Source organism: Pelecanus crispus, chromosome 13 (assembly GCF_030463565.1).
Source record: "Pelecanus crispus isolate bPelCri1 chromosome 13, bPelCri1.pri, whole genome shotgun sequence".
In the NCBI taxonomy this organism is placed as follows: domain Eukaryota; kingdom Metazoa; phylum Chordata; class Aves; order Pelecaniformes; family Pelecanidae; genus Pelecanus; species Pelecanus crispus.
Window position 1 is genome coordinate 10,505,266 of NC_134655.1, and position 72,089 is coordinate 10,577,354.

Here is a 72,089-nt window from a genome sequence, read left to right on the forward strand (position 1 = left end):
AAACTTGATATTCTATATGAAGTGGAATAAATAAAAGCCATAATCTTTTAATTTATCAATGCTAGAAATGTAGAGGATTGTCATCTTAATTCTAGATGTTTTTTAAAAGCAAGATACAATGCTCGCTGTTAAAATCAAATGAAAACACATTTTCATGAGATTTTTGTAAGATATGTTATTTAAACAGTGAGCAACCTCACTGACCTGACGATAGCCAGGGATATCTGAAACTGTCAAATGACATGTCTTCCAAATCCATATCTGAATGACACCTGCCAGCTTATATTTTAGTGTTTGTTTTATGGATCACTGCATGGAACAATCACTATGTTAGGTTAAGCTATTTCCAGTTCTATAAATCGTTTGTCGAATATTGAAGGTAAATCCTGAGGCCATAGCAAATATCTTCTTCACAGTGACACTTGTCATATTAGGTCTTTGTCTAAGAGTCATCTTTAATAAAATAGTAACTATATGGAAAACTTGTTTTTTAAATATATAAGAACACCTACATGTATGTAGAAGAGATGTTTCTGTGCTGGGATTCCGAATTCATGGTGTGAAACCAAGTCAACATCTGTTCAAATTGGAGAGAGTCTTTCTGTTGATTTCACTGGAACTGGAAGTGAGTTTTAAACCCCTTTAATCATTGTCTAATTTAAAGTACATTTTGGAAGATACAAATCTGAAACAAAAAGTGTGTTTTATAAAATATATAGATATGCCAAGTACTTAACCTGTTACGTATCATATAACAAAGTATGTTAATATAACTATTAGATATAAGGGGAATAGCCTGCAATTATGGTATGAAGGAGATGAGTGCAGTTATTTGATCAAGAAAATGGAATACTAAACACAATTTAGTCTTTGAATAAGGAGAATTTTCTCATCTGTTCTATAGTATAGTGATATTGTTCTGCTGATGTCCCAAGGCTGGACTTGTAAAAGACTGCTGAACAATGGTAACTGGCACTTATAGAAGCATGAGTTACTCCACAGTATGTACTTGTTTCGTTATTAGTTATGCAAAAGTACTAAATGCTTCAGAATGTGGAGCAGATTTATTCAGAACAGTTACCAAATGGCATGTATTTCTTTTGTGTAACTAAGCTTTGTATGAAGTTGGAAAAAAAAATTGGAAATAGTTCTGCATTTTATTCAGAAGTAGGTTATTTCTGTTCTATAATATTGCAAGATGCACAGTTTTCAGGGACTGGATTTTACTGCTTTCTGTAAAGATAAACCATATTCTATGTTGAGTTAGAGTGCTGCTTCTCAGTGCACACCCATCTAGTCACAGATACTTAAGAACAGTGAATGCCAAAAGGGAGAAATAATTCTTAATTTAAAAAATATGAACAAATAATTGAAGAAAATCTTTTTTTTTCTTGAAACGTGTTGTGAACTGCATTCACAGCTAGTTAACTAATTCTCATCTATTAAGAGGGAAGATCTGTGTAAGAATACTCACTCTCCTGTATTTTGAAGAATCAAAATAGGGAGTGTTTGTGTATAAAGTGTTGTCAATTCACAAAAACCTTGTTTGGTTCCTTTAGAACCCAGATTGAGGTACATTTTGTTTTTGTTTAATCTAGCTGTCCACCACATGGTCAAAGGCCATCCTGCTGTCTGCTGTTGTGTCCAGCATGTTAAATTGGTGGCATGGAAATCTAGGATTATTTGATTGAAATCCTAAAATTAGTGTAATAAATTAATGCTTGGCATAATGTTATATTACACTTGCCAGGTCTCATGAGTTAAAATGTGGTGTGTGAAGGAGGAAATCTTTACTTCCAGTAGTTATGACAGTGACCAACTTTTCCAAATATATCTCCCTAATTTTATTTCTTTTTAGTCAAGATCAGTGTTGTTGGCTTATTTTTTATTTCCTTTTACTATTAATAATATAATTAGTCATGATAAGTCAACACAGTGTTTTGTTGTGGGTTTTCTTTTTAATTTTTATTTTTATTTAACACCAAGACTGAATACAAATGCCTTTGAAGTATAAGGTAATACCACTCACACAGAAGGAATGGAAGGTCAGAATCAATGGAGAAGAATTTTTTTGATCAAAGGACCAGCTGCTTTGTTACTTTTGTTAAGTCTGAGATGCTGCATATACAGCCTCAATTTCAATGTAAAAACTTCCATTTTAAAACTGGTTTTGCATATTTGCCAAATCTCGGGTTTTGTTACTTTCTCCAGTGTTTCAAGATTATTTCTCCATGTTTCTCAGAGTTGCACTAAAAATCTACCAAGTTTATTCATGTTTTTGTCTTTTCCTGAAATATAAGCTGCTGTGCAGAGTAGGGGGATATTAATATTGTTGTTATTTGACAAGTGAGTGGTAGGATGAATAAAAACCTGCTTATTTGATTGCATAACAGTTATTTCATTGTTGTGTTGCTAAGTCTTTTCCAGGTTGATGTTATAGATTTCCCCCCCCCCCCCCCCATTTGGCAAGTTTACAGTCCTGAATATTTCCAATCTTGTTGTGCCTAAGACAGTGGTTCTGTTGTGTTACTAAATGCCCAAGTCACCTTGCATGCCTCTTCACTGCTGATGACATTATTGCATTAAGGGTCAGAGATCTGTAGAATTGATCCACAGCATCCCTGTTAATACTGTAAGTGTGCAAGGGGGTTCCTGCCCTATGTAACTGTACAGCTAGAAATGGGAATAGTGGCTTTCCTTAGTCTCATGGGCAAAATATCACAAAAACGTAAAATGAATTGTCCCAGAAAAGAGTCTGACCTACATGTTAACTTCACAGTTTATGATGTCTTGATGATACAGACCTAAACAAGATGTCAATGGCCCAGCATATAGTAATGCTGCCAGTGGTGACTCTGTAGGAAAGCCATTTTTCTTGACTAGTCAGATTGCTGACACTTTTACAATAGCTACTGGCAGGACACAGCTTTGGTGTCTTAGCTTTATTGTTTGGAATAAGTCAGCTGAATTATAAACAACCAAGTGTATCAAAGTAAATGAGGAGCAACAAAGATTATAATTGGCAGAGTTTTTTTCCTGTCCCTCTTACTATGTTCCTTGACCTTCATTTCTGGATTGTTGTGATCTATTCAAGGGATGGAGAATCAGTATTTGTTCAAAGTAGGACAGAAATTCTGTTACTTTTATCACTAGATAGAATTGAGTGGGGGAAACTGTAACTTGTTTGCTTTCTTTTATTAAGCTTATAGATGTGGGGCTTATATTTGAAGCAGTTACAATGTGTCATTTGGGCTTAAAATACTAACAGACAATAACTGAAATAATAATTCTCAGTACATATCAGAAATCTTTGTGGTTCGTGCTGACATGTATTCCTTCTGCCCTGGGCTTCAAACTGGTGCCGGTAGGGGAGGAGCAGCAAGTCTTTGGGAGAAGTCAGGTCCTGTTGTTGCAGTCAATAGTAAATCACAGTTGCCTTTGATCAAGTTGGGATTTTGGCTGTTGTGTCTGGCAATTGAATATTTGAGAGATGCTTCAGCACAGTGTTAGTCATCAGCTTAGCTGCTCAGCAAACACAGACCTTTATGATCTCAGTCCTTTGTGCTCTACCCTCCATAGTGGCTTTTGGTTGAATATAGAATCTAATTTAAAATCTCTGACCGTATGCTCAAAGTTATCTATGGCACTGGCATTAGCAAGCAGATTAAATTGCTGTGTGCCAGACATGTCCAGTGACAGCAGATTTTGACTGTAAAAATGAGGCTGCTAAGTGACTTTTATTTTTCGTAAGTATGGGATACAAAGTTTTTATGTGAATTTGGTTTAGTTAGTTAGTAAGGTATTGTAAGACAAGTATTCATAAGATGCTCTGTAGTTCTTTCTTTTTGAAACCTTTGAAAAAACACACTTAAATTTATCATTTTCCCAGTTATTTTTTATCTGTTGGTGGGGAGATATCCACTCTTGAAGTCTCATCTTCCTTAATTTCCTTGAAGTGCTAAAATAGATTTTAAAAGCTGTTTTTGAAACAATTGTATTTTTTCTTCTAAGAAAAAAAAAATCAAAAAGAAGGAAGATATTCCATAAGGATTTTAGAATGACAAGGAGATGACTTATTTTTGGAGGGAAAGATATGAACCCATCTACATTTAGAATAAAACGTGCAGGTTTTGTTTAGATTGTCTTTGCCTCAAACCATGTGGAGTATATGACCAATGAAGCCTTCCTCTGGGCCTCAATTAGGTAATATATAATAGAATATGGGTGGGAAAAATGTTGCCAACAAAAAGAGCCATTATGCACCTTCCTGGTCAAGTGTCTGGGCTTGTTTTGTTCCTGTTACTGTAGGCAAAATAGCAGTGGAATTTAATAGGAAAGGAATAGCAAAATGGGAAAAGGGAGGGTGTCCAGACGTTTGTAAGGTGTGGGTAACACTTGACTGATAGAGTCACAGTCCTTCTACAGCCACTGTCCCTACAAAACAGTGACAGTCCAGAAATGGTACCAATGAAAAATCACCTAAAATAGCAGCATAATAACACAGCTAAATGCAAACTGTGACAGAATTTTACACAGACATTATGAGCTCAGAAATCAGTAAAATTGATCAAAGTGATTACTTTTGCTTGCAGAACTGTAGCAAACACGGATTTGGACTGTTTTGGGTGCCTCAGCATGAGATTGCACTTTAATAGCAATAAATCCTGTGAATTTGCTAGGAAAGCCTCTGTACAAGGCATGTCCAGTTTCTTCTCTCTTTGCAGAGACAACACTGAAAATACTAAAATTTGCTGGCTTTGAATTGAAAGAGAAATTTTCAAATATGAACTCCTGTCAATAAATTAGGGCCTGTGGCAATGGTCCTTCATCATGCAGTAGGAAATGTGCCATGTTGATGAAGGATTGCAAAGAAAACCTTAAACTGCTCTTAACTAGGATTCCTTCCATAGTGGTAGTTCATAAATTCAGGGTTACTCTCCAGGTGATTTAGATCAATACCAAAGAATCTTAGTTGCTGCCTCCAGGCCTCAAAATCTGGTCTGAAAGCTTCATGGGTGAGATTTTTCCCTTCAACTACATTAACATTTATGCTGTGCTTATCCCTTTGTAATGAAATCGTATTTCTGCTTACTCTACTCTTTAAATGGAAAATTGTGCGACCCTGTGCGGTCCACATCTGAACTCTGCTTTCTCAGTTGTTCTAAGCTGTGATCTCATGAACAGCCCAGGTTTATTTTCATGAGGAATCCTATTCAGATTCTTGATTCCTCCACCTGAGTGTATTGTTTGTGCGGGGATGATTAATTTTTGCAAAGCTGATGTATGCCTGCAGATCTTTGGATGACTTTAGTTGTGAAAGTCAGCTTGAAGCACCGAGAAATAGCTATGAAGTAATCTCTGATTTTTGACAAGGCTACAAGGTTTTTGCTGAAGCAGTAGTAAGACTAAGACTAACTGATATAAGTGTATGGTTTGCCCTTTTTTTTTTATTTTAAAGGTAAATGTGGTTGTGATGAGGTGACTGACACTTCTTATATCTGTTGCACATGAAAATGCAAGAATGCAATCTTAAGAAGTAGTGTTAAACAAAATTAAAGCCTTTTTTTTAACAGCTTGCAAGACTGACTACATATACATAGAATAGGCTTCCACAAGATGTTTAATCTGAGCAAGTCCTTAGGTTAAAAAGGAAAAGGGCAAGAAGCATCACTTCTTTGCTAAAATATTTATAGACATCTACAGCAAACTTCCAGAGGTTTTTGAAGATCAAGAATATGTCTTATCTGCCTCTTTAGACCAAGGAATCAAAACTTAACTTTTGTATTAGTGCCTAAGAAAAGGAACATTTTCAATGTGGAGGTAAAGAAAAGAAAGTTTCATCTATAACAGCTCCCTGACACACGCCCACATCTGAAAGTCACCTGCATAAAGCCCATGTAATTGAACTTTCTGAGACTCAAGTGTAGGGGAAATCTGGCTTCAACAGAAGGCCAGATCTTGTGACACTGGTGTAACTCATACAGTAGCTGACAGGTCTGGCTGCAACTAAATGAATATAAATAGCCTGTGAAATGCTGAAGCAATGGATTCATTGCTGTAATAATTGGATATTTCTTCAATGTATCTGATGTCATTACATAGACAGTACATCTAACGTGCTGGGGACCTGAGAATCAGAGAAGTTAATTGGCAGTGAATGGCTAGTTTCCTTGGAGAATTTGGGCTTAGATGAGTGATATACCCAATGTTCTTCAGGAAGCAGGAGTCCTGTTGGTGACCTTCTACCGCAATGAACAGCCACCCTGCCTTTACCTTTTTTAACATGTCAAACAATTTCAGCCAAACTTGACAAGAGTTTCAAATCTATCCTACAAATTAGATGAATATAGGTGGATTGGTAGAGGAGGAAGACTTTATTAGCCATGGGTTCACATTATATTATACTCTAGAATATCAAAAGAGACAAGCAACCAATTTAAGAAAGCATCAGCTCAGTCTTGCTCTGTATTAGACCCTGAAGAATCTAGCCATGAGATACCAACCTGTAAGAAACCAGTTTTCATGAATTCTGCTGCTTGTGAAACTGCTTGCTTTAATCATGTCACTTTAAGTACACTCTGAAGTAGTTGGACCTGGGTCTCTTAAACATGGAATGATATCTTCCAAAATAGATTAACAGTTTAACACTGTGCTTTGTGAAGCCATCACTTGATAGCTCTGAATTAGGATGCCAAGGAGTCATAGTGATACTCCTCTGAAGAAGAGTTCAGGGATTTTTTTCCCCTCATAATAACACTATCATTTAACACTTCTATATACTGTTTGTGCACTCAGTCACAAATTGCAATCTACTACTAAAGAATAAACAAATTCTTTAAGGAAGTATTAATTTATTTAAATGAGGAAAAAACCCCTATTTATTTTCAGAAGAAAAAAAATACTACTAGCTTAACTCCAATAGCTTTAGTAAACCATGTGAATTAAGTACCACAAGAGCCCCAGATTTATTAGCCTTATAGTCTTGTTACAATTAACAAAGTATGTGTTACCTTATGGAGAATAAATATATTTTCTTATCACTGAATCTGAATTTCTTTTACTATAAATGCCCAGTTTGTTAAATTTGTTATAAATTTGGTTTTCTATAAATGGTTATTTCTGTGTATGACTGAAAGCAAGCAGATTTTTAAATTTGTTCTACCTTGTAGCGTAGCTTTATGGTAACCTACTGATGAATTTAATAGTCACTATGTAGTAAGAACCTCAGGATTAACTGCCCAGAAATAAATAACCTTGCTAGCACTGGTCTGTTGAGCCATATGAGTGACATAATTTATTGCTGCTTGTATGGTGATCGTCTTCCAAAGTATGCTTTAGCTTGTGCCCTCCATCATTACAGCACTTCATATATGAATATTAAGTAGATGTGTCTTGCAAGTATCCCAACTTTGTGTGCAAAGTAGATTGACTACAAGATAGCATTTCTTAAAACAAGACAAAACAAAACAAACTTGTATCTTATCAGCGACTCTTGGAGAAAATACCTGGTTTTGTGTTACAGTTAGCTGTATGATACAGTTTGCATAATGCTAGCTGCAAGAGACCAAAAACCTTACTGATCTTAAAATACAAAAAAGAAGTATAAGTAAAAGCTTGCTCTGAAGCAACAGCCTAATTAGGCATTCATGAAAAACTAACTTGAGGAACTCAAAAGTGCCTTTTAAACAATCTTACTTGTCTTACAAAGCTCCTTGAAATACAATAACTTAAAATCATTTTACGTTCTTGTGTGTAACTAATACGTCAAAGATGGGAAGTCATATTGCTTTGGTAAGCTACATAGTCACCTCTTTGGACATCCTGCTTTTTTTCTTTCTGTGGAATCTATAGGACCTACTCTTAAGTAAAACCCCTCAGAATCACGTTGTGCTTTTAAGGCACAATTTGCTGTGGGAATGAGGTGTCTTCCATATGTGTTTTGTAACCTGTGGCTTGTAGCATTACCTGTGAGTTTATTCATATCTTCAGGCTAATCCAGAGCTGTTAATTCTGGTATTCACTACTGATTCAAAGCCATTTGACTTGGGGGAGAAAAAGACAACAACTCACATTTTTCTTCCAGGGTTTCAAAACCCGCCAATAGATATAAATATATGTAAGACAGCTATTTTTATTCTCATGTGTTTATTACAGTTACGCATGTAGTAGAGACATCCATCAACTTCATAGCTAAATATATAGCCAAAAGCCAATCTGTCACCTTGTTTGATTAGATCTGTGTGAAATGGCTAGGTTTATTTTGCAATTGTCCTGGTTTCGGCTGGGATAGAGTTCATTTTCTTTCTAGTAGCTGGTATAGTGCTGTGTCTTGGATTTAGGATGAGAATAATGTTGATAAAAGACTGATGTTTTAGTTACTGCTGAGCAGTTCTTACAGAGTCAAGGTCTTTTCCTGCTTCTCACATCACCCCACCAGTGAGTAGGCTGGGGGTGCACCAGAAGCTGGGAGGGGACACAGCTGGGACAGCTGACCCCAGCTGACCAAAGGGATATCCCACACCATATGGCGTCATGCTCAGCATATAAATTAGGGAAAAAGCTGGCTGGGGGTCCACTGCTCAGGAACTGTCTGGGCATCAGTCAGCAGATGGTGAGCAATTGCATTGTGCATCACCTGTTTTGTATATTCCTTTATCATTATTATTTTTTTCCCTTTATTTTCTGTCCTATTAAATTGTCCTTATCTCAACCCATGAGTTTTACCTTTTTCTTTCGTTTTTCTCCCCCATCCCCCTGGGAGGGAGTAAGCGAATGGCTGTGTGGTGTTTAGCTGCCTGCTGGGTTAAACCACAACAGCAATAAATGAATGAAACACTGTCATGGTTTAGCCCCAGCCAGCAACTAAGCACCACGCAGCCGCTCGCTCACTCCCCCTGCCCCGATGGGATGGGGGAAAGAATCGGAGGAGTAAGAGTGAGAAACACTCCTGGGTTGAGATAAGAACAGTTTAATTATTGAAATAAAGTAAAATAGGAATGATAATAATAACAATATAATAATGATAATAATAATACTACTATACAAAGCAAGTGATGCACAATGCAATTGCTCACCACCCACTGACCGATGCCCAGACAGTTCCTGAGCAGCCATCGCTGCCCCCCGGCCAACCCCCCCCAGTTTCTATACTGAGCATGACGACACATGGTATGGAATAGCCCTTGGGGCAGTTTGGGTCAGCTGGCCTGGCTGTGCCCCCTCCCAGTTTCTTGTGGACCTGGCAGAGCATGGGAAGCTGAAAAGTCCTTGACTAGTGTCAGCACTACTTAGCAACAACTAAACCATCAGTGTGTTATCAGCATTCTTCTCCTACTAAATCCAAACCACAGCACTGTGTCAGCTACTAGGAAGAAAATTAACCCTATTCCAGCCGAAACCAGGACAAACACACAGTCGGCTTCTTTTGGTGGTGGTTATTGTCAAAACAACTGATTTGTCTCAGAGTACATTCTTTTTGTTTGTTAACAGCAAGGATTACATTTTGTCTTTGTCTTTTCTTGGGATCTTTGCTTCTCTCCACGCAATGGTAAATGTATACCTACCTTGATCTGAGCTTATGACTCATTTGATTTTTCTTCAAAAAAACTTAGAAGGAAAGCAAAAATTAGGAACATATTCTTGAATAAAACCAGCTTTCAGATAGTGTGCTCATCACCTGGCTCAAACCATAAAACTCAGCCAGTAATGGATGGAGCTAGATGAAATGGGTTCTTCCCTACCATGTCAGGCTACATCTGAAATTCATAGCCTTCTCTGCCACCTACTGCCTCATGGTAGGGTCATGTCTTTCAGTTTTCCAAAATGAAAAAGGAATGTATATAAAAAAAACCCTGAACAAACCTGTTCTTCTAGGGCAAGGAAAAGGGCCCCCACTTTCGCTCCATGCTTTGCACATCTCTGGCCTTCTTTAAGTACGGAGTGGTGGTGTAAATTTCAGTAAACCCTGTGGTGACAGAAGCTGGTGTTACATGGTAACTTTTCATAACAGAGGTTTGGCATTTAGGTAAAATCTGTCCACTACTGAGTGTTCTGGTTCATTTTGGCTGACAAAGCCAAATGCTGGCTTTTAAATTGGTGAGGCAAAAACTTCTGTGTTGCAACTCAGTAGTTACTGATGGCTGGTAGGGAATGGCTTTAGCTGAAGTAGCTTAACATCAACACACTAATCTACAACAAAGGAGTCCAACAGCAGCAACAGGTACCACTTTCCAATATATATGCACAGAAACTTCTCCCCTTCTCTTAAAGTGCCTTTGATCACAAAATATAGCACAGGGCCTTGTCATACTAGCAAAGTCATTTTCTCATTACAATATGATCTCCAGTGTGACAGAAATAAGGCTGCAAATAAAAATCAAACCTGAAAATGATGATTTTTAGAGGAAGAAAGTATGTACTCCTGTTCCAAATTGTCTACCTTTCCTCCTAGATACCGTGTGGCAATAATAATATTGTTTTTCAAGTTGAATTACTGAGTAGCAAAACTTGAGGGGAAATTTATGTAATTTGCTTGTAAAAATAGGAACTGTTCTCTGGGAAGCCTGAAGTTTCAATTTCAGTCTGTTGCAAGCTCATTTTGATATCCTGAGGCTGAAATGTCTTTGGAAGGGGTGAAGTTACGCCTGTGGGTGGGTTACTTGGAGCTCACCTCTCCCAGTCTGTGGACTGACAGACCTGAGTATATTTTTCATAACCATCATTTACTGGATCCTGGCCCTACAGTGCCACTGTGACTGATGAAAAGGTTATGATTTTTCCAGTAAGTGTTGCCTTGCTACCGAAGGGTAAGAATCCAGCAATATGAAGCATCAAAAATGACATCTGCTAGAAGGTAACCTCTAGCCAACCGCAAATCTATCAACATTAAACACTAGAACCCATAATACATCTGGGCTTTTTTAAAACTGTAAACTAAATCCCTGAGGTTGAAGGAACTGAAAAGAACAAGGGATGTTTCTGACCAGGTTTTTTTCTTCGTATGGTTAGGATTTGTGGGAGGCATTTTTCAATGTAAAATGTCAATCTATATGCCCCGGGAAAAAAAAAAAAAAAGCCTCTAAGAGGTTTGGTGTGCAAAACTGGGTGAAAAATCTGGCCGGCATTTCTCCCAAGTTCTCCATCAAAATTACTGTGTGGGTTGTTAAGAAGCATTCAATTCATGTATTGTAGGACTAGAAGAAGCAACCATACAGTCTCCAAATCCATCAGGACCCATCTCCTGAGTTTCTCAGCCAGTGGACCGTAATATATCAGAAGGTGTCTACAAAACTAATGGAAAAACAACACAGAGGGAGAGAAAACATTATATTCACACAAAAATCACAGAAACTAAAACTAATGCTCTTTCAGGAGGTTGTACAATATTTATCCTTTTACTACGAAAAAATCTGTGATTATGATATACAGAGAGTCTGTGGACAACTTCTTCCTTTCCCACAACAAGTTGTGATAGGCTTTTGCATTAAAAGGCTTGAGAAACATGATTTTACTTCAGAGACTACAAACTTTTTGTTACCATCTAGTTGCTACTATCCACTAACAAACTTTCACTCTGGTAAAAGGTCAAGTGCCACACATCCGTAGGCAACTTCTTTCCATCTACACCATGGGTCTCAGGCCCACTGACACCCTGGAACAGTGGATATTAGCTGACCAATTCCTCAAAATAAATCTGTACTACTAGTTCTGTTCACAATGTCATTTGTGTCACTACCGTTGCTTTCTGCTGCAGTGCCAGCAGCAAATGCCATGCTGTGACTATGATGGTTTGTTGGCCCAAGCTCTAGTATCACACTGTTTGAAAATTAGAAAACAGAATTTATTACTGGAAATGATTTAATCCTGAGAGAGAGCTTCTGATTCATGCACTCAGACGTGGTAGCCAGGCAGACCACTGTAACCCACAGTAGTCTGCACAGATGCTGCTGCCAGCAACAGATCGTGCTTCTATCATCCCACTTGTTTCCTCTGCTTTAAAGTGAGAAAAATCTTGACTGTGGCTTGGGGCCAGTTTCTGCTCTGGCTCCCCCAATTCCTCATGTATTTGCCTCTGCTTCTCCTTCTGCAAATGTTTTCAATTTTGATCTGTAATTTTACAGAAGCATGGCTCTCCACCCACTTTTTGTTTAATATGATGCTGCCAGACTCAGATGCAGAGATGTTAGGATTTGCCTCAGTGCCTGAGCTGTCCTGTGAAGTACTCTGCTATAATAAAAATGGGATCTCAAATGACAAGATGTGTCTCCATACCTTATTTTTCCTCCCTGTTCCCTTTTGCTGAAATTGGTTAAACTTGTAAAGATTAATGGGGTAGGATGTGGCCCACTGTCTCTTTTTGAAGTATACTTAAGATAAACTAAGGGCAGATATTCAATTAGGGGTTGGTACAGTGCATCAAGCTTCAAGACCAGAACATGGCCCATTGATCCTGTGGTTAGCTTGCAATTCAAATGACGAGATGTAAGAGGGTTTGTTTTTCTTCCTTCCATAAATATTTTAGTATTACCCTAGAATTTTCCTTCCTACTCTAAACAAATAACATGTTAATGACATCTTATTTAGGTGTGTTTGACCGGTGAGCTTTCACTAATCAGAAATGACCCAGTATAGCCTGTGGAGATAGCTTTCAGTGTCAGGTTTCTCAGTTGCCTCTCACTCTTAACAATCTCGGAAGACATCGCCATATCTTAGAGATTATTCCTGTGGATCATTTTCATCAGACCTGTAATACAGTTATTTTGGTTGATGGGCCAGTTCTTTAGCAATTTAATAAGACTTTGCCCATCCTTTCAAGGCAGATTCAAGAAAGCAAAGTAGATCCTGTGAGCTATAGACTTGTGTCTCTGATCTGATCACTAGGAGTCATGTGTGTCCATCTGGTCTGTAGAATCATAGAATCATTTAGGTTGGAAAAGACCTTTAAGATCATCCAGTCCAACCATTAACCTAACATTACCAAGTCCACCACTAAATCAGTTAAGGGTATAGTAGCAATTTCATGTTTCCTGGCTTGGTGGCTGGATTATTTATAATGAAAGTAAAAACTAGGAATAATGAGGACTGGAAAGGACCTCTAAGATCACCATTCCAATCATCAACCCAATACCACCATGCCCACTAAACCATGTCCCAAAGTGCCACTTCTACCCATTTTTTGAACACTTCCAGGGATGGTGACTCCACCACCTCTCTGGGCAGCCTGTTCCAATGCTTGACTACCCTTTCCATGAAGAAATTTTTCCTAATATCCAACCTAAACCTCCCGTGGTGCAGCTTGAGCCCATTTCCTCTTGTCCTATCACTAGCTACTTGGGAGAAGCAGCAGCTCCACTGAGGATTTGGGATAGACCTTCTCCAAACTGGAAAGCCTGGTTGCTCTGGTGAAACTGTGGAATAACAGTTGTTAATGCATTGTCAAGCTTTTGTGAATGATAAAAGTTTACACAGATTGAAGGGAGACTGCAAAAGTTCATAGAAGTCAAGTCCCCAAAAATAAAAAGATATAGTTGAGTCTTCATCTGGCCACTTCCAGAACAAGTCACTCTCCATTCTTCTGTATTCTAAATGAATAGCAGCTATGCTATAATTTTATATGATGTGATGGGGGGGGGGGGGGACGACTTGATTACAGTTATTTAAGAATGTGAAGTTTTAAGTAAATTGTAACTTTTTTTCTGCATAGGCATGGGTTCTGAGGCTTAATTTTGCATTTTGTTCATACTCGATTTCTATATGAGAACCTAACACTAGGAACTTATGTGCAAGTTTACAGTATTTTTTTTTTAAATTGTTTTGAATAACAGGTCTGAATCTGGTTTAGATGAGTATGACGATGCAATTTTTCACATACATTGCTACCTATAATTGTTTTCTTTGTTTCAAAGAAATGAACAGATAGTGATGTATATGTGTGTTCTTATTTTTGTTTGAGAGAGAGGTTTAGTGTGTGTACGCCTAAAATAGAGCAGGTCCACTCAGTTTTCAGTAATATACTGTCCTACCTAAGAGAAACACTTTTTAAGGTCCGACTTGTTTCTGGGTAAGAAAACTGTAGGCTTAATGCAGCTCTCCCACATATATCAACTGAATGGGGGTGGCAAGTGAATTAATTAAAAATAAATCTCCTTCTATATTTTATTTTTAATCCTGTATTTTATCTTCAGGTCATATCCATTGTAAAGTCTTGTCATGGTTTAACCCCAGTCAACAAATAAGCACCACACAGCCACTCACCCTCCCCACTGCCGGGTGGGATGGGGGAGAGAATAGTGAAGAAAAAAGTAAAACCTGCGGGTTGAGATAAAAGCAGTTTAATAGAGCAGCAGAGGAAGAGAAAATAATAATAATAATGATGATGATAAAGGAATATACATAGCAAGTGATGCACGATGCAATTGCTCACCACCCGCTGACAGATGCCCAGACAGTCCCCAAGCAGCAATCACTGCCCCCTGGCCAACCCCCCCCCAGCTTATATAATGAGCATGACGTCACATGGTATGGAATAGCCCTTTGGCCAGTTTGGGTCAGCTGGCCTGGCTGTGCCCACTCTCAGCTTCTTGTGCACCTGGCAGAGCATGGGAAGCTGAAAAAGTCCTTGACTAGTGTCAGCACTACTTAGCAACAACTAAACCAGCAGTGTGTTATCAGCATTATCCTCATCCTAAATCCAAAGCACAGCACTATGTCAGCTACTAGGAAGAAAATGAACTCTATCCCAGCCAAAACCAGACAGTCCTCATCATCAGTCTCAATGAGAGGATTATTAGTGAAGTTATCTTTCTAAGCAGTATATGTATTATTTTTTATTTCAAGGGACTATAAAGTTATGTATATGTCATTCTTTTATGGATACTTTAACAAAGTAAAATATCTGATGCAGAATAAAACAGTTTTGTAATAAAATAATCCACCACCGTCAGCATTTTGAATGTCAGATCTGTGGTATTCCTTTAAAAGTTTTAGCTTCATTAAAACATTCGACCCATGTTGATTGATGCTCTGCACCACTTCCCTCCCTCCCCTCCCTGCACCCCAGCCTGTAAACAAAAGGTAAATGGAGTTTAAGGAATCAATCTGAAGGTTAGTCCTACTGTGTTCCTCTGACTAGGTATCAGTAATGTTCCTCACGTCCTTTCTTCTACACTCTTCTTTACTCTTCTTATTGCTGTTGTCATGGCATATAAGTTTTATTCTATATTTTGCATTATTCTCCATTTCAAATTCAGTGAGCTATATCTACATGTCATGAGTCATGAAGATGTTACTTCAGTCTGTCCTCCTTTCCCTGAGGTATACAGTTTTATTAACTTACTCTGTATGGAAAGATTTTTGGGGTATAATTTGAAGCATCTCTTACTCATTCTGCTTAATATTTTGGACATGTAAGGGGGAATAAAAAACCCCTGTGTTGTCAGTCTTCCTTTCTCTGCAAGATTGTCCCTGTTATTTTTGTACTGTACTTTATATCTATTTGTGATAGCTGAGTTTATATTTGGTAAGACTTCAACTGTGTTGTGTACTGTTGTGACTGTGTATTTTGCTGTGATGAGGTGAAGGTCCCATGATGAAATCTGCAGTATTCAGCTTGTTATGATTTTATTACTAGGTTTTTCCAGCAAGTAGAATATTGCCTCTTTATGGCTGGAATGATTATTTTTAGATTTAGTTGTCTGCAGTGTGGTTTTAGAGGATATTCTTGTGCACTTGGGAGAAAAATGGGTAAAAATCACTTTCAGAGACAACAACTGAGGTCCAGACACTCCCCCACCGAAGCTGATTTACAGCTGGTCAGAAAGGCAAGTGCTTTATGCATCTGTTTGCTTACCTGGGTGGGAAGGCTTGTCATAAAAACAATTTTACATCAAAGCTAATTATATGGAAGACATAGCAATGTAAAAATTTATTAAATTATGTACTTTGAATCTATTTTATCAATCTGGTTTTGAATCATGAAACTTGTATTAAAGACAAATTGGTGCTCAGATGATTCTTTTTACAGAAGTTATGCTTAAAATAGAAATGAGTGGGTTGGCATTTTTTACAGAATATGATTTCTTCCTCTCTCCCGCCTCCTTCCCACCCTGTTCAACAAAAGTAAGCCCACGGGACAACCTACATTCAAATTTCTTCTGATTTTTTTATTATATAAAAAGACGAAGCTGATCAAATACCTATGGGAATGCCTAATAACTGTGCTGTGACATTATTTTACGAGACAACTTGTCAAACTTAGAAGCTAGGTAAGCTGCCATAGGTGAACTGTCAGATCTTCAACCAAGTAATACTGTTCCTCTGTCACCTCCACTGGGTGAAGACTTACACCTCAGATGTGACATATGGCAGAGTTCTGTTTGGCACAGTATGATTTTTAGTTTTTGTAAAAAATTCAGTTTTTATTTTTGTTTAATCTGCAATATTTGACTTGATCCCTTTACATGATTAGAGTGAGTAATAAGGCCTGGCAGCCAGAAGCAGCTCAGTCCTGCATTACCTCCATTTATGTTTTGAAAATTTCTTCAGAAGATGATTTCACAATGGATCATTCCTTTCCAAAGCTTTAGTTTTTGTGGGGGTTTTGCTTTTTGATCTTGGCACAAACGCTTGATTCCTCCCTGCCCCTTCTATACCATGTCTTTTGCAACTATTCAGTTGACTATCTGAAAATTAAGCTTTTATTGCCTTAAACTGAGAACGCCATACACCTGGGGACCCCTGAAAATGTTCTTACCCTCCTGTTACTCCTTATCTATGTAACAAGGAAGAACAGTCATTACTTTCTTACTGGAGTGCTGCAGGGGTGATAATTTACTGCTTGTAAACTTCTTGGAAGGTAAAAAGTCTCCAGCTTCTATTGATCATTCAATTTTAAAGGTCTAAGATGTGGGACAATAGTGTGCCATAAATGAATACGTAATGTTATCACTGGGAATTTTTCAGGAAGAAGTAAATATCCCCATGATGAAAATGGTTCCTTTCAGAGTGTTAGTGGACTGCAAAGTGGTATTAAAACAGCTTTTTGGGTTCAGATAACTGGAACAAATAGGAAAGTGTGTTGGGAGTAAACATTGGCAGATGCCTTTTCTGTCAAGTCTGTTATGGTGAGAAGATGTGCAAAAAGAACAGAGTAGATCCTTACTCTTGAATACCTGTCTGCTATTCACTGTATGCTCAATGCTGTATACGCATTGTTCATTTATGCAGTGCTTCTCCTTTAGGTGGGAAAGCATGCAGGTCTAGCAACCTAGTGATGCTCCTGGAAATCTTGACGGTAAGGAAAAACTTTGTCTTTGCTTCTTAAATGCAGAAATTATGTGTTTTCTAGTGTTTCAAAGTACATCAGCACAATGAAGAGTCAGAGTGTTTCCAGTGAATGAGGGAAATGCGTTCCAAATGGTGAATGGTAGCAAAGAAGCCCTTTCCACAGGCTGGCTGTGGCACAAGTGTCTTGACTCATTCTTTTTTGTTTTAAAAGCAAGCATTTTTTTCACAGTGGACAACCTGCTTGTTCAAACTGAAACCAAAAAACATTTCACAATTTTTGGGCTACTGTTGCACTTACACTGACTTCTGGGAAGTCTGTCCTCCTGCTGCTTAATCCTTCAAGGCCAGAGAAAGGCAACATTTAGTGCAGCTTTTGTTGACTCCAGATTGCTTTCTTTTGGAGTAAACAACTACTTTAATTGTACATCTGAAAATTAAACAAGTATTGTAAATGAATTTTTGGTATTTTTAATGCAGTTTGGTTAAATCATCGAGGCTAATTCTTTCAAGGTTTTGGTAAATATTAACTGCATACTACAAATCATCCAGAAGTCCTTTTTCACCAGAATTTAAAATCTTCTTACAGAAATCTCAGAGCCTATGAGGCAGCACTTTAGCAGCCCATTTTCAGCTTCCTCCTACTGCCTATATATTTGTAGCAACACTAAGCAAGTCCCATGACTGCTTTTTGCAGTAATTTTCTATAATGTCTCCATTGTTGCAAAAGAGTGTGCAAATTTTCTAATTGCTTTATAGCACAGGACTTCAAGAGATAACAGAAACTGGGTAACGACTCCTTGGCAGCTGCTTCAGCCTTGGAAATTTAATCTCTTTCATTGGTACTTTGGTCTTTCATATGGAGTCTAAATAAGAACCTAACTAGCTGTGTGTCTGAATGTAGTTGCAACCTGCCTAAACTGCTGGGGTTTCCTGCATCTGTAGTCCACAGCTATTGTAGCTAAATCATTTAAGGACCAACACACTGAAATATTCAAAAGTTGCCATGTGCTAAGTATTTTCTGTAGGAAATCCTATTAAATACTAAGCTGCTAGAAGACATCTCTTAAACTTAATGATGCAGTGTTGTTTTTTTTCTCTCTCTACAATAACTTTTAAGGGCTGTCAGTACTATAACAAGCTGTTGACTTCGCTGCATCACAGTGGGTTTTTTCTGTGTTAATCACATGACTTTTGAAGGTCCAAACCTTGAATGATGGAGAAAAGCCAAAAGTGATCAGTCTGCACATTATGCAGGGTCTAAGCATTGTAACATTTAAACTTTGTAAGCTTGAATTGAATTTGGTTTAACATGCAAAATTATGTAATACAAATTTAAGAGAAAAATGAAGTTTTTGGGAAACCTGATCCCAGATATATGTTTCTTTTTTGATGTTAAGCTGGCTTATAAGTACATGGTTGGTCCCAACAGGAAAATAAATAGCAGGACTTTAACTTCACCTGGTGAGTTAGAAAAAAATGCATGGCAGTAACTCTGTGGTATCTGGCTGCAGGAAAACTACTGATGGCAGTGGGTTGGTTTTGACTAGGTCAAGAACAAGTAATGGCTAGAACAGTCTAAAAATCCATTAAATCTTATTTCAACATAAAAAAGCCCCATAAAAATTCCTTTCCGGGGGAATGAAAAATTCTATACGCATCCAATTTCAGTTTTAAGTTCAAACTTTCTTGATCTTGTTATTTTTTTGATGGCTGTATGAATAAGGGGTCTACTGTCAGAGACCATCCTCATGTTAGGAGTCCAGACTGTGACCAGTTCCCCTACTGACTTTGATAAATTAACTAATTTAATATCTTTTCTGTGTAATATTTCCATATTTTTGAACATACTCTTTCCTGTTCCAGAGTCTTCAGTCACTCTGTGGTTTTTTTTTCCTTGTAAAAACAGTCTTAACATCATGATTTTCTGTTTCAGTGACTGCTATAAACAAGATCTGTGAAGACTAGCTTAAAAAATGCAGCAAAGGTGATATTCTAAGGAAAAATGTTGAGCCACTAGAATGTCAGTGACTTGGTAATACTTGGGCAGGAGTGCACTCCTACTAACAGCTTATTAGCAATATTGTCTTACCCAACTATTGGCCTCTTTGTATTGATTTTCTTTCCTGCCATTTGTTTTAGGATGATAGTACTTTACCTCACTGAATAGTTACATGGGCTAAATTGTTAATTTGTTAACATTTGCATGATGCTGAAAGTATCAGACATTCTGTTAATTCTAGGAATTACAATTTTGTCATGACTCTCCTATTCTTAATTAGGAGGTTTGGAACATGAATAAATAATTCCAGCATATGCACAGGCTTCTGTGATGGCAGCAGATTAAGCCCTTTGCGTTTAGCATGTAAACAACATGCGAATGGATTTCAAAGAAATGTTTTCATCTTTGACATTTGAGTTAACTAAATTACAGTTACTGCTCCATAGCACAGAGAAAAACTTAATTTAGAAACTGAGTCCCTGCGACTCCAGGTGAGGCAGTTTATAATTCACCGATCCTCAAACAAGGAAAATGATCCCACTGTGGTAAGGGATTTAGCTGGTTATATGTAGCTGAACATTTGTAATTGTTTGTCTTTACAACCATTGTTGATATTGGAATGCGGCTGAGTTAGTCTTGCTGCTATATTTAGTCATTTTGTTCAGCATTTGGGACATCAGTTCAACATCTGTAGAGCTACACAGTGCACAGAAGCTGCTCAGGTAACTGACAGCTGTATAGTTGCCTGCCAACAGGCTCTGAAGTTGTGGTGTGGGAAGGCATGCATTTCAATACAGCCAGGAATTTTAAAGACATCATTTCAGGGCAGTTAGTTGATGAATGAGGTTACACTATTTACTTACATGCACAAGTAAATAAGGATCTATGCACCCTTGATGGCATTTAAATATAAAATTATGAATTAGTTCATCCAACACCCACTTGAATAACGATGGCCAGGCAAGGAGAAAATTAACATTAACTTCTTGCAGCATTCTTGTCATTACCTTAATCATGATTCTGCACCTTAAAATGCAGTAGGTGTATATGAGGCTTCTACTGGAACAAAAGAATGGCCTCAGGAAAATTATAGACCAGTTGAGAAGTGTGCTTATGTTTAAACATGCCACTTGAGACATAGAGTAGCTGATATTGTTTCAGTTTCCAGTTAAGTTTGATGTAGTTAAATCCATGTATGAAGTACTGTATTGGCTTTACCTCAAGACCACAATTACAGTGATGACTACAGAAGACATGGCAGATAATCTCCTGGCCTCCTGCAGCAAAAAGAAAGCTGCTTTCTATACTGCTCCTTCTTGATCATTCAGTAGCAGCTGAGAATCTAATGCTCAGAGCAAAAGGCCACTGCTCAAGGGAAAGTGCATCATCCTCACTCTGTTTCCTGTGTTGTTGGATTTGCCTTTTTGTGAAGCCTTCTAATGCTTCCTTATGCAGGCCTCGAACAAAGAGATGTGATAAGTTGGAATTCTGAAGAATATTAAAGAGCTTCCCATCATCTCCCTTGAGGGTGTTGGTGTTAAAAGTTGAACCATCAGATATAAGGGAGTGAGAAACAAATCTGGTAGTGATGGAGCTGTTGTTCCTTTTCAATAGCCTTGTCTTTGAGACTAGTGTGAAAAGGGAGGGGCTGATCTCTGTCACATAGACGTGACTATAAATCATCAACTCTTATGGCCTACTTACTGGATAAGATAAATGCATTCTGTGACCTAACTGGATCTATTAATCAGCTTCCTGGTACATGTTGGATCTGGCTGTCCATAAGCTAGATGAGATGCTGCTCTTCCAATCTGGAGGGTGTTGACATTTCCATTCTGAAGTGAGAAGAAACAGATCTTCTGCATTCTTCATGAGAGTGAGTGAAAAAGCTATGCTTTAAACTAGAAGAGAACCTGGGTAAGGAATTTACAGTATCTAACCAAGCATAAATTTGAATCTGGATCCCTCTTCTTGCAGGTAATTGATCCAGTGACAAGCCTATTGGTTATTTTAGTTGTTTTTTTCCTCTCCATGTTTTAACCTGTCTGCTGACAGAGAAAGGCTTTCTTACAAAAAAAACTTCATCAGAACTAGCACGTGTCTGTGAAAAATCTGTTTCTTATCAATTCTTTGATCAAAATCCCTCTTTCTTTATTGAGTTCACAAACTGTTCCACTTGGTTTTGTTTTACAAATACAGGCATAAGAAAAGTAGCTCCAGCCCAATTGTTGACAAGACAAATGTTGGTGTCTTTTGCTTGGGAAAACAGATTCTGAGGTTTTTTTCTCCTTCTTCAAGATGATGGCCATCTTTTCAATCAGTGATGCTGCTACAAAGTCATCATTTTTATCACTTGACTTAGAATGAGCGAAGTAGGGTTAGAGAGCGGATGACCCCAAAGTTCTCTGCAGACTCACTGCAGTTCTCTGCAGTGCAAGAAAGTGCTTGCTCTCCTCTCTTCCTTGTCCTGTTCCTCCCTAAGCACACTGCAATTAGGACAGGAAAATGTCTGGTCCAGCTGTCATGGAAGCCTGATTTATAAGTACAGTTTTGAAAATGAATATATTATGTTATTTATAGCTACTGTCAACAACTACCAGGACAGAACAACTTATGCAGCTGGCATGGGAATCCAATGTCAAAGCTCAATTTAAGAAAACATTGTGCTTTCTTGGGCAACTGTCAGATCTAACAACAGAATTTGGCCTTGATTTAATCTTGTCTTTCCAAATTCACAGAGAAACAACTGTCAGGTTGGAACACAGGTGGAGAAAATAGATGGGGAAGAGTAAATTAAAGAGCAGCAGCACTCTGGGTTGTTTGTGTCCATGATACTGTCAGTGAGAGGCAGCATGCTTTGCTGTGGGGTTTTTCAGCTGATAGGTTGACGTTTCTTCCCAAGCCAGTTGAGAGGACAGTTTGGTAGAAAACGGCTTTCTTGACCCTTGAGATTTTTGAGAGTTCAGACACTTCTGTTTTCCCTGAAAGGGAAATATGGGACATTTCAGCTTAAAAGATCAAAATCAAACAAATGGAAAGAGTATAGCTGCAAATAATCCAAGTGGCTGGGGCACTCAGTGAAGATGTAGAAATGCATTTTATCATCTGTAATGATATCTCGTAATATTTTAGCTAAAAATATTGGATGTTCTGTGTGGGAGAGAAGAAAGATGGAGTAGCAACTTTTTAAGTGTTGTGTAACTTTTTCATTAGAACAAATGTATTATCTATAACCTACAAAGTATTGGTTAACCTGTCAGAACACATAAATAGCAAGTACAGGATTATTATTCATATAGATACATACTTTTCCCATAGTTAATGTGAATGGGATGTACTGTGTTATCTTATTTTCAAACAGGATTTTCCAGCTGAAAAATTTGAGAAATGCCAGATGGAGGCTGGAAGCTGTGTGGCATGGATTCGCTTCTTGATGTGGTCAGAGCCCTTTGTGTACTGGTAGCCTAACCTGCACATTTGCCAGATATATTGCATGTATAATGTCAGCACTGGTTTCAAATGAGTGTGAAGGTGACAATAGCCCTCAGCTTGAGGCACCACCTCTTTTAGCATAGTAAATACATTTCAGCTGCTAAAAATGGGCCCAAGAGGCAGAGATAGGTTATTAAATATAGTTTATAACAGAAAGCTTTTCATCTGCTAGCAGGCAAGCAAATTACTGGCATAGATGATGTGTGAGGAGATTGACAATGTACCACTTTGGAGTGGGAAAGGCAGGAAAATAGCCAAAAGTACCATTACAGAACAAACTTGTTATGCAGTCATGTCATGCATTCTCTCTGACCCATGGATTTTCAAACAGAGAATCATTACTTTTATCATGGATTTTTCTGACCTACAGTTCATACTAGAAAGGCACCTCATTAGACTGTTAGCAGTATGTGCTCAAAGCATGGGAAAAATATTGTCAAAAGCACTTCACCTGTCTGCCCTCTCCTTTGAAGTATATCAGGAAGTTAACTTCTATTCTAAAAGTAATTATCCTTTTATTTTAGCATCCTTAAATAATAGCTATCACTATACAAAGGCTTTTCTATTAATTTCTCCCCCTTTTTGTTAAAAATGTTTTGCATAAGTAGATGCTTAATATATCCTAAGCCAAGATATATCTTAAGTACTCTGAATCCAGAAATAAAATAAAAGTATAGGTAATACTTTATTATGATTTTTCCATGCTGATTTAAAATAATATTTGCAGTGAAAACTCTTTTGCTTTGCTGAAAGCTGAAAATGTCCAGTGTTTAGTGGATATTTCCCTTAATTTCAGTCATTCAAGGTTATCCAACCACCTGAACATATACGAACTTCAACAGCCCTGGCCTGAAGTGGTCATGCATGACCTCTTTTCCCATGTGAGCAAACATGTGGAGTCAAAGCTTGCATCTTGAGAATTTTCAAGTGAAAATTCAGGTGAATGTTCTGAAACATGGAAAATTGATTTTATATTTAATTAGGTTGTGAAAATGTATTTTTCACAAAAGGGAGATACTGGAAAAAACCCCAAGTTTTATAAAACAAAGTGGGTTTTTTGATATAATACCTAATTGAGATAAAATGTGAATGTCAACATTTCAGAAGGAAATGCCTTAAACTAGTCAAAATGGACTGTCAGCATGTGTTTTGACACTTTGCCATCAAAACAGTCATGATCCTATGAAATGTTTCTGTTGTGTTCTTTCAGCCAGCTCAAGAAAACACCAAAATACTTCTGTTTTCATTTCATAAAATTAGAAATATCTTTTTTTCTTTTGTTTCCATAAGGAGTAATCAGTGGCTGCTTGTCAAACCATTCCCAGAATGATTAGATTAGCTCTTCATCTTACCAGATCTAAGTCTGATTTTTTTCAACTTTCTTTTTTTTTTAAAGCACACCTAACCCATAAATGATATATTTCTTATGATTTTGATTTACTGCAAACATCTAGTAGTTACTGTAACTTTTATCATAATTTTTCCCTACGTTTTAATCCCTGGCTCTTTCGTTGCTGTATTGTACTGTCAGCACAATTGTTGGTATATATGCTAAGTTGTGGCCCCCATGCAAAGCTAATTAATTGTCCTCTAGAAACATAGATAGCCTTGTGACTTAAAAGTTCTCTAGCTTAATGAGCAAGTATACTAAGACTGCCTTCAACCCTGGGTTTAGCTGTGGGCGAAGCTATTAACTATTCATCTGCATATTCTTCATGATCATACTGCATTTGTCCTTGTTGTTTCTATTTCTATGTCTCTGAGGTGCCCTGGTCTTGGGCAGAAACTGTTGTGCTACACAAAGAACTAAAAGATAATCTCTGCCCCAGGGAGATTAAAAACGTGTTCATGAAATGAGAGGTATCAGATAGTTATTGGCAGGTGGCAAGTACAGAGAAGAATAAGGTGCTACTGGAAAACACAGTGGGCAGTAAGTTCAGTAACTGAGGTCCCAGCCATTCTGTTTTCTTTTAGCGTCACATTAAACATTTTACAAAAGACTGTAAAAGAATTATCTACTATGGACACATTCACAAATAATGTCTACCTTAGTAGAAAAGTATATGGATTTAGTCTCAGGTCATTATTGCAATGTAAATAATAAATAAGGTAACAATGAATCCATCCATACTTGACTATGAGAAGACAGATGAAGCAGAAGATCACTTACAGTCATTAGCATTGTGCATTTTATATTAAGGCAATGTGAAGCTCCCCATTTTCATCATTGTGCATGTGTAAGAGGATCTGTGTCAATATTGACAAGTAAAGTAACAACTGTAGTTGTACGTAAACATATTAACTGGCCACAGAGACTGCAGCTATATCTGGCTATGCAGTGCCTCATATGTACATGTTAAGTCTTTTCCACATTAGTGCAGTTGCTATATTTTCCAGGCAGAGATGCATTGGCTACAGGTTACAGATACCCTATCAATTACATAGGTATTTACATTCAGAAGTGTTTCCTGTTTCATTTTTTACCCTGCATTTTTGAGTTGTATGACACTTTTCTTCAGATGTGGTCTAGCAAGCTCACAAATTTGTTCTTGGGTTTTGGGAGGTTCCCACTGGGACCTTGAGTTTTTCTGGAGAAGGGTGCTTGGGGTTGCAAACAAAAGGAAATGTTCAGTTGGTTTATGAAGTGGAGGCGGCACATATTTCTAGGCTTTGAAGAGCTGGTTTGACTAAAATCCTTGAAATAGTTGCATTACTCTATTTAGGTAGTTTGGAATTGGAAATGATGATGATTTGTGTTTTTCTTAAGCTTTTGTGTTGCCAGTTTTGCTTTTCATGCTTACTATTCTTGCAGTGGCAGCTACAAAATCCTCCCACAACCAGACTCTCACTGTTTAAATATAAGGCACTCCCTGCCCCAAGGAATTGACAGTCAAAAGAATGGGACAGACTGAAGGGAAAACAAAGTACCCCCCGAACTGAGGAACAGCAGCTTCTTTTCCTAGTGCAGGGCCCTAGCCACTAAGTCAGTCTGGGACACCTGGGGGGTATGTACCTGTAAAAGTTACTGCACCATAACTTAGGATGTGGATTTACAGCTCACTGGCTGCTCTACACTGACCTCCCAGGTGGGCACTAACTGTGAAGGTTTTTATTCTGCTGGGGCAGCTAGCGAGGAGTATGCTGTAAATGAGTCAGTGAAAGCTGCTTCTGGCATAGGTTACAGCATCCTTGAGGCTGCTGTAACAGATGACCTAATTCTGAGTCTGCCTGCTTGTCCCACTGCAAGTACTGATCACCTGGGTACACAGCATTCCCCTGGGGTAGCTTGTGAGGTTACTGTTCCTTCCAGTTCGCCCTTACCCTGACTGCATAAACTGTAAAGGTGCTTCTGAAAGAGCTGCTCTTACAGCCTGATGTTTCAAAGTAAGTACTAGTTTACCTTAAAGCTCTGGGCTGTACTTTGCAATTCTCCCCTGCTGGCTGTACAGCAAGGCTGGGGTTACATCTGGAGGACATAAAGCCTATCAGTCATCCTGACTGGGAATCAGAACCCAAACTTGGCATTGGAATATTTTTCTCCAGGGACAGCCTTTTGCAAGTCCACTCTCCAGCAATCATTTGAAAGTAGTATGTAATGGTCAGAACATTGACGTTATAAATTGGCCATAGCAATTCTTTAGCAAATAGAAGACACATTCTGGAGTCAAAAATGTTTTCTGATTGTGAAATTATTTGTTTTGATACTGTCATTTCCCATTTATCTAGGACCTATTTTCAGGAGCTTTGGGTATTTAGAGTACAATAATATTTATTTTCTTTCCGAAGAGTATATGAGCATTTAGGAGGAGCTCCAAGAGGTAAAAATTGTGTGTGTTTCGAACATGCATATTAAGAGGGAAAAAAATTACTTTGGGTAAATTCTGGGATAAACTACAAGACTCATGCAGTTGAAATCTGTCACTCAGCTGTGCAGAAGGACAAAACCTGCTGAGTTCCCTATGCCTCCCTGTCCAGTGCCAAATGTCTGTAGCACCTGCCTGCTGAAGGAAGGAGTGGGAAGCATTTGGGCATGCTGCTATTTTCAACAAATGCTGAGCTACTGGTTATATCCTGAAGGATGTGTAGTTGCAAACCACTGGTATCCTCTCCTCATAGCTGCTCTCCAATTGCCTGTGTGACCTGAGGGATTTACTGTCAGACCTGTAAAGATTTTGCATGGATTGAAGACTTTTTAGTCTGGCCTTGTTTCATTTTCTTCTGTCCAGCTCTGTGATAATTCGTGTGGAGCAGATGTTGCTTGGCTATCTATGCTTGACTTTCAAGTTAGATGCTTTTTCTCTATCATTACATATTGATTATATAAAGAACATCTCAACTTTCTGCACAATAAGCTGTGTCAAAATTGTTACAAGTGGCAGTGATAGTACGTTCTGTTGTCTAAGGAGTTGCATGGTGTTCTTCCAGCTTTTATCCCCTGTATATCCTGTTTGCATTTATCATCCTTTATGCATTGTGTGGTATACTAGTTCTCCAAAGAGTGGCCAAACCTTCAGCTGGATGGATCAGCATAGACTTCAAACACAAGAGTTTTTGGCACAATTTCCTTTCTTAAGTTTGAATTCCAGGAGTGAATTGCTATTTTGAGATAAATATTTTAACATTCTTAAATTTTATCTTTGGACCGGCCGTTATCAGACAAAAGCTTTGGTAGGGAGAACTGCTCGTTATGATTTCAGAACTGCTTGTTATGATTTGACTTTCTTAATGTGAGCAGCAAATGCAGTTGAGGGAAAGCTCTTTCTGAGTAGAATCATGTTGTCTGCAGTATTCTTTCAGACTAGTTGTTACAAGGGTACAGTATGCCTGCCTGCATGCTGATTTCCTTCTCTTCATTCCAAGGCATAGCATACTGCATGCATTTCTTATACTTTATGTACTTAATGGTGAACATGGAATCTGAACCTAAGGTTTAATTAAATGTAGCAGTGCATATAATCTCTATTCTAGGAATGGACAGCTGCTCTATCTCATAGGATGAAACTCATACCAACCGAACTTGGTGCAGCCCCAGAGCACTCCAGAAGTCACTGCGGTGCCAAAAGTGGAAGAGCCGCACTTAATTCTGTGCTGCTTCTGGTCTAATGCATTGAGGCACCTCTGCAATGTACTAGCAAGTGTTTCTGCTTCTCTACTTGATGCATATGGGTGTGCCTGTGCCCAGCATTGCACACAAGTAATGTTTTCCCTCTAGAAAACAGTTACTTGAAATTCCTGAAAGGCAGCTATTGTATCTTAAATACTGCTTTTAATATGAGTAGTGACAAAAGATTGTACTGTTAGGTAGGGTCCTGTTTTACTAGACAGTTAAAGATAGTGAAGATTGTGGGGTTTGTGAGTTAATTTAATTAATTAAATAAATAATTGAGAAAACTACCTTCACTACCTTAAAAAAAAAAAAAGACATGAGTCTGGTAGTCTTTTAGCCACAGATATTTTAAAATTACTTAAGTTCTTTTCTCAGAATGTGTTTACATTACTTTTTCACTGCAGTAAGTCTGTTGGAAATGAATCCTCCCGGCGTACTGTTCAGTAACTTCCCCAAGTAGACATAATTTCTTTCAAGCAAAGCAGACACTGAGTTTTTGGTTTAGCAACTACAATTCCAGTCTCTATTGGAATTCTTAACATTTGTAATCAAGTATGCTAATAGCAATATCTAGCTTTAGTTTGTACGTTCCCACACTGTAATACATTCCTAACAAGATGTAGAATAGATAAATTCCAGTGCATGTAATACAAGCTTGCCATTATCTCAATAGAAAAAAAAAAAAAAACCACAACCCAAACTGACTGCTTTTCTGAGATATTAGCTTCCTGATGAAAAGAGCTTTGTAACTTGTTTGTCATTTTAAATGGGAATATAAAATGAACAATCAGGCAGGTTCTTTGTTACAGTTGTAGCAGAGGAATGAGTTGGTCATAGTTCCAGCATACATATGAACTTCCACAGCTGAAATAAATTTGTCTGGCTGTTTGTACCTGAACTGGAACCAGCCATGCTACTTCCTTCAATTTTGCTAGTGTAGCCTCTTACATGCTGAATCTGGTGCCTAATGGTATTGCTCTGTGCACCAGTGATGGATGAACAATAGAAAATGCTGTGCTATTTGCATATGTAATTGTCTGAGAATAAGTAAAGCACAAATTTGCTACCACTGATTTATCAAAGCTGTGATTGCATCTTTTAGAAGCTGTGTCAGCTGAAGCTTGCCTGGCTTGCTTTCCTTCCCCCTCACCCTGACTGGCAGAGGTCAGGGTGCTTCACTCAGCTGCCTGCTGCCTCATGAGCAGTTTCAGGTGAAACGAGCAGGTTCACAGGGAGCTGTGCTGGGAGAGGTGGTGGTGCCAGTCCGACCCCTGATGAGCGCTCTGAGCCAGTACGCAGGAGCTTCATGAAGGCAGCATAGGCTGGAGGTAGATAATTGTTGCCCATCTTCAGATCTCCAGTAAGAGATATTTTAATGTGTCCTACCTCTCTCTTTTTAAAGCATGCTTATTCCATGACACGTAGTCCCAGTCTCTCTTTAAAACCCTGGCTTAGTTTACATTTTTGTGCAACTGTCGTACCAACAGTACTCCCCCGTGTCCCAGGGCACATGTGGCCAGGGTTGTCACTGGTATACTTTTTGCTAATGAAGCTGGTGCCTGTATTAAAAGGATTTATCTGAAACTCACTTTGGAGATGGCTCTGTGCTGTTTCATTTTTCAACAGAGGAACCTCATGCCCTTGCATGAGGAGAAAAGCATAATTCTGAAAACTCCCTCTCTTCAGAATGAGAGAGGCCTGCCCACAGCATTTCTTTACCAAAGGCTGATTAAAACCTGCTTATTCATATTTCAGTGTTTTTTCAGTACAACCATTCGCATTAGCCACTGACATGCAGGGCGTAAGTAGCTGTTTCAGCTGCTACAATCATCTAAGAATCTCCCAGGATTATTTCAGAAAAACAGGTTTTCACAAGAGTTTTAGTTTCTTTTGTCTTATCTATTTCATGTTCTTTTCATATTCTATTCTGTCTTTTTGAGAACTTCAGTGGAATTATAGGTGCTGTGTCATGTCCAGCACCAAAATAATTGCACTGCAATTTTGTTTCACCCTAGCATTTGGGGTCTTTAATCCACAATTTGTATAGAGTTTCAGCAGGTACCTGTTGAAGACAGCATTGATGCCAGAGTGAATTTTTTTTTTTTCCCCTCTAGAAAAACACCACTCCCGTGCTGGTGAAAAAATGCGTGTCCCAGATATTTATATGGCTCTTTATAAAAACCTGATAGTAAATATGATCAAGTGAATTGTAAAATATTTATAAGCACTCAGTGCTATAGGATGAATGTGAATAAGGGGTGCTGGCCATTCTTCTGGGATAGGAAGATTTCTCTTTGGCCAATTGTGCAGGTTGGGCCCTTGAGAAAGGAGTTTTAAAAATCTAATTAATTTCCTGTATTTCTCTAGCATACTTGCTATAATCCAATATTATTGTTGAAAGGTTCCTACTACAGAGTAAGTTATTAAGCAGCTATGTCTTAAAGCACTTAACCTTTGCCTTTTATATTTGGCAAGAAAGGAATGCCTCTAGCTCTCACCTGTCCAGTCAGGTATACCATCTGATTTGTAACTTCATTGGAGAGTCTCTCTAATGGAAATTTCTGTTTTATCCCAGTATTTTCATTAATTTTATCCATAGGAAATAATTTTCACAACTGCTTATATCCTATCTGCAAGCAAGTGTCTTCATTTACCCTAGATGTTATTAAAAAAAACAATTGATTGTTGGTCAGATTCCTATATCCTTTAGCCACCCCCAAAAACCAGCCCCATTTTAGGGTTTTTCTTAAATTGCTACACTTCTGTCTTTGCATCAGGTCTTAGACCTCTGTAAGCAAAGTGCGAGCTCATAGTAAAGTGTTTCTAAATACAATCTATACTGTTTCAATTTTCTGATTTGACTTTTATCAGGAAGCAAATGACATAAATGGATATGTTATGCTGTAACTTGAGTGAATCCTAAGGAGAAACTTTTTGTTGCATGTGCATTTTTCTAAAGCTTTGTGCAACCCCTTTCTCTTTGATTCCTCCCCCATCTCAGCAATGTGATGTGAACACTCTGATATCAACTGTAAATCAGCATTATCAACTAATTTAAAGTAGATACTGGATACAGAATTTGTAGACTGAAGTAATAAGCGATCATTTATGTTATTGTCATACGAATTAAGCATCGATTTGGGTTTCAATAGGTTTTGAATAAGGTCCCTTTTTACTGCAGTGGGAAGGGAAACAGCAAGGTACAATGCATAAACATATTCTTGTCTGTGTCTTCCCATGGGAAGAACAGGCAATGAAATGGTCAGATTTTTGTTGTGTTGCATGGTGATGTATGCATCAGGAACAAGATGTCTACAAATGAATTTTCATCGAATATTAAAAGCAAAAGCCAAATTAAGGGGCAAGAGTTCAAATTAGTTAACATGCTGAAGGAGATCAGTGTTGAGCAGCCAGTTAAGCCAGCTTATTCCATTAGTTCAGTCTGCTGTTATTTGACAGTGCTAATGAAAAGCTGCTGCTTTTGTCTGTATGAAAAAGAAGTGTTTTTGCTTGCAACTATAATTTTGAAAAAAGAAAACTGTAGATTTCTGAACTTCATGATTATTTAACTATTTTTTCTTATACATTTTTAATAGTGCCTTTCATCCCTGATAAATGGTGGTAATACCTGTGTTCTAGTTTCTTGTAGAATTTGATGGAGATACTTAAAATAGGTCACTGTTTGCACAGTCTCATGTGGATTCTGCCTGGATTACAGTGAGGTAAATATAAAAATTTACTTTATTGTTTAACAGTATCACCACAAGGCTTGAAATACCTAAAATACAATGAAGGCTTGTTAGAGAGTTCTGATACGATGAAGAGCTCATTTATAAATCTTTTGCCTCTGGAAAACCTTGGAAACAGGCTCAAATAAGACAAATAATTTTGTCTTTAGTGCAACAACTAAGATATGTCACTTAGCACCTTTGTGAATTATCCGAGTGAAGATAAAAGCATTCGCTGATACACTTCCAACTTACAAATAGTTTTAAAGGTCTACAGGACTGGGAACCCAGTCATCACTGAGTCTGATAAAAACAATTCCCCAGTCTTTTCAAATTGCAGTCTGTATTGTTTTCTTGGCAAACACTGCATCCCAGACATAACTGGCTGGACTTTCCAAGAAATATATTGTTACATCAAAAATAATATTTCTGTGAAATACTCATGTGGAACTTGGTATTCCTGTAATCTTAGATGTGTCAATAGATCTCTTTCCCTCATATTAAATATATAAGGCTGCAAAGTTTCTATATATACATCTCCATTTTAACGTTTTGCTTTGACATTAAAATTTCACACTCTTTTCATGCAACTTTAATCAGTGCTTTTTAAGTGAATACTGGCAAAGCTACATGGGAAAAATATCCAAGTAAGAAAGCTGACTGGACATTTCATTTGTCTCTCTTCCTCTGATGCAGACCCATGCTTGCTGTTTCGGGTACTGTTGCCTATACCAACATTTTGACTCTTACAACTAGCAGTCCACCAGCTGCTGTCAGCTGTGGTGGCTGACTGGGGAATAGTGGATGCCAGTCCCCCAGGATCATCAGTTAGACAGACTCTCTGCAAAAAGTCAATAAGGTACTCAAAAAACCATTGCTATAGTTTCCAAGTAGGACCAGCGTGTTTCTCCAGATGTTTACCTTGTTCTGCATAAGGTAATTTAGGGATACTCCTTTCTAAGTGAAATCAGCATGATGAAGCTTTGGAAAGCAACAGTCATAATTTTTTTTTTTTTTTTTTTTTTCCTGTGGAACTAATACCAGAATCTAGTGGAAAAGGACCATTTTTTAAATTATTTAAATCATGCAACATTGATATGTATTATTGATTATGGCAAACTGAGTTAGCAGTTCATTTTCTTTAAACCAGACACTGTGCAGCGAGTCACACTAATGCAAAGAAAAAATATGGGCATTTACTGAAACAAAAGTACAGGAAAAGCAAGCTAATTGCTACCTCAAAATATGTTAAAATGAGGATTTCAAAGTCCTGTATAAAACTTTAAAATGTTGGTATGGCCTAGTCCTTGTACTTTTTCTTCTCACAAGCCTTGGTATATGCTTTTGAAGTGTGACTCGCGTGGCACACACAGCCCAGTTGGATCACTTCTTGTATGTGCCAAGTACTTTTGTGAGCAGTAGAACAGGGCCTGGTTCCCTGTAGCTTTTTGTCTCCTGTTTAGATAATCTCATGTCTAATACTTCAGAAACTTTGAAGCTTTTCTTTCATTTGAGGCATTCATAATGTCTCTCTCTCATGTTGCTTTGCTAGAGCTTAATGTTGTACCTGAGGTCATACTTCAGACTTTCCCTTATGGAGATATGAATTTGAGACCATTTCTTCTCCCCAGCACCTTTTTTTTAATATTGTTTGGAACTTAATATTTCCCAAGAATGTATCTTTCTGTCAGACTTTCAGCCAGGACTTTCTAAAAATTATTAGCATGTTCTCAGACACCCATGCAACCACACCACTTTCATTGCTTATGGAAAGAGAGATAAAATTTGCAATGATACTACCCTGTTATATATATATAAAAAAATAAAATTTATGCCATAGTCAACACAAAATTGTTCTCTCAGTTATTGTTCAATTAATTTTAAATACTTGATGTAATAGCTATACTGTGCTTCTGTTTAATATATCTTTGCCATTGGGGCACTGAGTTTTTATTTGCCTAATGCTATCATGATCTTGGACCTGTTTCACCAACACTTCTTCTTGTCTGCAACCTTCTCATACGTGTAGACGGATGTTGGGTTCTGTTTTCAGTAATGCTAATCAGGAATCTTGAAATAGAAAGAAACCAAAATTAAAAGAATGAGGGAGGTGATAAAAGTTTGTCTCAGATTTGAGATTCAAAAGATATATACTTGATTGGATTTTATGGGAAGGAATTTCCAGGAAGCAAAAAAAAAACCCCACTAAAAACCCCAAAAACCTCACCCTCAATTCGTGAGCTGCCTGCCTCCTTTTTGCCTGCAGAAGAAAAGGATCAGACACCATTAAGAATTTCTCAATAGAGATTAAAATGTTTTGGGTAAAACTAGAACTTTCCTCTAAGTTTCTATTTTGTGAAAAAAGCATGTCTGCAGGGAATCATTCTAATGAGAAATTCTCGAGTCACTTTACTCAGCTTTTAGGGAAGATAGGCCTATAATGCTCCATAATTTGAAACTGTGTTCTTAAAATTGAACCATGTAATCTACATTCAGACAACTCAGAAGAGAAAGGATCAATACTGCAACAGTGATTCTTGCCCCTAACACATGTGGTCTTAGATTCCCTCTGTATATTGTTACAGCCACAGGCTAGATGGACGGTCCATAGAAAGAGGCATACGTGACCACAACAATGTAAGGTTTTAGTGTTTAGCATGCTACACAGAGACTCCAGAAACCTGGATTCAGTCCCTGCTTTTTGTTCAGTATGTATTTAAGTAAATGTAGTACTTTTGGGTTCCTTTCCCACCTGTAAAATAATATTTAATAATTTGCCTCAAAGAAGCAATGACAAGGTAAATTGAAAAGAAAAAAAAAAAACCCAAACCCAAAAGACATAAGGCTCTTGGCCTTTCTGGTAATGGGAGCAGCTGGAATTATCTAAGAAAGGGAACCATGTCTGGAGGATGATCTTAGCTGCAGAGTCTTTCCCCTACTTACAGTTTACCTTTTCCCAAGCTGAATCTAATTCTGTTTCTCATCCATGTTTCTTTCCTGATCAACTCCTTTTGCTTTCAGTGTTTATGAAGAGATAAATTCCAATTTGTTCTACAGGCAAAATAAATGCAAAGTGCTAGTTACGTCTTGGGCCACCTACCTAATGAGTACATGAAGTAGCCAAATAGATTTCTATAGTATCCCATGCAGTATTGTTTCTCCTTCAGTATCCCTCACCAGCTTGCTGTCCTGCTGTTATTACTCACTGTTTGCTTTCCTTATCTGTGCTGCATTCAAGACAAGTCATCCTGGATTTATATTTTCAAGCAACATTTTGTGACAAGCTGTATGAGGTGTGCTCCAGAAGCACAGACACAATTGCCTTCATTGCTTTGTCTGTTACACTGAATTTTCTTATTGTTTTTTTTTAAGGGGAGAAAGTCATTCTTCTGGGTATGACTTCATGTCCATCAGCTGAACCTGTGAACTGGATTTTGCATGCTACAGCTTTCCTTTTTGCTACTGCCTTTTGTTATCTTTCTGAAAAAGATGCAGAAAGGGAGCAGGGACCACCATGAATCACCATTGCTCTAAATGTAATTTGGTATTAATGGCAGACAGATGCAGTACACATATAACTATACATTAGTCTTACAACACCCTGTGGGCCATGAAAAGCATCACAAAAGCAGATATTCTAGGAAAATAAAAGAGAACACTTAACTAATTTAAAAGTTAAATCAAAACCTGTATGTTTTTTCTGGGTGAGATATAGTGAACAGTCTCAGATTTTACAGGCACTCCAAGTCTGTGAGAAATAGTGAAATAAGGTTGTGAATATGACTGAGGAGGCCTGTCCGAGTTAGGACAGACTGTCTGGGTAGCTCTGTAAGTTGCCTGTCCCCTGTAGCACCACAGGGGTTTGGTTAACATGCTCCAGCCTTTTGGTATCTTGCCCTGGGGATTAAACCTGGACTGGCAGGGATTTAGCCTTGTCAGTGCATGGGCTGCTTGGCTGTCAAGGACTTCTCTGCACCTTTCACTGCTCAAAGAGGGTTAAGGTATATGTGAAATCATTCATAATTTCCATCAGATTGTTCACAAGGCTGTGTACTTTATTGGAAGCCAGGTTCTTCATCATCTCTCTTGCAGATCATGAAGTAGAAGAGAGGTTTCTATGGTCTGAAAGATAATGTCTTTACCTATTGGAGGTGAAAACAAATGAGGCACTGGAATTGAATGCCTTTGGGTTTGTTATTTACTCTGTCTGTAGCATATATTATGGAATTAATTTTGATCCAGATCTTGACTTTGATACCCCAAAATGTTTTTAATTACAGAAAACATCAAAACGCTGTGTCTTTGTAAGTGAAATATAATACAAGTTTTGACTGACCCCAAATCAAAAGATGTTTTTGGCCATTGATCTGTATTGAAAATGGTTTCCTTATTTAGAACAGAAAATCATTCCGTCTCATTAAAATGTTGTAAGGAAGCACAACATTTATGTTAACCAGAGAGAGGTAGTTTGTTTTAGTAAGGAGTTGGGGGAACGGAGTTGACCTATGTTTCTGATATATCATGAGTGTGAAGCAGTGTCTGTGGCTACTGCTTCAGACTTCAAGGGTGAGGCAGAAGTGGCTAAGTGTATATACATGCTCAGGTCTTAATTCCTTTCCCTAACATGGGAAAACTTCAGGTTTGCAAAATGAAATGAAGTGCATGTAATTCTCCTCAGTGTGAATATGACTGTCTGTATTCTAATACCTCTTTGACCTGTTGGCAGACTTCTGGTAAGCTTAAGCTGTTGAATGCTCTTAAAGATATTAAATACCCACATGTCATACAAAATTAGCTGATTAGAAGAGGATGAGTTCTGTATTTTAATTGAGTAATGGGATAGCCCATTTTTTAGAGGGTCTAGACATTGTCTTAGAGAAGAAGACTGGAATGTGAGATCACACTATTTATTAGAGATCAGAAAATCTAAATGGAAGAGAGACACAGTGTATGCCTCAACTTTTGGAAAAGTCTCAGCAGAAGTCTTTGTATTGGTAGAGGTCAGAAACCTAATCCTGAAGACCTCCAAACTGGACACTACACAGTCTCTTCAAGACACCTATTCTAGTGCTCCATTTCTTTACCCGTTTTGTAGGTAGACACTACATTTACTCTTTTATGGTCTTTTTACTGTGTACACCCTTCACAAATTTTTAAAGGGAGTGGTGTCAGCTCTTTAAACACTTTGGGATGGAGTTTGCCAGACCCAGGAGCTTTAAAAACTTTACAAAGAACACGACTGAGAAGAACTTTACCTGGTTCCCTTCATGTACAACACATCATTTATTTCTGAAGAGAGAGGTCAAATACCAGGAGACATACTAAGAAATCCAACTCTTAAAATATGGGATCTCAATGGAAAATGGTTCCTATTGGAATTGTCAAGTTAAGCTGACTAATCTTTGAGGCTTTAATTTTTTTTATTTTTTTTTTTTGTCCTTTGTTATACCTGGAGACAGTTTAGTCATCTTCTGTAAAGATGGGGAGCATAAGACTTGTAGGATCTATCAGTCCCTACAGACTATAAAGGTAAATCCAGTCTGATTGAGGTAGTGAGGCATTCAAGGATTCATAGTGCCTGGGAGGAAAAAGAACTAAACTCCTGGGATTGTTTAAGTCTCATCCAAAAGTCTGGAGTTGCACAGACATGAAGCATAGCAAATGGAGTTCTCAAAATTCAGACCAGATCATTTTGCTCTAAGTGGAAGTGTTTAGGTTCTGCTGAAGCCTTAAGGGGAATAAATGATACTCATTTTGCTTGCCTTGTAGAGAGCTGCTAGTATCTCTATGTTAAAGGCTGTTGCACCCTCCAATCTGAAGTGAGCTGTAGGTGAATGTTGAAAACACTTCAGAGATGAAGTAGTTAAGACTTTTAAATCTTCCAATGGGTAGTCATTCATGCTGACACTGAAAAGTCAAATAGTATGGCACAGGATATAGCATATATTCTGAATTGGCAGAATGAAATATGCCTGCTTCTGCGTCTGGTTATAAAGTGAGAATTTCAAGTTTAAACTCAGACCAGGGTGCAAAAGGATTTATGCTTAATGTAAAGCTAAGACATAAGAAGCACAATAAATCTGAGTGGACTCCACTTTTGGCTTATGTATAACTGGTGCTCTATATGGCAGACATTTTGCAATCAAATAATTTTTACTTAAAACATGAAAATATTTCTGTCAATACTCTGTCAAGAGGGTCATTTTGTCTTCTACACCCAGGGAGCACAGAATGCAGTTTTAAGTAAAATTGGTTAAAATAATGCAAAACATCCATGTAAGAATGCATTTTCCATTGTAAATCAAATTGCATTTTGGGGAACTAAGCTGATAATATTTGAAAGCCTCCTTACAGGAGTGAAAATTATATTCTCTGATGCTCTTCACTTTTATTCATACTGCCTTGCAATTCAGTCAGGAGGCGGGCAGAGGAAGCATAAATGATCATGAAGGTAGTGATCACCTTGAAAACTGGTATTGAGTTTGCCTCCCTAGCAAAGGTGTGTGAGTGATGGGCAACTGATAAATTAGCCCTTAAAAGATTTTGCTTCTTGGGAAGATCATGCAGTTGTAACACCTGCTGTTACCGTTAGGTCAGAAAAATGTAAGAATTATGGAAATGCAGTAGGCTATTAAAAAGAAAACATTCAGTAACATTTTCAGAATTAATTCTAGTTTTATGTTTAATGTGAAGTAGGAAGAACATTTGCAGAAGGGAGCTGGAATTCTCAAAACTAAAATGGGGCTAGATTCCTGGTCAGACAAATCATGATGTTGAGGGGCATTATTTAAAACAAGAGTCTGAAAGGAAGCTGAGAAGTGCTAGGAACATTCAGGTCAGATAATAGCACATACTGGTGATGTCAAGAACAGAAAGCTGGAGCTGTACCTCAAAACTGGGCTTAGATTTCATTGGGAAAGCTAGGAGGATTTTAAGCCACCTCCATAAGTCTCTTCAGTTCTTCTCTTGCCCACAGTGCTGGCAGCTTGCAGGATTCCTGGCTACTACCCAGCAGTACTGTTCCTCTGAAGCTGCAGAAATGTTTTGGCACCGCATAGTCCTCAGGCCAAAAAAAAAAAAGGAGTTTCCTTGGCTGCAGGCCCATGCTGTAGGCCCACCTGCACCTCCGGTGTGGTGTGGAGGCAGGAGAGCAGGGAGAGGGTGTCTGGGCAGCCCCCTCTCCCTTTTTCTCTGAACACACTGGGGCTGTGCCTGCTGGAAGTAAGCCAAGCTTGAAGAGAAGCAGATGTAGTTTAGAAGCAATCTCTGGGAAGGAAGCTATTGCAAATAGCTCTTAGTCTACCACCGAAAGTTAAAACTGCGAATTTTCCTCCAAAAAGTTTAGCTTTGGCAGAAAGCAAAGCAAAGCAAAAGAAAACAAAAAAAGTCTTTTTCCACTTGGAAGTTATTCGCTTTGAGTCTGTCAATAACCATTGTAAAATCTTCATGCTACTGGTCTGGAGAAGATCCTTCTTTATGCACAGGCTGCTCAGACTTCATCCGCTACATGGTCACTTGAGGATCTCCTACCTTTCTTTGAAACGTCTAGTATTGGTTACCGTCAGAAACAGTGTACTGGAAGAAATGCACAGAGCTGCGAGATCTAGTTTAGCTGTGCTTAAGTTTCACCAAATGAATAGCTGTGTCTGCAATTTGGCTAACGAGCAACACAAGGCAAAGAATGCCCTTTCCTTCGAGATACTGTGGGGTTTTCCAAGGAGAGCACAGAGCACTTTTTCCCAAGTGGTGAATTACCTGATTTCAGTAAATTGCCTCCTTTCCAGGTTGTACAAGCAACTCTCTTTTATGGCTCTACAAGGAGATAATGCCAGGTGTTACACATAGTGCAGAAAATACATTATGATGCCAGTTGCTCCCAGACTAAAAAATCCCTCATCTTTTTTCTCTTTTAAAACCAAGTAATTTCATTAATATTTTTCCAAGCCAATGAGCAAGCAAAGAATATCTCCCTGCATGTTGGTTTCAGGCACAGCTCATCCTTGGTAGTAACTTCACATAGAAACATTAACAGCAGCTTTTATTATTCATGTTTTTGATCTACTTTGTGGAGGCAGAACAGCACTAATCACTTGATTTTACTTCCTCTGAAGTAGCTATTGTAAAGTTTATTTGGGAAGAAGATAAGAAGCATGAGATAGCTTTGCTCTGCAAAGGGAAACAAAGAAAGGGTTGTATTGCCATAAAACACTGACTCGTTTCAATAATCTGTTTTCTTTCAGGTTTTTTTTTGGGGGGGTGGTGGTGTCAGTTAATAATAAGAAAGAGGTGTAAGCTAGATTTCATTCATATGCAGGAGATGGAGGAGAATATACTCATCCAGAATGTTCCCAAGAGGTGATATTCTAGATATGTGCTCATATCTAATAGTCTGATTCTTGAGAAATATTGCTGTCAAATCTAGGTGGTTGTTATAAGTTTGTATATACAGAAAATGCTTTCCAACCAGTAGACAGTCTCAGGAAAAACTAGGATTGCGTAAGTAGGAGGGTAAGGCTCTGTAAGTCAGCACCCACCAGTCCATCTTCCAAATACAATCTGCATCATTCTACCTCATCCTCCAAACCTGTTAAACATACAGATATAAAGATGAGCTTTTTGTTGTGAAATGGTCCTGGACTTCTGTAGGAATCTGATCTGGACTCAAAGCTGTATTAGCTTCATAAGACATTAATCACATAGTCTGTATCTCAAATAATTGCATATTTTTGACATTCACATAATGATTTACTGCACTTCTGTCATTTTCCACATTTATTTCATGGGACAATTAAATGCTATTGCTTGTGAGATAAATAATTCATGGTTTCTGAAGCATAAATAAGTGTGTGGTCATACTATATGAAGACCATGTTTTATGCGGGGGGGGGGGGGGGGGGTTGTGTTTTAATTCATGCTTTGTTACCTTTATTATTACTGATTGGTATTTTATAATAAAGCTGCAGTTTGGAATCAGAATAAGTATGCTTTAATTTAAACTGAACTGGAGCCTGGTACTAGCAGTATGTTTTTCCTTTCCAGAAAATGCAACCCTGCAAAAGGCTGCTGTACATTTAATCCATTCATACGTTTGAATGAAAGATATTACATGTATCATCTTGAAAGTATTAAGTAAAGTACCTGGAAGAACTGAGTAACTATTAATATGTACAGAAACCTTCCCCATGAGTAATATACTATCTGCAGATCTCTGGAGATGATTTATTTTAATGCAGCTTGAATGTAATATTTCCATTTGCAAACAAATTTGATCAAATACAACAAACACAGTGCTGGAGTCTTAACGTAATTCTATTACCTATAAGCCAGTACATAAAACAGTAATGCAGATGCCTAACAAAAGGCAGAGTAGCTTCTTCAGTTTTGCTGATAAATATCAATGTAAGTCATGTAAGTCTAATAATCAAGCATAAAAGTAAGAGAAAGTAATATCCCTAGTCTTGTCAAAACATAAATGGAATATAGATGAAGGCTGATGCTTTGAGTAAAAATGCATGCTAGATTTAATGTAAGAAATAATGATGTAAAGCTGAAATTCAAAACCTAATAAAAATATCCTTTGATAGCCTGATATACAGCATATCTTGGGAAATACAAACTGCTCTGAAATAAAGATCATTCAGAACTAGATCTGCCATATATTTGGTTTGGTTTTTTTGTCTTACCATACCTTTATTTAAGCAAACTAGGGGCTGGAGGGTGCCTGGGGTCTTTAAGTACAAGCAGCTACTATATGATGGCTATTGAAACACTGAATCTAACAGGCTGAGGAGAAATTTGATTTTTTTTCTGCTGATCTTTCAGCAGAAGGGTTTAAACATGGAACTCTAAAACTTTTAATCTCTACAATGGCAATACTATTGTCTTGGAGAAGTGTTGGAAGAGAGAAGTATTTAATCACAGCTCTGAAGTTACCAAATGCTTTTATTTCTGCAGAGTGCTGTTGGTGGCATAACTTGTTAGCCAGTACAGTGCAAGTCATGTTTGCTGATGGTTCTGAAGAGAAAACAAGGCAGCAAAAATAAGACTGTAGTACTAATCTTAGGTTGTGTCTGCCATTGAAGGGGGCCCAAAGAAGGTTTTCAGGTATGCACTGCAAGAATATTAGAATAAATAAATGTCTGTGTAGGGAAAAAAAAACACCCAACCTGTAAAAGGAAATTGCGTGCATTGTCTCTACTGTTTCAATGAAGGGATTAGAATCTTTCTACATTTTGATTAGAAGAAAATTAAATAGTTTTCCTGTCTGTCAACTATGCACTAATTTTGCAAACATGTTGGTACTTAGCTGTTGGAATCAATGAGACTGAAGCTATTTTGTGGAACACCTATTAAAAAAAAAAAAGCAGTATTAGTTTTGTTTAATAAAAAGTGGAACACCTCCTGCCTTAAAGGAATGATCTCAAATGAACAGGATAAAGCCAATTACTGTCACAGTGGAAATTCCTGTTGACTTTACTGACAGGAGGGTCCCACCCATTGCAAAATCAAAGGAGTAATAAAATCAAGAGAGATTAAGTTTCCACCAGATCATGCTGGCAGAAGAGCTCCATTCTGCTTGAAGGAAACATAAATGAACAGAAACTTTTTCTCTTCTCCACCCCTCTTATCATGCACAGCTTCTGAGCTTTGGGAACTCTTGCTAGCTGTCTCTGATCAGGATGCAACAGCTCAAAGTAATTTCATGTTTATATTCTTCCTGAAGGGAGTTTTAGCAATATACTGGAATAAAAGGAAACAGCATGAGTCTGACAAGGCTGCTGCTGGAACTTATTGCAACTTACTGCTGTTCTTCTCTGTTATCTGTCTGCTTTCATATATACTCCAGACATAGGTCTAACTTGTCACTGTCATGTGCCTCAGCAGCATGGTCATTATCTTCTCTGCATATACGTAACTACATGTTTGTGTTCCGTTGGGTTTGAACATGGGTATATACGAGACCAGAAAAGGGATCATCAGCTGCAGAAGTCCTATGTATGAAAATATTATTCACTTTTGTAGAAATTTTTCTTTCACTGTATGTCCTTGTTTTCTTTGAAAGTTTTACCTGTTTTGGCTCAAAAAAATATCCATCTGTTCTCTCATCATCTTGGTTCTAGCTTTGGAGAAACTGCACAATGTCAGCAAGTAATCTGGTATGTTGTATCTCAAATACTTTCAACTGAGTGTTGCATGGTGAAGTGTACTGGTTACTTTTGAGCTGAGAACTTGAGGAATGTCCTACCTGGAGCGGTGCCCCGGAGTTAAGGACATCATGTGCTACAACAGCACATACAGCTGTTCCCCAATCTATCCAGAATGACAATTTCTGTCATTATGTGCAAATCACCAAATTACACACTTTGAATAGACTGTGATTTGATAACAGATCTAGGACCCCTTGATTAGTCAAGGTCATGATATGGGAAGGTCCACTGAAAGCAAATGAACTACCTAGTATGTACAAAGTGTATATGCATGAATGTGTGTGTATAAGGAAAATCATTAAGTAAAATACTCAATGGGACTACTTCCTGTGCTCAAATATATAGCCAAGTATCCTCCTTTATGAAACAAATTCGTTATTTCCAAAAGTAAAATACAACTTTACATAACAGCTCTAGAAAGTGGAGGAGCACGAGTCCACATTTCAGAGAAGCATGTGATTATAGAATTTAATCTGAGTAGGCCAAACCTCTCAGGAAGATTGCATCTGAGTCTGTAAGACCTGTCAAACCTCAGAGTCAGAGAAATGTCTCTGCTTTTTCTGTTAAAAGCAGAAATACTCGTCCATTCTTCTGTTGGCTGAGAAAATTAATCTAATTTCTAGTCAGAGAGAAATGAAAGAAAAGCGTGGCCTAAAAAGATTGGTTTAGTGTATTATATTTTATATCAAAAAAATGAAAGGCCTGAGAAGGTTTGTCTGTAACTCACCTTTTCCATTTTAGCCTTCACACTTCACACTTCACACTTCACCTGAAAATCAATATTTTACATTGAAAGAAAATATGTTCTGTGTCAGTTATATTCTCAAGCAATATAGATCTTAAAGAAAAATGCCAACACTTGCCAGGTAAATATCTGTAATGAATAATCTGTCTGAACCCCAGGGAATCTGCAGATCTGGAAGCAATGGCCAGCTTCTCCAGTGATGCTCTTGAGCAGCTATTCTTCCCCTTCTCACTCGTTCTTTTTTTTTTGTTCATTATATTTTTACCACAGGGCTGCATCGTTACTCTTCCTTTGGCAGCTGTGACTTTTCGTCTTGCAAAGGTCAACCCTCAGCAAAAAAGCCGCTCTTAAGCAGTAATTACACAGGCTGCCCTGCAGGAATAGGGCACTTACTACAGAGCAAAGCATGCCAGGTACTCTGGCAGCTTTCTATTGGTCCCAGTTTGTTATGTGTAAATAGAAACTGGTGATAGGCTTTTATTTGAGCAGGGTAGGCATCCATAGAGCAGCAGGTGCTAGAGGCAGGCAACTGTTTCTTATTTCTGCTATCATTTTATCTGGCGTATACGTCACCTTTCTGTGTTTCAAGCACTTCTGTAAAATAAAGGTCTTCATACCTGCCTGTGTCTTGTAAAACAATTCAGGATCCGTAACAGGTAAAGTCTTCTTGATCAAATATTCTGAGGAGGCAGCTAAATGATAATTGGATTCTTTGCGCTCTTGAATAGAAGACCTGAAGGATTTGATCTTAAATAACTGGTCAGTTGTTCCCACTACAAACCTGGATTGTCTCTTCCAGGGAGGTTGTGCTAGAAACAAATCCTTAATTATTGTATGCTGCATCCATACCTGTAGTCTAGATCTCAAAATATCCTGTTGTTACAGGAGTAATGTCTCCAGAGCTAGACTGCCCACCAGTTCCCAATATTTCAGGCCTGCGTAAACCCTGGTTTGATGTGAAAGTCACTAAAGTTATCATGAAGACAAAGTAGAATGATTCTTGTATGTCATGATGGCAAATTGGAAAGTGGAAATTGGTTTTCTATTTAAAATTATCTTATTCTCACTCTGTACATAAAAACAAGTGTGTTCTGCTCTATGTGTAAATTAACACAGAAGGTTTAATCTTCTGGAAAACTGTGACAGCTATCATTAGAGAACATAAGTCAGAATCTATGTTAGTAGGGAGCTTTGCTGCAGATGCTTGAAGGTTCCAGCCAGATTTTATAAAGAGAAATTATGTCTCATTCTGAAGAAAATGAAGAAAAGACAAAACCCCAGCCTCTCTCATCAGAGTATGGAAGAACATTCAGGTTGTACATTGCTTGTAAATGAAGTGTTTTGATTACCCTTGCAATTTTGTGGAGATTAGAGCTTTTCTGTAAAGTGTACACCTTGAGACTGATTTTTTGCATCACAGTCTGAAAGCAAATGTTGAAACAATGGAACTTCAATACAGATCACCCCTACTTTTTTATTTATATATATGTGTGTGTATATATATGCATGTATAATTTTAAGGGAAGCTGTTTGTAATGAAAATGAATACTGTTCCCCCAGCCTAGTTAAATTGTCATTGCACTCTTCAAACTCTTTTGGGATAAGGATCATCTTTTTGTAGTATGAGCTTACAGCTCCAGTGCAACACAGCCTTTACCATGTCTGGTGACCATAAGACTACCTCAGCTTAAAGAATGATAATCAGGGGCCTTTTAGAATATTAAAATAGCAGACAGATGAGACTTTTTTTTTAGTATGTCCAGTTTGCTCAGTGTTTTACACAGTAATGAAATTACGAGAGGGGGCAATATGTTCTTTCATTCCGCAGTTATCCCTGTCCTTCTGCTGCCTTGATGTAGTGCTGCAAATCAGCCATATCTAGGTTCATTTTATAATTTCAGCTCTTCAGCTGTACCTGCCAGTTGCAGCTGCTGAGCTGCTGACTCTCTGTGTTGGCTCTGTGGGTGATCAGAGCAGGAGAAAAGCTGCCAGTGCCACACAGCAGCAGTCTAGAAAGTGGGTGCTTTCTCTTAGCTGTAATTTCTCATTCTGCCACAGCCCTTCCCTGTTCACGAGGCCCAGTGCAAGCACACATGTCTTTGTCATTGACTGGATATAGCCAGGAAGGGGCAAGGCCTGTCTGGGTCATGTGAAATAGCTACAGGTTGCAATCCAATCCACTATTTTCCTCCCTTCTTTCTCAAGATGTTGCATCTGCCCCTACCTTTATGTAAGGCTCTGATCGCTGACTTCCACTTAATTAGGCCACAGGTTTTGAAATGTTTCCTTTCCTTTCCAAAAATGCACTGTGAATCATGAAACAAACAGAAAATTAAACAGAAATGCTCCGTAGCTTATCATAGGCTTATTAGAAAGCAGATTTTAAGCAGTAAAACAAGTTTGGAATGAAAGTTGCATGTTTTCCCAAGGATAGAAAGAGAAGGAAGGAGATTGATGGTGTCTGAAGCATTTTATGCACTTAACATTCACTTATCAATGGTAGAATCATTATAAGGCATAGTGGAGATTTAAAGCTGTAATTGCTTGACAAATAGAACAAGAGCTCTATGCATAACAAAGACAAACAAATACATTTTACAAAATTAATATGATATCATGTTTGTGCTCTGTAATGATAATGTGCAGCATACCCCAACCCTGGATCTAAGGCTCAATGTCCAGTGCAGTGATGACCCTATGGTCCATTTCAGAAACAATTCAGATTTTTGCACTGATAAGATCTGAGTTTGCTGTTGGTGCTTTGCCTGAGACTCCTAGTGAGGAATAAAGGAGATTTACTTGTGTCTTTAAGAAAACTCATTTTCACTTTGTGTAGCACAATGAGACTCTTGCATAGCTTAGTGGTTTTTTTCAGTTTGCTTTAGCACATTTTTTTTCCCCTTGGCAAGCAGACTCCTTACTCTAAAGAATTTAGAACCAGATTGTTTTCCAAGCAGGGACTAAATAATTTAGAAGGATATATCATACAGGAGTGAGCTTAGACACACACTTGTGTTGGGTAGTATTTCTCTGTGTTATCAAAGGCAGTAGAGAAGGCCACCCACACTGAAAGGCCAAGTACATTGTCCAAAACTCATAAATTGTCTTTAGCTTTTTGTGTACTTCCTCACAGTGTATTTTCCTGTGTCTGTGGCACCATGGCTGCCTGTCAGGTACCTGGCACTTTATAATTTAAACTACAGCTGTAAGAACCTGTGAAAAAAGTATATGTTGCCAGCAGAGTTGGTGAAAAGTCTTTTTCAGTGTGGTTAGAAAGAATTAATATATTGTGACAAGCCACTGGAGTGAAACGGTACCAAAAGATTGGAAGGGATTTGACAAAGTGGTTGAGTAGGTTTCCAAAGCACATGTTCTCATCCCGACAAGCCAAGAGATGGCAGGGAGCAGAGAGGTCCTCAAAAAACATGCTGGGAGGAATCTTGAAGATTGCAGGCCTCTAGGCCTTATTTCACCAGATCAGTTTGCCAAAGCTATGACTTAAATTAGAAAGTCTGTAAAATTGAATCTTGTGATTTCAAAGGATATACACGCACATATGTATATGTACATACCTATGTATCTATACATGTATACACAGACACACACTTCAAAACAAAACAAAACCCACCCGCCACCAACTTCTTTTTATCAAGTACCAACTGTCCTTCTTGGGACTTCACGTGGAGTACTCTGCCCCTTCTGATATTGGCCGTGCCAGGAACGTCCATTGGAGGCAGAGCCTGGTGAGCATCTTTGCACATTCTGAGGTCTAGTTTAGGATTGGGTGTGGGAAGTGGTAAATTGACTGGGTTTAGAAGTGCAGAGGATCCTGGGGTTTTTGTTCTTATTTTACTATCTTGTCCTAAAGGTTCAAGCTGCCTTTCCTTTTTCATACTGGTCACTTTACTGCCAGTCTGGGGCGAGGGGAGACCTGAGTATTGCTGTTACAACATCTGTGGGTCTTCTGGCTATAATGGTGGCCTTGCCTAGACCCCCAGGCAGAGCAGCCTGCTAGTCTTTGAGCTGAACTGCTGTTAAAGTTTGCTAAAGTATGTGGTATGGCCAACACACCATAAGGGGATTATGGGAGGTGAGTTCCCACATCCACCTTGTACACAGTGACTGAAATTATTTTGTTGTATTCCTGAAAGGGTAATCCTGTAGTTTTGGCTGTTGCTGAACCAGCGGCCTACCCGAGCCATTGATATTTTACTGTAAACACATACAATAAAACCAGTTCTATTTTTACTTACCTATGTGAAGTCATCCTGACTCTAGGCCAAGAGAAATTGATATGGCTGTCCATATTAAGATAAGCAGGACTTGAATCTCTGTGAATAAGTCATAGGCTCCCCTTGTCTCAATGATTTACTGTTTCAGTGACTTGAACCACCTAATACTTTGGCAATTAAGTACCATCAGAAAAAAATTAGGCAAATATGAAAAACCACTTGGGGTATTGCTTCTGAGCTAAGTACTGATACAGCTAAAGGGATATCATACTTGTATAATCAGATGTGTGAAGTGATAGGACTAACAGCAATTTAAGGAGCTGTTCTTTTTTTGAAGAGGTGAATCCAGACTGATTTTTACATAGTACAGCAGTAATTTTCTCACCTCGATATTGCACAAGTTCTATATGCAGCACTCTTACAACTAAAGCTGAAGCAAGGGAGGAGTTGTTCTTTTTTGTTTTAAAGGGACTTATGTCGTGAATTACTTCACCTTTTACCTTTTATTAAAAAGAAAAAAAAAACAGATAAAAATAAAGGAGAGGACAGGCATTGATGCGCAGAGAACATAACAGGAATATTTCCTAAGAAAAACCATTGAAATGCGGCAGTCTATGTGCCAGAGGATTTTCAAAGTGATCCACAGCTGTATGGTTGAAATCTTGTCTCATGTCTCCAGCAGAGATGGAAAAACAGACATAGAATCCATCCCTCACATTTTAGAGTTCCGCAGCTCAAGAGGAAAGCTGTGAGATGCCTGACTCCAGTTTTCACAGCAGTCCAAGAGGGCAATTTAGCATTCCTCAGCATCATGGCAGCAATAAAAAGAGCATAAGAAGAAAAGAAATAGATAATTAATACCTTAAAAAATCATATTGACATTGGCACATAATTATTTTCCACAGTATTTTCTGAGACTTGTGCTGAAATGGAAGCCTTTTAATAAAACAGTTGATATCTTGCCATAAAAAAAGGTATAAAGAAAGCCATTTCAGAATATGTTCAGTATGCTATGTATGTTAACGAAGGGAAATGTAACAAACAACTTTGCCAAATCTAACTAGATAAAAGCAAAATAAACAATAAAAAACAAAGCATTGTTAATAAGTAGCACAACATACGTCTTATTCAGCTATGTAATTCTTTTTTTGGCATAGATTCAAAAATATTTGTTGCAGTGGGAGCAAGAGGTCCCTGTGCTTTCTACATAAGCCTTACACAGGTAGTTTCCAATTACTGAAGCCAAGTGCTCAGCACTATTCAAGAAAGGGATCGGCCACTTACAGGAAGAGCAAGAATAGAATTGTGCAGCCACACAAATTGGAATTATAAGAGAGGATGTGGTTCAAAACTATTAAAAGCCCTCACACTTCCTATAACATGCCAGCCTTCAGCTAATTTGCATGAGAGAGATTGCCTGCAGACATGTGATTCTATGGCATCGGTTCTACCCTGATTTTATAAGCTTTATGACCTCTGTGACTGATGCTCAGTTGAATCCATGACCATTGGCCTAATCCAGCATATCATCGCCTATAATTCTGTCTTCATAAATTTTCCTGTATATCAAGCTTTTCATTAGGTCAGATGGAGTTCACACAAAAAAACCCTCATAGGGTTGGATTGAAGGTGCTTTGTTTAATTTCGTTGGATGAATGGCTAACTCTATCGTGAGGCACAACTAATCAAATATTTTGTCAGCTTTTAGTTAGGTTGTCAACTTGTGGTTCATAGCACCTGCTGTGAATTAGTACCTTTTGCAGTAGGAAATATGGTAAATGCATAAACCAAAATATAATTACAGAGCAAATAACTTCCCTGTTCTATTTTAATAATAATAACACGGCGTGTGCTCAGTGGTGTCCTTGGTTTTGGGTTTTGGGGGTTTTTTTTGGAACGATGTATGAGTTTAGTTATAACAAAGAAAACAAAGCCTTCCTTTCCACTCCAGAGCTGGAGACCAGACATTTTGCTTTCAAACTGATAAAATGCCATTATTTTAAATACATTTTTATCTTCTTCTGGCAAAGAAAACACTGTGATTAGCATAGAAATCCTCCTCAGTGTGCAGTCTCCAGATGGACTCCATCCAAAACCTCCTGAAGTCAATAGAAAAATGTTCATGCTCTTCATTTGATATTGGATTAAGTCTTATTTTAGCTATGACCAAGATTACTTTCACATTTCTGGCATGTTTCTGGATAGTATAGATTTGTATGTAAATCTGTAGTTACTAAAATGTTTGAAATCCGTAAATAAGTAGTCATGAGCTGAAGTTTTCCCCAAGTGAAGTAAAAGGAAAATTCCCACTGATTTTCAGAAGGCCAATATTACATTTTTGCTTTGGTTAGTTGTGGGCAGGGTGGGATGGAATGTCTCTTTTTTATTTTAAGTTTGTCCTTTTTCTCCTCATGAACTGACAAAATGAGCTACATTTGTATTACCATGTATAGGGAATTAAGGCACACAGTTTCCATTAAGAATGATCTGTTACCTCAAAAAATGTTAATGTTCTTATTTCTGCCTTATTATTCTTCATTACATTGTTAATAGTAATGGAGTTGCATGCCTAATTGCACCCTAATGAAAACTTGTCCTTTTATCTATGGTTGGGAACAGATCCATGGGCTAGGTGTTAGGAAGAAAAGAACTTCCAAAGGAATGGTGGGATCTCTTCTGAGAGAGCTCTGAGAGAAAACTAGAAAATCTAGTTGTTTATCACAGCTTTTCTTTACTATCCTTTTCTCTAGTGACTTACAGATAAAAGTTAAGTTTCACAGCTTGCATTTAATGAAGTAATTTGGATTGTGACTTGTATTAAAATGCCGAACAGAACATTTCCTGTTTTCTATTTGTATTTTAGTCTTTCTGTATTGAAACCATCCAGCAAAATTTAGATTGCTTTAATTGCATGCCGATTGCCAGCTCTGTATGCAGAACAGAACTGTATGTTCTTCAACCACGCTCACAGGACTGGCTCTTTTTTACTGTGACATTGTAACACAAGAGCTAAGAGAGCTGTCATTTATTTTACAGCAATTTCAGATAACTGTCTCTTGTGGTGATAAAGTATTGCAGGATGGAGAGATGAAACGTGTTACGTTTTTAACAGGAAAGATGAATATTTGCTATTAAGGGGTGCAAGGACTAGGAAATAGATGCTACTGCTACTCTTGGAAAATAAAAAATCCAGAGACTTGTAATGGTCTAGGTGAACCTGAAGAATCAGTGTTGATGGTGGGACTTTCTAATGTGTTACATGAAGGATGCAGCTAGCTGAAGATGTTAGTTTTGTATTTGTGAGGTGTTCTCTGTATTGTGCTGTGACTTCCGTGGAATTTTAAGTGATATTCCTGTTATGTACATTTAGACAGGTTTTAAATATTCTTCCATGCAAGTAGCTATAGAAAAACTATGCATTTCAATAAGGACTAGAAAATGCTGTCCGCAGTGAATGCTTTTCTGCCCCCAACAATTGATTATTCCACTCTGTATATTTTTCTAAGCCATTTAAGTGCACCAGATAGTTATAGATGTTTGACATGCTAAGTGATGGTCTGGCTAGAATAACACTTGTGTGAGGTAAGTGAATTGTTTCCAGTAAACCTGGCACATCCATATCGTTAATATGCTACCACCTACCTTAAAAATGGTCAGTCAATTTGTAGCATGATGTTTTTGGATTAAGTGGGTTGTATGGATTAATTGTGTTCATTCTAAATATGTGTCACTTATTTTTTTTCTAAATGACCTGCCCTGTTATTCTTTTGCTTCTTTGTAATTGATTTTCAGTGTATAAAGGACTTACTGTTTAATGCATATTGCAAAATAAAGTGATAAAAAGCAATAGATTGTGAAGATTTTTTGCAGTCTGTCCTTCCTCATCATAGTGTTTGCAAACAGTTGTGCCTTATGTGAAATAGTGATTATTGCCAAACTATGTAGGAAGCCAGAAATAAGGACAAGTTTTTTTCGCATGGTAAATTAATTCATTAACATTTTCAAAGCTCTAGTAGGGCATAAATATGAACCTCTTGATGAATAAGTGATTTCCTTCTCAAAGTTGCAATAAGCATAGGGAAATAACTAGGGAGAGGAGTGGGACTGATAAGAAATTTTGTTTAAACTGTTGATCATATTACTTTATTTCTCTTGTTCTCATTATAGTTCTCTTCATTGAAAGATATGCTAGAGACATACTGTCATTGCAACAAATAGTGGTGAGAAAAGAGTGACTTAGAAAGCTTGAAATACTTCAGCCTATCTGTCAGTGGTCAAAGATAGCTTGACAGAATTGTGTTTCTGCTTGGTCTGAGGGATAAGTCACGATTTCAAAATATCTCAAGAGCAGCCAGGACAAAGTACTAGGGTTTGATTTTCCTGTTATAAGCCTAAAGTCTCTCAAGTCAGGTGAAGGTTGGCTGAGCCTTTGTTTAATAGCTAAGTGACAGTAGATTTGGGCTATCTTTTAAAAAGCTGAGAGAATATCTGAGAGGTATTCCTATGTGTTCAGTCTGATAGTTTAAAGAAAATTTGTTATGTTCGAAGAGCCTTTTTTTTTTCTTTTTTTAGTTTTATACTAGTTTCTTAGCTTTTGTCTTGTCTGGTTCTCTCCTGTATTTAATCAGATTTGGGGACACAAGCTTACATGAGCAAACAATCTCCTGTTGACTTCCATGTAGGTTTTACAGATGAGAAGACACTAGGGTTTGTGGGAGTACAGCTCCATGTTAAAGGGCTAAAATCATTAGTGCTGAAGTCTATTGACCTAGCAACATGAGTTGCTGATGCAATACAGAAGTAGTCAAAATATTTATGACCAGAGCTTTGGCATGTCCATTTGACTCATCCTGCTTTGCAGTGATATTTTAGAACAGAAAACTTCTCCAATTTCTGAAGCATGTAACATTTTGTCCTGCAGCTCTAGTCCTTTACAAAAAGACTGAAGATATTTTCTTAATTTATTCTGGATAACGGGAAGTTGCCATATCTTATGACATCTTTAAAAAGACCAATCATACTTTTAATTGCTTAATTAATCACAGCATGAAAGGGGCAGAATCTTCAAGGACATTTACTTTTTTTTTCTTGACTACGAAGTCTGTTTGGCTGCTTTCTTTATCAAAGCTAGCTGTTTGACAGTAGAGAATATAGCTAAGATGGTTGATCAAACAGACACAGGATCATCATTGACACTCTTTAGTGTAAGATGACTGACCTATAAAGCCTAGCTAGATATTTCTAGCCCATTGGTGTGGATGAGCACGTGATCTCTGACCAAACTGTCAGAAAGAATATGCCCTTCTGTTTCAGCCAAACATAGATCAAAAAAACCTCACAAACCTAAAATATAACAGAAAGCCTAAATGCAGAGATGAGTGTCTTGCCAAATGGGGGAGTGCCTAATTTGAAAACAGCCGAGGACTCACGTTCTTTGTACTGGTCAATGGACTCATTACTTCTCACCACTGAGAAACATGCTGCTTTCTTTGTCACACAACCTGTCTCATCTCATTAGCACAATGACTTGAAAATGTTGACAGCATGTAATGGTTTTCACTGCATATGCTAAGAAGTGATTTTAAACCAATTTGCTGTTTTCTTTGTAGGCAGAGTGTGACTGCTGATTGTTGCTAAGGTCCCCTAAAAGTTATTCATTTGCCACAATTCCTATAGGTAAAATATGAAGCTGTGAAATAGATGATACAATGCACCAGCATGGTTGTTTCTTTCTCTGTATGTTAATGAACTCCCACTCATTCCCAACTGGTAGCTCGGTACATTGCGGTGAATGCATTCAGACTGAATCAACGTTCAGTGACTCAACAGACAGCTTCTATATTGGCTCATAGTTTCCCTGAATGCTATTAAAGCATAGCTAATTCTCTTAAGCTTAAGATTTTCCAAATACATTGTCTGTATCTGATAAACATATTTAAATTTTAGACTTCATTCTTCTCATTAAGTACCACCTACCTTACTGGATCATGTTTGTATTTTTTTTTCCCATAGCATTAATGGGGTGATCAAAGCTTTCAAGAAAGATCCTACCTGTCCATTCTATGTATCTACTGTTAGTAAAAAGCAGCTCACCATTTAGCAACCTTAAATAATGAACTCTGTATTTAGTGGTGACCTAATGTTTGAGTGCTGACCAACATTCAGAGAAGAAATGTTAAAAAAGAAATGTAAAAACACTTCTCAAATAGTCTTATCTCTGATAGCGAATTGCCTGTAAAGAGCTGCTTTAAGCAATGGTGCTGTTTTTTCACATTATTGCTGCTAGATTTAACCTTCTGTCCCCTTTCTAGACTCTTTCTAATGGGAGACTGGCATATACTAGAAAGCTGTTAAAATTCTCAAGTCCTGTGGTAATACTCTGGCTCACTGGTGGTGGGTGATGTTCTTTGCACTGTTGCTGTAAGTAGAAATCACATGAGAAAAGTTAAGCAGAGAATTGCATTGTTTTCAGGCAGGACTATGAATACTTAACTTCTATGTGACTTAACATAATTGGTTGGGGAACTGCTTGTATTTATTTTTTGTCTGGAGAACCCTAAAAAAAAAGTTCCTGTATCAGTATGCTTTTTTTTTTTTTTTTTTTTTTTTTTTGTGGAAGGTTTTGGGGTTTTTTGTTTGGGTTTTTTTGTTTGTTTGTTTTTTAAATAAACCAAGTTACACAAAATTTCTTCCTCACCAGTCAACCCTTTGACTGTTGGCAACTACCATGACAAATCAAATCTCTAAGTGTTCTCATGAAAATGGTCATGAACTCAGAGGGATTTTTCAAGAAAAAGGAGAGACCAGTTGTAACTTTCTTGTATTCATCTCTGCTGAGAAGGGAATTCTTTTTAAAGTTCATAAGACCTTACTTAGGCCAATGAATCCCACTTCAGTCAAATGGCTACTGTATACCTCAGGTTATTGCTGTGGATTTATTTTTGAGAAAGGGATTGAAGTGTTGTTGCAAAGCATGTATTTGAAATGTTTTCATTATTCCTCTGAAGCATCTGGAAAGAAACTGAATTTTATTTTCATTATGATGTAAATATGTTTTTTGAGAAATAGACCTAAATGATTAACCTGCAAATAACAGGCAAGAAGGGGTGCTTGAAAGGTTGAAAGTCCATGCTGACAAATGATACAGTACTTCTAATCTTCATAAAAGTTTGTGTGTATAAAATTAGACCTTTTATGTCTCTGATTTATTTTCTCTTGAGTTAATTTTTGGAATTATGTTATGATCTGAGGTTGGAAAACCTACTAAGTTTGGAAAAGTAATGTTTGTTCACTTACCTGGCAGCTTGTCAAGTTCTAAAGGCAGAAAGCAAATACCCCTTTTGGATATACACATTCACAGCTCGCTCTGGTTCACTGAACTTGCTTGAGTCACAAGCACCTGCACAGCACCCAGGTAGAAGAGTGGAGTCTCCTAGCTGGTGCCTGATTGCATTGGATTTATTAGTATGCAGTCATCAAACATGCATTTAAATCTTCAGCTTAGTGCTGGTTTGAAAGCTTACAACCTTGGGTCACAAATAGGGTTTGTCATGTACGGGGACTCTGCCCTAGAGTGCCACTGGCTGCATTTTATTTTGCTGCTTCAATGTTTTTGATTCAGCTTCTTCCTGTTATATCTAGCTCAGCTGGTAGCCTGTGGCTCCAAGCTGCTGTCATTTGATTTAACCACTCACAAATCAGTTAAGTCAAAATTAATTAATGAATTCCTGTTTCCTTCCTCCTGATCTCTCCTAAATAATTCGTTTTTAATTTGCTCAAAGTACTAAATACATTTGGCTTGGCATTATTTGTCCAAGGTGACTATGAAAATGGAACTGCTCAAAAAAATATTTGGAGAATGGTGCTTTTGAAATGCTTACAAAGTTATTTTGAAATGCCTGGCCTTATTGTAGACAAGGGGGAAAATATAAGTCTTACTTTCAGAAGTGATGGAAGCTGAATAAGAAATAAATATGGCATAATATCTATTTCCTCATGTGGTGAAGTGACCCTTGGGGAAAAAAAAGTCAATAATAGAAGTTGGACTTTATTGACCCTCCTGGAATTAAAGACACACTTGACAGCAGAAACTCATCAGAGCTGAAGTATATTACTACCCTTTTTTCTTCTGTGGCACACCGTAGGCAGAGAATTTGCACACTACAGCATCATATGAAGCTGGTAATTGTAGGGTCACTACAAATTTTATTTTACTTTTATAGAATAATGTTATTTTAAAGGAGAACAGAAGAAAAGCATGCACAGCAGCAGGGGAGCCTGTAGCTGCTTGCATCTTGGGTTTCCTGAAATGAACTTGACCTTTCAACAATGCCAGGATGATTTCTGTGACATACCAGCAGCAGAAGAAAAAGGAACTCGAGAAATATTAAAGGAGCTTTCAACAATGAGTGAATATGAACTTGGAGTAGCACTTGGTCTCTGATGATTTATGTTTTATTTAAGTAGTAGCTTAATCACAGTTGGTAACTGTGATTTTTCAAAGACAATTGATAGCTAAAGTTACTGCAAGATGAGTCAGATTTCCTAGGTAATTTGAAATGTGCAATATTTTTAAGGTAAAGTTTCCTAATCCAAGTCAGGTAACCACTGCCAAATGCTGCTGGAGTCCGTGCAGGTTATGTTCTGCTTTGATTCTTGTCTCATAGTGTTGTGGTTTCACCCCAGCTGGCAACTAAGTACCACATAGCTGCTCGCTCGCTCCCCCATGGTGGGATGGGGGAGAGAATTGGAAGGGTAAAAGTGACAAAACACATGGGTTGAGATAAAGACAGCTTAATAGGTAAAGCAAAAGCCACGCATGCAAGCAAAGCAAAAGAAGGGATCCATTCAGTGCTTCCCACGGGCAGGCAGGTGCTCAGCCATCCCCAGGAGAGCAGGGCTCCATCCCGCGTCACGGTGCCTTGGGCAGCCAAACGCCATCGCTCCCAACGTCCCCCCCTTCCTCCTCCTTCCCCCAGCTCCGTGTGCTGAGCGTGAGGCCATAGGGTGTGGGCTCTCCCTTGGGCAGCTGGGCTCAGCTGTCCCGGCCGGGTCCCCTCCCAGCTCCTTGTGCCCCCCGGGCTGCTCGCTGCTGGGGTGGGGTGAGAGGCAGCCACGGCCTTGGCTCGGTGTCAGCGCTGCTCAGCAGGAACCGAACATCCCTGGGTTACCAGCACTGTTTCCAGCACACAGCCAAACCATGGCCCCGTGCTAGCTACTGTGGGGAACATTAACTCTACCCCAGCCAAAACCAGCACACATAGTTTGCTTTTTGAGCTAGCTGGAGATATTACTCTAACTTTTTAGTCCTTATGGTGGAAAGAAGAAAAATGAGTGTAAAATATACTTAAATATAAACTAAAGGAGTATATTGGGTGATGGCATTATTTTATAATGCTGTTAAAGTCCACTGGAATTCATCTGCTGATTTTCATTCCCAGAGGTGTTGGATGACACAAAATTGTATGATACGTGCAGGAGGGAAGGACATTCTAGGTAGTTTGTGATGCAAACTTAGCAAAGACCCACTTTTTGGACAATGTTTTCAGTTTCATTTCCTCTGTTCCCCCCCAGTGAGGGAGAGGTGGTGCGCTGAGGTGCTGATTCATGTGTCCATATGGGGAAATTCAGAAAAGCTGAGCCATGTTAAGAATATAAGTTAGCTGAGATGCATCAAACCTTTTCTGAATGAAGAGGAAAGATTTGCCTGTTGAGAAGTGAAGCAGCATTAGTTTGTTCATGTTACAGTAAAAGAAAATAAGCCACTTAAATTTAAAGTATTTTTCTTAACCATCACACTTTTAGTTAGTGACAGCCTTTTTGTCTCTTTATTTAGACAATTCATTTAGAGGGATAACCTTGATAGATAGCTGAGATTGACCTCTTGAAATTCAGGGCTTGCCCTGATCATCGTTCCAGATGACTTTTCAGATATCTCATATCATGCTTAGGAATTCTCAAAACATATTTTTGCACCTATTCATAAGTGCTTAAACAGCTCTGCATGAAGTTTCAGCCATGAAGACATTTGCGGTGGAGGTGTAAATGGTTGCTCTGGAGTTGTTTAAAGCACTATTGCTATAGCATAACAGAGGAGATCTGTCTTCTGCAGAAGTGCTTTCGGTTTGATAGTGCTTGTAAAGAATATGTATTGCTGTGAAGTGAAGCTGTATGTAATTAGAGTGCAAGATCAGCAGGGAGGCATCTGACTTTGTTTCATTTTATTTTATTTTGGTTTTACATGCAAAAAAGGTAAAGGTGTTCAGATAGATGTTTAGAAGGAATAGCCTCCACTGCTTCATAGCAGTGGCTATGGCTCCTTCCCATGAATAAGATGATCCTGTGGTTTTTCCAGATTTGAGCTCAGTCGCTGTTGATGTCATTGTTGGCAAACAAAAAGGGAAAAAGTTAAGCTGTTCCTGTCACAGAATCCTACTCTGTGGTGTTTATCATCAATAAAGAGGAGGTATGTCTGGCATCTTTGCTTTCTCAATCACTACAGCTCAGCCCTTGAAAGAGCAGACTGGCAGAGAGACACTGAAGAGAAGCCAGGCCTATGTACAAACAGTTTATCCCTCTGTAGCTACTCTAATATCTGTATGATTTCCCTCTGGAAAACAGAACATCTGCTCATTTGAAAGGCTGTAACTCTACAAATTGCCCTCTAACCAAAGACATTAAAAATGACAGTTGTTTTGTAGGAAATTTCAAGAGATATATATTTGTTTGTGTGCTGGAAGAAGAATATTATGACAAAACAATGGAATTTTTTTTTGCATGTTATGGATGTACAAATATTGTGTTCTTTGGGTGTTTTGCAAATAGTTCTGAACAAAAATAAATATTTTTTCCTTGCAATTTTAGTTAACCTGAAAGCTTTGAAAAAATCCTGTTTTTTCCAAGTAAAGATTCAGAAGGAAGGAAAATTTCATTAACATGATTAATTTCCTTCAAAAGGCTACTACTCATAAAAAAAAATACAAAGAACTTTTGATCAGTTATCTGCACCCATTTTTCTTCCCATCTTATGCCCATCTGAATGAATAGGAATTTCCTCTCCATTTCTACTATAGAACTAGGGTTAAAAGATGGAGAATTTGAGCTCTGGAACTGTGCTGAAATTGTGTTGCTTTTGTCTCACATCGTTAAGATGAGCTCTGCAGCCTTCTGTGTGTTTTCCGTTGCCAACATGCCACGTGTGTGCTAGGTTGCTTTATGAGCCACACTTAGCTGAGAGCGGGTGCTGAGCAGGGAGGGAGCCGATTCCTAACCTTCTTCCCCAACCGTCATATTTCTAGCCTGCCTTAGTGCAAAATGTTTCAAACTCAGTTGCTAGACTTGGCATTCAAATGAATTTTGGGCCTGAGGCCTAGAAGCAGTTTTCTACCACCTTCCAGCAGCACCCACAGAGAGACAGCACTCCTCACTCCTGGCTCTCCGGAGGAGAGCTCAGTTCTGCCCCTGTGCATCTCCTGTTGTGGCCCAGCAAGCTGCCTGGCAGCATTGCCGACTCCTTTGATGGCTCTGCTTTGTTCATGGACTTAAGTATTTTGTGTGCAACTGAGGTATATTCAGTATAATTTTGCGACTGCAGAAGTTTCTTAGTTTTTCTTTGTACATCCCTTTCTACTGTTCTACCTGGAGCTGCCTGCACAACTCTTCCCCTCCTTGGTCCTTGTGTTCATTCCTAAGGAGGCCTGGAATCACCCACTGGCTTTACTACCTGAATAAGAAATTGGAAGCTGTTTGGCTTTATTCAAGAGAGATTATTTTCCTGATGTATTGTCATTTTTTAGAGTGGCTGCATATATAATATTTTAAAAACAAAATGGCAGTAATTGCTTGTGTTATTTATATTTTTTGAGTAAAAATAATTATAACGTTTACTAGGAATAGTTCTTAAATAAGTATTTGTATTAATAATTAATTACTCAGTGGGAACTAATTGCCTGTCACAGTGATGTGCAGCATGAGACACTGCTTTGAGTGTAATAAATAGCAGGCTGTACCCATAAACATATGTTGAAATCATAGGCACTGAGTAATGAAAATCATGCATCATAAAGAGAACAGTATGCATAAGTTCTGCAAAACAACCTTAATGTATCACAGATTCTGACTTGGCAATTACAAAACAGATAGCTGCAGCGGAGCAGATTCCCAACTGGCATAACTTGCTCTAATGTCGTCAAAGCTGATAACCACCAGTTTAGAATTTGGGTGAAGATTATGAAGTTTGAGTCACATATGTCAAAGTGCTTTGCGCTACATTCTGCACAGGTTTCTAGATTTGGATGCTCAGCTGGTTTTAGTGCTGTTGCTTTCAATACTCACCTTTTGACTTTGCACTGAATTGGAATAGTTGAATTTTGTTCAGCTGCAGCTGGGACACAGTTTGGGCTTTGCTTATCAGCTTTGCCAAGCACATGGTCCAAGACAGCAGTATGAATCTACCTGGAATCTTAAAACATGTTAGTGGAAATCTGAATTTCTTTCGTAGTAGCTTGGTTATGGGCTTTGTCTGCTTCAGAACACACTTCTCTTTACTTGGTATCTGGCATTCCTTCTGTTCTACACAGGTAAAAAATTAAGACTAAAAAGGACTGATCCCAAAAGTATTGCCATCCAGGACTGCTTCACTCAACAGAGCCTTCTTTCAATGAACGTTTGCAGAGTCAGACTTTAATTTGGACAGAACACGGACAGGAATGATGCAAAGAGAGGAAGGTAACACTGAAAGACTGTGAGAAGCCATTGATGTTACCTGTGAATCTTCATAATTTCTATTTACAATCATAGGATGCTGATGGGTAGCATATGTAATTTTTATGCTCAGAGTGAGGACCAAAAACTTTTCTGTCAGAGGGTCATAGTTGAGCAGCTATTCTTAAAATAATATCAATTTAAGTGCTTACTGCTTGCACTGCACAGTTAACTGGATGTGTAATACTTCTGGATGTAATGCTTTAAGGTTGAAAGTTTATACAGGAATGCAGAACCAGTGTTCCAGTTATTCCAGTTAGTGTCTCTGAGCCTTTCAATGAATGGCCAGACAACCTGTGATTGATGATCCAATTTGGTTTTGGATATGAGGGAAAGATAAAACTGTAGCACAGCTCAGGTTTAGAAATGTATTCCCACCTGTGAAAGAGACTGGGTGCAAAGGACAAATAAATACACACTTGAGGATTTTATGCGTGAAAAGAGGTAAAGTTGGACATTTGTAGACATATGAGCTCAGACAGCAATGAAAATATATCTTAAATCACCAAGATTAAGAAAATTGCTTAGTTACTCATTGGGGTCTGCAAACTCCCCGACTAATCTGGGACTGATAGCTCTCCCACACTGCAGCAGCACTCCCAGTCAGTCAGTATTTATCTGCCTTTCAAGCCTTACTTATGAGTTATCACTGCTGTCCTTTATTGCTTAGGCAAATGACAAATTGAGGCTTCTGTTTTTCTGCCAAACACAATTTGTTTTGTTGTCTTTCACTTCTCCAATCCTGTCTACCTTGACTAGCTCTTGCTTTCAGTCTGTACTTTAGACCGTAGTGTTCCGGAGTAAAGGCTGTCATTTCAAAGAGAGTCTGGGGATGGCATTCCCAGGTATGGCCATTACAGAAACCAAAAAAATTATTTTGCTTGTTTTGCATTGAGGTTAAAAGTCTATAGTGTCTTGGTTAAAATAAGCGAGGAAGATGATTTGGGTAAGGAAAAAACAAACAAAACCAAACCTTCTATATATAAGGCTGTGACTAAAACCAGGCAAAATTTCCATTCACTTTGGAAGACAAAAAAATTTCTTGCTGCTGTGTGGTGACAGTTTTCTCATCTGTAAATGCTGCAGCACACATTAACTTACAGGATTCCTGTTGTATTACTCTGGAAAGAACTTCATCTCCCTCCTTCATACCCTGATGGTTAATGAAGAATAGGTAGTGGATATATGGGATTGTAACAGACTGCTCTGCATTCTGTAGGATTTTACAGTATTCCAATTTTTACTCCTTTCTCCTTTGAACTCATGAAAGGCTAAAAAGCTTTTTTTTTTTAAAATTTAAAGATCTTTACTGGAAGAAAGAACCACTGATATAGGCCATCTTGAAAAAAAGGGTTCTTTTCTTTAGATTTAAAGGATTCTAAGTGCTAGTATTAAGATTCTTCCCCTAAAAATGAAGAAGGGTATTACTGAGAAGGAGCAATGTGACCAAATTTTGTATTAGTGACTCTTATTTAAACCTGATATGCTGAGCTCCAAAAGAACAAAAACATCATTTATCACTATTCTGTCAAGATTCAAAATTACAAGGGATATCAGTCCTAATGCTTCAGGGCATGAACTGATTTCTTGCTAGCATTATGAAGATATTCTGCAATGTAACTTAGTGCAACTGGCTAGATAAGCTACTCTTCCCTCCTGATCATTAGAAATTGTAAGTGTGGGCCATTGCCTGAGGTAGGCTGCTAGATCTGATTAAGTAATATTTTTTCTCCAGCAAGGTAGTCGGAACACTAAACTTTTTACCAGATTATTGAAAAAAAAACAAAGCAGTTTTTTAGGTTCTGTTCTGTAAAGTAATTTTAATTTTGAACATTCACTTCTGCAAGCATTATGGACTTATGCTTTAGCAGTAGAAACATCTGTCTTTTTTGAAGAAAATGGTAACTGTTGTTCTGTGTGAGTTATATTCAGAGTGCAGTGGGCAGAGGTCTCTAACTCTGGCCTTTGGAAGTATGTATGGGGTTGTTTCAGTTTAGACTATTTGCAACAAGTTTCTACTGAAAATGCTTCAGCTGGAGAGCGAATGCAGTGTGGGAGTCACATTGCCTATTAAAGATGTCTAGAGACAGTCATTAGTGAACTCCCCAAAAAATCCTGGTAGGAATTCAAGTGAGTGGTGTTCATTAGCTAGATAAATCTCCAGTGATTTTGGCCAGAAATGACTGCTGCAAGCCAGAGGCAGAGCAGAAGCTAAACGAGGAAAGAGGGACATTCCAGAAGGGGATGGTCGAATCTCAGCCCTGCTGGTTGCCCTAGCTCCGGTCATTGACTCAGCCAGAGGGGTGGCAGTGACAGAAAAGGGGAGCACCCAAAAGTGAAAAGAGACAGAGATGCTATAGCAGCTGGAGAGCTCTGAGTAGAAAGGGAGTAATATTTCAGCTATAATAAGAAAGGAGAGGAGCTACTAAAAGAGAATGTGGTCTCATTTGTGTGGAAAAGCTACTGCAGGAAAATGCCCAGGCATACTCAAAAAGCTCCAGTCTATAATATATCTATGTGTATCTGCGTGTAGAGAGATACACCCCCCCACACCCCCCGCTGTGTATACACCCTGTAAGCTTGAATCATTTCACTGGAAAGGACAGTAGTTCATACATGATATTTAGTTCATCATGTTCAGTTCAGTGTACATGCATGCCCCGTTTGTACGTATTGGCATCTCTGACCCCTGCCAGGAGGAGAAAGCAGTGTTAGGTCTTCTCTGCGTGACTCATCTTTCTTCTTCAGTGCATTTAAACAACCTCTACAACAGTTTTCCTGCCCCACTGGTGAAGAATTCTCCCCTTTCTTTTCCCAGCCACAAAAACAAAGTAGTTAAGAAATGCGGAGTAAATATGCTCAGTTGTATTAAGAACTGACATGTTGCCATCTGTGACTTTGGTGGGTAAGCAATAATGTAACAAAATTAGTACTTTAGCTTAGTTAAAACAGTGTCCTATGAGCTATGTGTCCCTCAATTTCTCTTATGATTTAGTTTTGTTTTCTGAGTTGTGGACAGTGTTGTTTTCAAGTTTCAAGTTTATTAACACTATTTCTTTAAGCTCTTTCTTGAAAAGCTGATGGAAAAATTCAGACTACTACAAGGAGGTTTTCTTTTAATTGTGACTTTATACAACAGTAAGGGCTCATAAACAGGATTATGAAGGAACAGAGGATCTGGTAGTTTGACAGTTAATCTCTGGTGACCTCTGATATGCTTCCATTAAGCTCATTGGAAACACAGATTTGCTTGTGCCTCAGTGAAGAAAGAGACCTTACTGTGAGTTCATTCTAATATTCTACGTATTTTAGCATAAAAGTAACTTTTCATTAGATTCATTTTTGTTGTTGAAGATTTAAGATTCTGGTTTCCTCAGCAGACACCCCTGATAAATATTTTTCAGTTGTGGCCATATGTAAAACCAGATATATTTGGATTGAATTTCAGCAGGGGCAGAAAGTGGGGGTTTAACTTTTTTTAGTTCTCATTCTGTAAATCTGTGGTTGATTGGAAATTACTTTTCTTTGTCGGGATATTTTATTGTAATAATTCACTTTTGAAGTAAATGGTAAATTTAAATGGGAATAATTTTAGTGTATTTTAAGGAAATGTGGTTGCATGTTCCTTACAGTTTCACTGCATTAAAAGAGTCTTTTGGAATATATAGATTTAGATCATATGAAAGAATAGGTTATGACCCCTTCTTATTTCCCTTGTCAGTGTGAAGCATACTCCAAAGTCCAAAAAATTTGCTGGGAGGGACTCTCACTCGTTTCAGAAACTGAGAATGCTCTTGCGGTGCTGGGCTTTTCCAGCATGCTGGTCTGCTCCACTGTTTTGTTCTAAGTATCTGAATTGTATTCACAGAGTTGGAATGTCCCAAGTTCAAATGGGTTACAAGCTACTTACTCAATTACTTTATTGTCAGTAGGTCAAGAGGTTAAAAACCCAAATCACAAATGAAAATACTGTGCAGGCTTAATACTTGGGACAAATGCTTGAACTACATTCCTAAATATCTTTTCTACAGAAAAATGGTAGGGACTTAAAAAAATTTGTAGTGGGAACATTAAAAAATGCCCTTTATTCTTTCTGCTGAGCGATATCTAGCTAGACTGAGCTCCAGAGTTCATCTGTGCATAATGATTCCCCATCAGAATGTCTTAGTAGGAACATTGATAAGCTCCTTGCTCTTGCAATATTGTTAACTTTATTCACCCTTGTTTAATCTTTTGTCTAAAACTACTTTGTAAGCTTGCCATTGAGCTAATAAAGGCATGAAAATAAACTTGTAATGCTGCATAATAATAAGCTCTAATGGAAATATATATCTCTGCTTTTTAAAGAAAAAAAAAAAATACATTGCCTGATGGGTGGTATAAGCTGACCTAATTAACTGTTCTGTCAGATAATGGATTTGGAATCGAAGAGAAATCACCCTCTAGGACAATCGTCTAAACTCTCTATGGGTGAAATTCTCTGAGAAATTGAGGCTTTGCAGGACTATGGCCTTAATATTCCCATAGTTCTGTATTTTCTGACTAATGTCTGATAGGTATTTAGATCACCTCCTGACAAATCTCATTTTTACATTAATGTATATTGCCCTTAACTACTGTGGTCTATCTTCCATCTCTTCCATCACTGCCTGTCTCACATAACTGTTTGTATTAGAATTAGAGAGGAATAGGCAAGATTTTTTTTTTTAGCAGGGAAGCCTAAATAATAATGCTACTTTACCTTACTTTAAAAAAATCTGAATCTCTTCTGTGACAAGCCATAAGATTATAGACTTACAGAGCAGTAGATCTTGGCAGAATAAATGAAAGCCTAGTAAGGCTGATTTGTATTATTTTGTAAGATTGCGGAAGATTAAAGATACCTCCCATTTCCAGTCATGTATCTGAGTTAAGTTTTAAAGGTAGGCCAAAGAAACCACATTTTTTTTTCTTCAGATAGGATGCTTGGTCCAAACAACAAAAGCATCGGCATTTTTTCTATCCACATTTTCAGCACTATGTCAATCACTGGAATGAAGTGTATGCTTTGTAAAGTGAGCCACGGTTTGCCTTATGGTTATCCTGTAACCTGTCCTAGCAAGCTCTTGCTAAAGGCCTGTCTAATCATTCCACCCTATCCAAATACTTCCTCTAGTTTCTGGTTGTGTATCAAATTCAACTTCCTTTATAACTAAAACCCTAACTTTATATATTTGACCTTGCATCAGATCCTCCACGGGTGAAAGTTTCCACAACTCCATTGAAATGAAAATAAAAGAAGAAAAAGAATAAAATTTTATAAATATATATGGAAAAAAAAAATCTGACATCCCATTAAAAAAACCCCTAAGTCTTATTTCTCAGTTACATTCAGAAAGTATATTTCACAGCAATGATGAGTACTCTCCCTTGTTGTGCTGTTTAATTAATGCATACAGAAGTTTTCATGAGGATTCTCTTTGCAATAAATGATCTAGTATTTATTAACCGATGATTTTTGGCTTTTTCACTTTAATTTTTATCACTGAGTGATTGACTGAATCTATGGAATGCTGTTTATTGCAAGCAGGTAAGTTGTAAGTAATGCAAACACTGATTGCGCATGGGACTGGTGGTGTGTTCAGTAGTGTTAGGAACTCAGCCAGTGGAGATGCATCTAAGAAACAGAGTCAAGGCAATGTTTGATCGTAAACAATAACAGATGTGTAATCCATAAATGAAATATTGTAAGCTGTGTGAATAATCATATAATGGGAAAGAGAGGGGTTCTCTGTCATTATCTCCGCATTTGGTTATATAAACACTATACAAGTGCAAAAATACGATTAAACCCACTGGGCTTCCTGCCAGTACATTTACTATTTCCCTTTATGCGATCCTGTATACCTTATTACTCTGCCAGAACTCCCACTGTCATGTGTCTCACTGATATATGTTTGTGAAGATTAGGAATATGTTATCATGAAGGATAATTATGGTTAATACTCCTTTTTTTAGTACTCTCTTTCATAAGGTAGAATACAGTCATGTAAAATGTTTTCACCCTTCATCATCTGAGCTTAGAAGCTGCTTAGGAAAGCTGTGTGAATTTGAACCATGGAACAGAAAAATGGAGGTGTATCTGTGCAGTTTTTTGCTGTTATCTATAACTTACCATTTCTGTTCACTTTGTATAAGTCACAAAATGTAAACCTAAGTTAATGAAACTTCAAACATACATGATGTACCACCAATGATATATTATAAGAGACTGAAAGGCTAGAAATATGTAGTTTTTCTCTATTCTTTCTCACTCCCACTGGAGTAAAGTACTAGGAACTCCCAGGAACTGAATCTTTGTAAAGATACAGCCTTGACATATTCACGTCAATAACAGAAGCAGTCATTTCCTTTCTACCAAAATCTGCAGACCATGACAAAACCAGAATATTGCTGAGAAATTCCTTGGGAGTGCAGAAGACAACCTGTAGGAAGCTGACTCTACTACATTCCAGGCTGAATTAAAAAGTATTATATTCCTTTAAATGATATTCGATACAGTCTATTAGGCATACCTCCAGTGATTTTTTTTTTTTGGTACCATGTTCAAAATAATGAAACAGAGACAATATAGCACATAATTGTAAGAGGAATTGACTTGATTGCAGTAAAGGTATTCCTTAAAAATTGTTTTCACTGATTTACAAGGACTTGGGTTTTCATTCAAATCTGCACCTGGTGTGCTGAAGGTCTACTACTGATTTCCTTGGTGTGTAGGTAAAAGCCTTGGAGATTTGTTTGTAGCTGTAAGGAATAACTGTGTGTAGACAAACAGAACTGACAATGCTTTAGTCACAAATTACCACTTTATATAGGTGTCAGTACAAAGCCACTGTTTTTTATACCAGGAGAGGGGTGGAAGGAATCTCTAGAGAGCTGTTGATGACCTTCAGTGTGAAATCATTCTTCTGTCAGCCTGTGGGAAACAGGCTAACAAAAGCTCTAAGATGTCCCTGTCAGGTCTCACAGAAACCTTGTATGACTGAGTTTGTATCATTCTTTGCAATAACTTCATTTTACAGTTTAATGGCATAGGATGAAACGTCATTTGGAATAAACAATTTATCTGACCACTTTCTGCCAGAGCTCAGATATAATGGAAGATTCTCAATCTACATAGCCAGAATTCACACCAAATAAGTAAATACTGCAGTGTTCTTTTGAGTAATGTGTAGAATGACTAACTTAACATTACGCTCGCATGTGTTTCATATCTTAAAACAATTTTTAACTGTGCTGTGATTTAAATAGTTGATACTAAGCTTACATTGGGAAAATAGTTTTGAAGAATAGAAGTGTGTCAATTAGAAATCTTTGATGATATGTTGGATGTACAGAGGCTTGTAAATGGGTGGCAAGTCGCATTCTATAGCCTTATGTTATGAATAGCCCAATTGTAACTAATCCAAATTTGAAGGCACAGACTGGCCTGAGGAGGTGTGTACAAGTGATTGGAATTTCAAAGAGCTCAGAATAAACACCAGCTCTTTGATAGGATAATTTATGCATGAAGAGGCAGGAAGAGCTGTCTGAGTTGTTCTTGGAAAGTTCACACGGAGGAGCGTTAAGGCCTTAAAAATAAGTTTTGATATTTGATTACTGGCAATGTGAATGCAGTACAAGGCCTTTATGGAATTAAGGTACTGACCAAGGTTCCCCCATGAAGTACTTTAAGATTTGTGCAAAAAGAAGAGGACAAGTAGTACCAAAGAAAAGAATGCATTATTAGTTCAGTAAAATTTAAGTATGATCATGCCCTTTGAGGAAGAATATATTTTGTGCAGTGCTAAAATATAAGCTATAAAAAGGAATTTCTGTTTTTCTATTTGAATGGGGAAAAGGTTGGGGTGCTCTGTTCATCAGTCTACTTTTGGGATATCTCCTGCTGTTCATTCATTTTCTGTCTGTATGTAAAGTTACACTTTCAGATCTGAGGATACAAAAGGGTGTGTCTGAGAATTACGAAGCACTGGCTAGCCTATTTTCAGCTGTTTGGTGTCTGTCTGGTCATATCCATTTTTTTATGATGTTGAACATCATACTGGAAAACAAGTACTCAGAAACCAAAGTATTGTAGAAAATGTAGAACTTCAGTGACTTTCACCCCAAATTTTTAGTCAGTTTGGGACTACATTGTGTAACCAAGAGGTGAATGAGTTTTAGACAGGGCTGTATAGTGTTTTTATAGGCTTTGAAGTCAAATTACATGCCTCATCTCCCAAGAATACCAGTGATACAGGTTTGAGAGCTGAATGTAGTGAGTGATGTTCACATCTTCCTTTTAAACTTTGGGGAGTAGGTATTGTCAGAGACAATACTAATTCTGCCAAAATAATGGTCTACTCCAATACTGTACCTTTTCTGTTCAGTGCTTTTTAGTAAGATGAAAAGCTGCTCATTTTTCCTGAAACACATTTACAAAAACAATGTTAAAATAATAATACAATTGATATTCTTATATATTTATATATTGAGCAGCATTTACACAAGTAATCTATCAAGCCCAACCAGTGATCAAAGTACAATGTATTCAGTAATTTAAACTGTCCTTAAAAGTGTATTTCCATTTCAAAAAGACATCTTTGCTCTTGTTAGACACTACAAGTAGTGCTGGAATCATTATATCTTTGTAACTGGTAACCCTCAAAGCAGTTTGATATTAGTGCAAAGGAGCTGGTGCCCATCCAACAGAGAAGAAGAATACGTATCCCCGTAGGAAGGTATTCAAAACCATTGCCAAAGAAAGGGCAGAAAACCGACGCTCAGAGTGACATTCATCCCTGTGTGAATTCAGTCCCTGGGAGTTACTCAGTGCTCCAATCCTGTCTCTTATAAGTTTCAGAAGATGAACAAATCCAGTTACATCTGTGTGCTTTCTCAGTATTTTTTTTTTTACTACAACAGCTTTGCTTTCCTGCTACCTGATGAAATTCATATACAGTGTATACATAAATACAGGTAATGGATACAATGTAGGCAAATACAGGACAAAACGAGCAAAGGTGGTTGTGGCTACTGTGCTAGCACCCAGTAAGGATTCTGTAGTGTAACATTTTAGAACACCTTTATTTGAGAAAACTAGCGACTCTGTAATCCATCACAATTGCTGAAGAGTTGTTTTACTCTGATATCCAAGACTGGTTACCAATCTCTCCTCCCATGGGCATTTCTGCAAGACCAGTGAATTCCAAAATACATTTGGTTATATTTGATCTTCTGTTATTTGTTACTGTAACAAAATTTTCTGAGCTTTAAAATCTCATATCACTGTTCTGCACTTCAGGTTTCCACCCAGAAAAAGAGAAGTGTCATATTTTCTTTGGAGGAAGCTTATGTATCAACACAAACAAAAAGAAAGATTATCATTTTAGTAGGCAGACTAAAAAACTTGACTGATTAATATACTCGCATAATGGTGATAATCCTGTCTTATTTATGGACCAGCCTTTGCCAGAATGCACAAATGAGAGCATCCATAGAAAATTAACAAAGAAGTTAAACAAAATCTTTTCAGCTATGGAGCTCACTGCTACAGGATAATAATCCAAGTCAATAACTTAATAGTTTTTTATATATATACATTAAACCCTAAATAACCAGAGCACAGTAAAATACTTTTTTTTTTTTTGAGCTTTGTCTGCTGTATTAATCTTCATGATTCATGATCTGTGAGCAAGTCAGCCAATAATTTTCTAGTGTAGAATTCTTTCTCTTTCCCTTTATGTTTCAAGAACTAGATAATGGTCAAATAATGGGACAATGGCCAAGTAAGACTACTGATCTGATGCAATAAGACATCTGTGTTCCTACATTAGAAGTAGGAATTTCCCTTACGGGAAAGACCAAACCTTTGAGGCCAAATTTACCATGGATATTAATCCACTCAGTGAAGCTGAGATATGCTTGCCTACTTATAATAGGTAATTTGACCTTCGAATTTCTTATGTAGATTCCTTTGTTTTCATGCCAGTGCATAGCACAATTAAATGCATAAAGCTGAAGAGATGACTAAGGTAGGTTTTTTAATTAATCAGCATTTAAATCTAAGTATTATGCATAGGCATACGTCAGAGGAATTCCAGGACACTCTTATCTTCACAAAGCAAGTCCTTTGTCTTTGATGGAGATGAGCCAACATGTGTTTTTGTCCTAATGAAATTCTTTTTGTCAGCTCACTAACTGATGAATAATTTAGGCCTTGAAGAATACAAGTCAAATGATTTCTGTGAACTGATTCAGAAAAGGGGAAACACAACCACTCCTTCAGATACTGAACCTGAGCAGGTGTGAGTGCAGGGGCTAGCCATTTCAAAGACAGAGGCTGACATATTTTTACACAAAAGGTCAGCAGGTTTTGAATCAAGGCAGGAATCATGTTGCAGGTGGACTTTGAAACATCAGTTGGCTGTTTTTTAGTTTTTAGACATTTTATTTTTATGCTCCCTTACATGCTGTTTTCTTGCAGAATGTTGTTTATTAGAAGATTCTCCAGTCAGAGGACAGATTATTTTGTTTCATCAGCTTGAACTTGCACACTGAGAGTTTAGCCTTTCATAGTAGTCTTTGATTCTATCTGTTATGTTTATCCATTCCTCCACAAGGCAGAATCCATCAACTCTGTAGCATAAGCATATGTGCCATGTATACTGACCTGACAAAAACTTTGCATGTAGTTTTCTAAATTATAGTGGGGGCTTAAGAAAAAGAGTTGAGATGCGTATACCTGCAAGAATTCTTCCATGTCAAAAGTGTTCATAACCAAGCTCATAATCTGCTCCATTTCTACTGCATTCTGTTTGAAGCCACTAAAAACTTGTGCTGTTCTGTGGGTGGATACATACATATATATACATATGCATATAAAATCTGCAAGAGTGAGTAGAAATTAAAGGCTTTTTCCTGGAAATGTTATGGAGAAGTTGAGAAGGAGGGACTGAAAAATCACTTCTAAAATAGAGGCATCTGAATAGAAAGCATGGATTTGAATGCTCGGATTAGCAGGTGGATATTTTCAGTCATTGTTGATGAATCTTCACTTTTACAGTGAAAATAATACAAGTGAAGAATGTTCAGTGCGTGTGGGATTAGTACCTAAATGTTCAAAGGTTCATTTAGGTATCTAGATGTCTCATTAATAGACTTCTGTTGCATACATTATAATCCCCTAGCCAAGTAAAAGGTTCCTCAGAGATGTCCTACGTGGCTGCCTTCTCTATGAAGATCTATTTAGAAATAAATGGTTCATCAAGCAGATGGATTTCTTGAAAGTCTTGAGAGATTTGATAAAAATGGGAGAATAAAGGTCATGTTCAATGACTATTGAAAGTTACAGACCAAAAGTATTGTGAAGTGAAGTGGGAGGATGAAGATAGACAGTCCTTATTAATTATTCTGGATAACTTGTAACACTTTCAGCATTGAGATCTGACACTGAGCTTTGAAGTCATCTTATAAATCGAGGTGGCAAGACCATTTCCTTTTTGGAAACATTAGCC